The following is a 70,108-nucleotide window of genomic DNA, read 5'->3' on the forward strand; positions in this document are numbered from 1 at the left end:
AGTGTTTTTTTAGCAATTCCTTATGTTTTAAAAAATGTGTGCTTTTTCTGCTCTAGAGTCAGAGGTTCTCAACCTTTTTACTCCTGAGGAACCTTTTAAAAAATTCCAGGTGTCAGGGAACCCCTGCTATAACCCTATAATCAAATCAATGGTAAAACTTTGTACTGGTTGGGCAGCACGGTGGCTCAGAGGTTAGCACTCTGGTCTTTGCAGCCCTAGGTCCCAGGTTTGAATCTGGTCAGGACACTATCTGCATGGAGTTTGCAGGTTCTCCCAGTGTTTGCGTGGGTTTTGGTGCCAGAATTCTACTTCCAGATATCTTAAGGCCAATTGTTTTTAGAATGTAACTGTCCATTTTGGCCATTTTGCATCAGTGGTTTCCTCCCACATGCCAAAAACATGCATATAGGTTATTTGGCTTCCTCTCAAAATTGACCTTAGACTGTTTTAAAGAGAAATGACTGATCTAGGGACACTAAATAGTGAGGCCCTTCGAGGGACAGCTAGTGACATGACTATGGACTTTGTCAAGTGCAGTGTAATATGTTGGCGCTATATAAATACTGTGTAATAATATTATTTGGTTGGTCAGCAGGAAGAATGGCACCATTACAGATACCTAAAAAGGTCCTTGGTTTCATACAGCTGGCTTTGCCATTTGGTGTTGCCCCTGAAACTTTGAAGCGCCATCTTATCTCCATCAATTAGCCTTAGTTCATGGAATCCGCTGGAACTTCTGGAGGGGCCCTGGTTGAGAATGGCTGGTCCAAGGGCAGGATCACACCTGCCTCTTCTTTGTGCAATTTCACACAGCTACCCTTAGCTGGCACCTTGCCAGTTGTTCAAGCACTTGCATGGAATGCTGGTTCAAGAAGAACCAGCGTCCGCACCTGTGACAGCCGGCGGCAGTGAACCATTGGTACTATTTGTGCTCACTCCAGCCCATATTCATTCCCTATGGGGCTGCCAAAGGGAGACATACACACTTGTTGGTTACTGATGGCTTATAGTGTAGGTATATACTATATTGTCTTCTATGTATGTATGTATATACTATATTGTCTTCTATATATGTATGTATATACTATAATGTTTTTATTTATGTATGTATATAGTATAATGTCTTTTATATATGTATGTATATACTATATTGCCTTTTATATATGTATGTATATACTATAATGTCTTTTATATATGTATGTATATACTATAATGTCTTTTATATATGTATGTATATACTATCTTGTCTTTTATATATGTATGTATATACTATCTTGTCTTTTATATATGTATGTATATACTATCTTGTGTCTTTTATATATGTATGTATATACTATCTTGTCTTTTATATATGTATGTATATACTATCTTGTCTTTTATATATGTATGTATATACTATCTTGTCTTCTATATATGTATGTATATACTATATTGTCTTCTATATATGTATGTATATACTATAATGTCTTCTATATATGTATGTATATACTATATTGTCTTCTATATATGTATGTATATACTATAATGTCTTCTATATATGTATGTATATACTATAATGTCTTCTATGTATGTATGTATATACTATAATGACTAGAGCTGCTATAGACAGAGAGATGGGTCACCATAACTTAACTAGAGAGAAATTTCCCCCCTCTTGATTAACACCTATCCTTACTATTGTTTTCATGAAACTTGCCTAAAAGACACAACTAGCATATATGTGGTTAAAACTTGAGAAAAAGAAAGGGTCGCCTCATGCAACGATTTTCACAATTTTAGGAGTGGAATTGAGAAATTAGGTGAATGTATGTCAGCAGAAATTGTGCGTAGATGGCTATGACCCTCTGAACACAGACATAGACATCATCTGTACACAGTCACGGTTCACAGACAGGTTGGAAGATAAATGCTAACATATTATTTTTACAGAACTAACATTACTAGCTTCAACTTTATCACTATAACCTGCATGAACTTTCTGTCTGGAACAGCAATTAGGTAACACATATTGACCTTCTGCAAATCAAGGTATTTTATTACTACTCAGGGTCAGACAGGGGCCCATCTGAACGCATACCTTTTCTGGCACATGGCCAGGTCCAAAAGCCAACCAGAGGGACATACGGCTGTCATGTGACCCCCTTATATGACCCAATAAACTAATTTAGGTAGCATATCACTGGGGCCCATCAAAGGTCTTCTCCAGTCCTCTGGTAAGCCAGTGCCAGCAGGTAACTACCAATGTGTAACTGGAGTTCCAAATTCTGTAAATTTAACCATCTCACAAAGCGAGATTAAAATTCACATGGCGCAGATTTTACACAGATCCAAACATTGGGGGTAGATGGTTCTGTTACCTAAATTGAATCCGGTCCTGTGTAACTTCCATTCTCTTTCATGTTCATTATAAGGAAGCTCTCATATGCTAAATGGATTTCCAGATCACCAACTAAAAATAGGGATTGAAAGAATGATTCTTTATTTTCCAAACATTTATTGCAATAATAGGGATTCTCAGAGCACAATCCAGCTTGTGATATTGCCTGCTTTGACTCTTTGTTTTAAAACTTCATATGCAGGGGGTCCGGTAAAGGAAGAGAAACATTTTTTAATGTAATAATAAATACAGACCTGTAACATTTTGAGGGTAATATCTGCTAGGATTTTAGGTTTAGTTGAGTCAAGTCCTGCAGGAAGTGGGTTGAATGACATTGTTTATCATTCAATGAGTGATGAAAAGGCTGAGTTTTGTAAAATCTTTCATTATTCTGATAATGTGGTATATACCAATGTGCATGATGTGTGTATTTCTGTATCTACTCCTTGCAGGCTCCTTGTGTCTCATACAGAGCAAAAAATGGAAGATTTATGCCATGGAATAATTTTACAATATGCTGTAATGGCACCCAATAACACAAGTAAGAGTTTGATTAAATCTAAGTAAAAGACATGATAAGAGGAGCATAGGCCCCATAAAGCAGCAATTGCAGAACCAATAAATCCTTATCAGATGGTGTCTAGAAGCCATATTGCTTAGACCTTGACTGGCTAGACTGGACTGCAATCCCATTGTCTCTGAGATTGTTCCAGGGCTTCAAGTCGGTTGGGCATGCAGCATGGTAAGTTTTTAGATAGGACTGCGATTAGTATAACTAGACAACTGCAGAATACTTGAAATGTCCAAAGTGGCAATTCCGTATCTCAGATATTTATAGTCCCAAATAGTCCAGCTATATATTTTATTGAAGGTTCTTGGTGTACCTCACCAGAGGCTCCAGAACAAGGTCTGAGTTTTTCTCCTCACTCTCCTTACTATACAATTTGTGGGTTTTGATATAGTCCAATACCGGGTCAGGCACGAGATACCGAATACTAATCCCTCTTCTTAAAGAGAGCCGGACCTTGGTGGAGGAAACATCATGGGTGATTCCCTCTTCCACCAAATGAATATTGTTTCTGTACCTCCAAAGGACATCTGACTCATAGATTAACTTCTGTGCATCAACACCATTCCTGGTGACACAGACCACTCCAAAAGATGATACAATCTCTACTATGTGTTCAGGCTTCCATAGGTTGGGGTTTCCAAAGGACTCAAACACATCCACCCCACACAGCAGCTTCACTTGAGGAACAGCTGGAAAACAATGCAATAAAACAAAAATACATAATATGTTTGTAAAAAGTGATTTGTTGCTAGAAATTAGTGCTGCCACCCAAGACACATAAATGTAGCCATTTGGTATATTGGATCATTATAAAGCTGGAGTACTCTGAGTACTCTGTCTGTTAATCAGGAACTAGTGATATGCCTAGACAATCTGTGTAACAAATTAGCATTCCTTAAAATAAAGCAAACCTGTGCTTTGTCTATGCAGAATCTGCCCAACCCTCACTCCTTATAGCTGAAGGGGTCAGAGCTGGGGACAGTACACGTAAGTGAGAAAATGGAGCCTTATGTATCTCTCTAGTCCGAGCTTACACGCCTTACACCTTACTCTCTAGTCTGAGCTTACACATCTTAAACCTTACTCTCTAGTCCGTCCCTTGTCCCCTCAAATGACAGTGCTAGGCCAATCACTGAGCCTCAGCACTATCACATGAGAAGAAAAGAAGTCACATGCTTTTTCATACTGTTCCTTTGACCTATATGGCCAATGTACAGGTTAACGTAAAGTTTACTGGCTCACAAGCAGCCAGTGACACCCCAAAAGCAAACCATGTGAACCAATACTAAAGCGTGATTAACCATAAGACCAGCTATTGTGTCAAGGTTCTGAAATGTAACCAAATGAAACCTCTCTCCTTTTCTCCATTTACACAAGAACTGTAAAATAATTATGTTCAAATTTTTTTTTTTTATTATGGCCAAGACAAACATTTCTCTAGTCAGATATGAATCATTGCAGATGAAGAATTTATATTCTCACACCCAAGCATAGGTTTGAGCTCTCTGCTCCATTTCATGTGTTTCTCAGTTTCCCTTACCTCTTTTAAGAAGAGACAGTCTGTTTGTAGAACTTATTAGCCCAAGCTGACATTTATTACAGCAGATCTACAAAATCCTAAATTTATGAAATTTGAAGAGTAGCATAAAGTCTTTTGGCTGTCAGGTCTTACCTCTGCACTCCAAACAGATACAGTTAGGGACATCTTGGCTGCTGCTGTCTCTCTTCCTTTCGTTATGCTTTCTGCAGCCAGATTTCTGATCCATATTCTCTTCATTAATCATACCCACAAGTTGTTGCTGTTGGTGATGTCTAAAACAAGATTTTTAAGTTATTAAAAAATAAAACATTGCCAAATGCCCCTGGATCTGTCGACTCCTGCAGTGGTCAAGACACTAAAAGTCCCTGGCTTTGTGATCTGCTGATTTTGAAGGCATGATGTGATTTCTAATTCCTCAGAACCCCACAAGGTATTAGGTTTGCTTGTATGCTTACCTTAAAACTTCCACAGTCTCAGTCCAGTCTTTCATTAAACACTCCCATGGGTCCACCTTTATCCAATCTGATGTCTGAACTGCCAGTTGGGTCATTGACAGACGATGTTGCCCCTCGGCTAGACCCTTCTTTTTGTATCCATCACTCACTGGGGATATAATGCCTTTTACTACCTTATATTCTCCTGTTTGGGAAAATCAACAAATACAGATTGGATAATTAGCATTTACATACTGCTAAATGTGTGTGAATGATACAAGCGGTTGCAAGCTAAAATCTTTTTTTTTTGTTTCAGATAGAGTAAAGGAAGATTATGGCCCCTACAAGTTTTTTTTTTTTGCTGTCTGTGTACCATTGGCGAAATTGTCTGCGACTTTCTTTCACAAAGAATCAAGTAGTAAGAGGAAAGCTCCAAAAAAAGGTCTCCATTGGAAGATTTCCCCAAACTTCTTCTCTTAGGAACAAATTTGGAATTATCTTTATTTCCCTGTGATCGTGGTCACCAATGAAAATACAAGTTAATTTTCCCCATAAAAACTTAACACTAACAAAATTACAAAACCAACCCCTTCCCTGTGCAATCCAAAAAAAAAAAGAAAAAGGTTTTGCCTAGAGCTTTGCTTTAAAGTACTTTGGTTGAGATGGCTTTACCCTCTCGAACTGCAAGAGTTATATACTTGTCTATGTCTGGGGGAAATGTAAAAGGTAACATTACTTACCTTATTTCTTGCTTTCCCAAGGGCTGGTAGAGCTCTACTTTTATTCAATTTATGGATTGCTGGTGGACCCTGGAGCACCTCCGCTTACAAGGCAGGACCAATAGTACCATGACCAAAGCCCATTTAAGCTTTTGGAAAAGGCTGAAGAGGACCAGTCGTATGGAGGAAGAGAGTGAAGAAGCAAGGGAATAAGGCAATGAATTTCACTCTTTACATCCTCTCTAGACATAAATGGGCATTTGACCCTTGCAGTGCAGGGGTAGCCCCATTGTAAGGGAAGTTTTTGGAAGATTTTGGAGTTAGGCATTTAACTTCTTTGGTGTTTGTCTTTGCTCCACTATTAATTGCCAATCTGCAGCCTTTAGCATATGATTGGATTACATAATCTATCACAGCAGTGGCATACAATTCCAAACCAAGGTAAAAAAAAACCCAAAAACAACTATCTTGCCACATTAAGTATTGTAGAGAAGTTTTAGGTGATCTGTACAGTAACAGGTAAGTTTTTTGGTACCTGTGAAGTGCAGATAGTCCCTCGCCACTTCAAACAGCCTCAGGTGCCGTATAGTGATGGGGTTATATGAGCCAGGGGCCAATAGGACAACGTCTGTCCTTTCGTCTGTCTTTTCCATAGTATAAAACAGCTCCTGTGGATTCTTTCAGATTGTGTCTGGATTACCTTTACATATAAGCAATATCTATATGATTAAGTGATTTCTATAAAACATTTTTGTTAGTGTTTCTTATCAGTTTAACATTCCATATATCCTGAAAAGTTTTACAGAGAACATAAAACCATGCAGGCCAGTCTGTGATGCAAAAAGCTTACACTGTAATGTCCTCAATATGGGCACACGTATATCAGCAACACATACAAAAAAACTGGAGAGCAGAAACAGGAATATTCTAAGAGCTCTATTTTTAAAAAATCAGGGAACCTAACATTCCCTGGTGGGAATCAATTATTGCTTTTGAAACACATGGACCTGGAAGATTACCACAAGGGAATGATTGAGGGAATGTCTGATTCCCTGTTTTATAAATAGAGCCTCAGGCATTTCTACTAATTTCTCTACTGCTAGAAAAAACAAGCATTTATATAGTAAATTAAAGTCGCATGGGTTAATTTTCAATTTACCCTTTAGTCCCAATTAAAAAAAAAACATCAAAGTGCTCACATTAGGATTTATTAAAGAGCAAACTGACACTGTTATATATCAGTTGTTATTTTTAAATATCTTTTTTTACTAGAAAATGTATTTATTTGTGCAGTTAGAATGGAATTTAACCATGTTATACTCACCTGACTCTGTTTCGTCTTGGACATGGCCATCTACTTTGTACTTTTTTTCCTTGTTGCAATCATCCCCTGCATCCTTCTGCAATAAGTGCCTGCCTGGTTGCAAACCTTTAAAATAGAACTTTAGTTCCACTTTAATCCCTGGCTGCTGGTGTTTTTTTTACATTTTCTGGCTAAACACTAGAGGGCAGCAGAGCAGCTGTAATGTCAGCTTCCTGCCTATAAAAAAACTCCATGTCCCATGATTCCTCACATTGTGTATCATGAATATGGGTGTTTACCCTTGTAGTCTCAGATCTGTATATCACATTGGGGTGGCTACAACTGAAGGCATTCTGAACAGAGCATTATTTGTAGCCATGGACTTTTAGGATATGCAGTTCTGCAAAGAATATCAGATAATTATGGTACTAATCAAGGGCACAGGAAAAAAACATTTTTTTTGACACTTTAATAAATATCGTATTTTTTTTTTGTAAACCAACAATAATAAAAAGAAAACTCCCTGCAGGAGGTTTGGGAGACAGGAAGTAGTACTTCTTAAAGATACATGCTCCAACAATTTACATGTCTTTAGGTAGAAGAAACTTCTGCATTTATATGTCAGGACAATGTGAAACTTTGTCCTCAGTGGCTTACAGTTCCCAAAATCCTTCAAAACTTATCATGTGACTATCAATATCTGTACTGACTATTGCTGCAGGAATTTTCCTGGATAATTGGAGATGCACCACATAATGCAGAAAAACAAAAGATCACACAGACATGACATGTAGGCATTGACAGTGACATTCATGATCAGTGTTGTAAAGCAGTCTGCCAAGGAAAGTTATACAACAATGTAACTGTAACACACTGACCCCTTCATTGTGTGTTAGGAAATTAGGGAATTGGGCTATAGGTAATAAACACCCAATGATATGCAATGATTTCATCATAGGGTTATAATAAATCTAAGCCAAACTGACTGCGTGACAGCACTAAAACGTTCAGGCCAATGCCTTATACAGGACTAATAAAAGACTTCAAAAGCGAAAGTGGAAAAAATAATTTTGTACATTCTCTAACACAGAGAAATATATAAATTACAGAGAATTTGTAACCGATACTTACCAGAGGGACGGTAATTGGACATACAGTTATCCTGACTGCTTTGCACCAATCTTCTCCCTATATTGGAGTTTGTGCAAGATCTGTATACTATTTTTCACTTCCTCATCTGCATCATCACCAGCACTGATGTCCAAGGTAAACTGTGCCCATCTCCAGGAAGATGCCACTTTAAAACTACCCTCAAACAGCAATTTCTTGGAGGAGATCAAAGTCTCTGTAGGTGTCTGTGACCAATCAGAGGAATAAGGGGAGTGTCAGTGCAGAAGAGACAGGGTTATACAAGGATATACAACAGATACATCTCTGTATTGCTCTCACACCCCTGCTTAAATACCCTCCGTATCTCTAATGCCATATATGATTCTCATACTCTGCAGGCATGCTATATGTTAAAAACGTGCAGGCAAGCCTTCGTCTTTACCATTTTTTCAAATCAGATCAAGCCCCTCTCTTGTGTTAATGCTGAATATATAAAATATATTTTCCTTTCTCTATGTTGAGCTTATTTCCCAAACATTTATGACTAACCATTGTTATCAATTCTCCTCTGCCACTGCTGACAGCACAGCAAGTCCCAATGTCTGTATTTGTGCAGGCACATAGTTAGCACAGGAGGTACAACCCCGTATTACCAAAACTGAATGACTGTTTTGTGACTCCACTGTGTGTAAATTTAGTAGAAATAAACACTATGATAGCAGAACAGTATGACAGAGCAGAATATAAACTTCAGCTAGGATGAAGGGGGGGGGGGGGGTTTAGCTCACATTCCTGCCTCCCCCACATTGGGCCTGATTTATTAAAGCTTTCCAAGGCTGGTGAGGTTACACTTTCATCAGTGAAGCTGGGTGATTTAAAAACCTGGAATGGATCTAATTCAGGATTACAAACATTTTCTAAAGAAAAGCAAATGACTTCCAGAAATCTATTCCAGGTTTGCTAGACCACCTAGCTTCACTGATAAAAGTTTATCCTCCCCAGCCTTGGAGAGCTTTAATAAATCAGGCCCACTGTGTCAGCACATGCCAACAAATTTGGGAAACATCCACATATGAAAGGGAGACTAAATAACTGGCAGGACAGTAAGCAAGTAGCTGAAGGGGGAGGGCCAGGTCAGCACAAATGGGGAGATGTGGGCTGGATGATTCTTGTAATTAATCAGATGGGAAATGAGGTGGGCGTAAAATACCTGCTGCTGCTGCAGCTTCTAATGCTTATTTTGTAGAAGTCACAGTGTGCAGAAAAATGGGACTAAGAGCTTTAGGCATAGAAGAGAGCTATTTGTGCAAAAGAAAAGTAAGGCTGGAGAAACTAAACCCTGTGGATACTCACTTGTCCTGGCTCCTATCACCTGTCTGGCACCATAGTCTTCTCCTTTCTTCTCCTTCATATTGTGATCTTCAGTCATTTTGAATAGCCAGGATGATATAAATCCCGCACAGGAGTTCATTCATTCCTGGCATCCTTCGGGGACGCTGGGACTCCTGAGTATTTTGATAAATGGGCAGAGATCGGGCAGATAAGAATACTTATTAGAAAAACATTGCCTGTCCCATTCTGCAACAAGGACCTGCCTGATGCCAAATTTTTAAAGTGGAACAGTTCAACTCTAAGTAAAACAATTTAACTTTAAACTCAGCAAAAAAAGAGTTACAGGCTTTGTCAGATTTTTACTGCCATCTATTCCCTGATGAGGTGACTTTACTTCTTTCTATCCATCTAGTCTCTGCAGAAGTTCAGTAACACTATCAGGTCTTGTCCCTCCTCAGACTGCGACTGGACAGTAATAAAGAAGCAGAAGACTTATCAGTTCATCTGTTTCTTAATCTGCTTTTTCTTTCTATCAAGTATTCGCTATTCCCTCCACAATATTCATGTTGATAGAAAATAGCATTCAAAATATATTTGTTTTTAAGGATTCAAATCACTAATACCATTCAAATAAATCATATTCTACCTGAAATCTTCTTGATCCCTCTCCCTCAAAGCATTCACATTGTACATATAAATCTGACAATCCATAATATTTATGGGTGGCCTTTAAATCCAACTCTTAACTTAATTTTGTACTGATTACACAGGCTTTACCATCACGTCAACGTTATCTCTAATAGGTGCTATAGAAATCCTGTTTAATAATAATAATGATAATCTCTAAAAGATTGGTCTATATTCATTTTCACCTGTTGATTAAATTCTGTGTTTCTGTTGCTCTGTAATTTCTATTAAGTATGTTTTCATTTAATTTCCAAATGACTAACATTTACAAAGCTTGGGGATAACAAGTATATAATGGCTTTGATTCTATAAATACTGTATTACATAAGAAGAAGAATGTTAAGTAATCTGTCATGTAATCATCTTTTAGAAAGTGAATATTGTGTCAAAATAAAGTTCTGACATGGAACAAAAGCAATCGATTGCTGAATCACATTTTTTTTGGGGGGGATTGATTAAAAACCCATTACTCTTGAATCTTACAGCTTAATTAGAAGTTTGGAGTAAAACAAAAAACAAGGAGAGCACAGAAGGAAGTTGGAGAAAGAAAAATATAATAAGGGGTTTCCACCTACAACAGGAGAACCTTCACCTGACATTTACATAAGGTAAAGTCGCAACTGCACCTTGGTTGTAAGTTATTTACAAGAAATAATAATTGGTTGTTGTGGGTTATTAAACTTTGCACTCGGACAATAAATCTTCCTCAGCATATACACACATATCATTGATTTAAAGTGAATCTGTCTTTTGCTCCTGCAGGCAACAGAGCAGCTTGGCATTTATCTAGGGCTAGAAAAGGGGGTAACAAGGAGTTTGTCTGCAGGGGAAAAGCACAGATCACTAAAATTCAGAGCCAACATAAGGCTTAGGGCCCTATGTGATAGCACTGAGCCAATTATCAAGTAATTTGCATATAGGGGACATGATATCAAACTTTTTTTCTTTCCCCTACAAATTACTGATATAGAGCTGTAGAATGCAACAGTTGCAGTCTACGTATGCTTATTACATACGTATGCCATTCTAGTGGAATATCGCTGATCCCTCTGTAAGATTTATTCCTCTACATATGTGTATATCTTTGTGCAATTGCTCATCATAACCTGTTTTTTGCCTATCATGAGTTCTACATTAGGAGGAACAAATATCTGTTAAAGTTCATGAAAAATGTCTTTATTTGAACTCTTACTTAGTATATTAGCGACACTTAAGGCCCTGCGGTTTCCGCCTGGCTTACAATTCTGGCTATAACTGTGGCCAAGGATGATTTGTTTTGAGAGGCAGAGGCTCCTTGTACCTTAGTACATTGCAAGTCTAAAAATCAAGGTGTCGGAGTATATTCAGCTATAATTCAAACACTGTTGCTAAAAATATATTGTTGGTAAAAAAAAAAAGATATATTTGAAGGTACTTACATGGTGCAGTCAAAAGGTCAGGGACAAAGAGAGGATTGGGTTCAGTGGAAGTTGCATTATAGAGGGACACAAATGTCTAAAATTGAAAGAGGTAGTAAATATGTTTGTATTTAGTTGAGTGTGATAAAGTTTCAAAATTAAATTTACTACCTCATTCAATTTTAGAAATGTGTGTGACTCTATGGTGCAACTTCCACTGAACCCAATCCATTCTTTATCCCTGACAAACCCTGATATACTCCAACACCTTGGTTCATGACACCATTGATTTGGTTACCATTATGCTCTACCTACCTTGTATGTTATACATATGTATGCCTTCTATACGTTGAACTGTATTATGTTGTGGAAACCAGTTTAAAGACGTGTTGTACTGTCATTTAAAGGCACAGGCATTAGAATTTACTATTTACTAGAACTTACCTTTTTCTGACATTTTGAGACGGATTAGAATATCTTTACTTGTACAACATTGTATGAACCCGTTTTGGATTATCCACTGTTTTATATCATACCTGCTCATTGCTTTAACAATGTACCTAATGTTGTTTGCAACTATATTTACGTGTTTAATATGCTTTAATGCAGCCAGGATTGTTACATCTTGTACAAAGTCCCCTGAGAAAGCCCTTAAAGGCAAAACGCGTTGGGTCACAAATTGGTCTATTGTTCCAAATTTATTTAGAAAAGTTATGTCTAGCTCAAAGGTTAAAAGGAACCCCCATGCCTCAGGACACAGGAGGGCTGACCTAAAAAAAATTCTAATCCTAAGGAATGAAACTGCACATTATTTTCAATATATTCCCACAATAAGCAAATACCATGGCTTTCCTTCTCCTTTTTTATGCTACTCACATTGATTTCTATCAGGGTTTGTGGCGTCTCCTTAAAAAGTAGAATCTGATTAGCATTTTCTCTATATATTGAAATTTGCTAGTCCATAGTCATATCTAAAAGACAAAAGCAAACAAATATATTATTATTATTCACAGTATTTATATAGCGCCAACATACATATATATATATATATATATATATATATATATATATATATAAAATATTTAAATACTTTAAACAGAACCTACCCAAACAAACAGCTGGAAGGCAGAAGGTAGCTGCCAGCGTTGCCTGTATCTTCTTACCGTTATATACTATGTAAATAATAGTATATATACTATACTATGCTTTGTTCTGCACTGTATCCTAGTGTGGAGGCAGCATGGTTTTGCTTCCTTATATCAGCGCCTTCAGCAAAGAGAAAAATCAACAGTACAAAGTCTCACCATCAAATATAATTCTAAATTTCCTATAAATTGCAGTGGCAGGGGTACCCTAGATCTCACATTACAGAAATACAGCTATATAGGAGGAGTGCCTAGCCACCATCACATACCAGCACGTGCACTGCACTATTTTTTTAGAAGGAATTCCAGACAAAAGATAACTTTTTTTACGATACTATTTAATACATAATTTTTATATGCTATCTCAAACATACAAGTCCTGACATTTTGAGTACATAATAATTTATTTCTAAAGATCATATTCATGAATAGTTCCATATTCTTGTCTCACTTTACAATGATTCTTAAACTTAAACAGAAGAGTTTTCTGGGTTAGAATTGTTCCCCGCTGATTGTTTTGTCATTTATGAATCAAGTGACGTCAACCCACTATTGTTAATAATCTGCCAGCGGTCTGTTCCCTGCCATGACGGGAAGGTTCTGCAAACAGCAAGTAAAGATGTAGTACACATCCTGGTGTGCACAATTCTATAGGAAATAGCAACAAACCATTGTCTACCCCTGTGATAAAGCTAAAGAATCAAATAATTGTATATATTGTCCTGATTTACCCCCAGAGTAGTTCACCAAAGGGAAAAATAATTTTGCAATAATGCACCAGATATGCACAGTAGTCTAAATGAGGCAGATGTGGGTTTCTCCAATGTGCCAAATACATACAACGAGGTGTTCTGCACACTTGTGGAAGCATCTAAATAAATTAAAGTATCCTGGGGCTGGTATAGATGAAAAAATGTGTAGCAATGATAGAAATGGAGGCCCTTTTCATGTCTTCTGTAACAACTGGTCTAACGATTGTTTCCATGCAACTTGCCTGCAAGACAGAATTGGCAAGCTTGGTTAACAGTTGTGAGCAGGATAGGATTGGCCTCAAAATGCATTTATTTTCACAATGCTATGGCTATGTACACACCTCTACATGTCTGACCCTATACGAGCTGCCAGGCGAGAAGATTCATGAACAATAGGCGAAGAGCAACTGCAATAGAACTGAAGGAAGGAGAGTGATGTGGGGTGCCCTCGCTTGTTCTCCCCCCTCTCCATGGACCAGAACGGTGCTGTATGTTCAGCAGTCGTTCGTTCATCTTTCAGTCATCTATCACTGGAAAGGTTTATGAAAGATTGTTTCCAACAACAATATTTGAGCGTGGGTATGCAGCCTAAGGGTTGAGAAATTAGGTGTGATGGAATAAAGCATTAAATGCCCTCCTTGCATACAGGTAGTCCAGAGTCAAAATAGGATTTTAAGGGCACCCTGCCCACTTTTATTCATACCAAAATATAAAATAAAAATCCATTGTTTTTGTTTTCCCCTGGTAGGGTACCAGTGTCATCACAGTTCATCAGGAGAAAAAAAAATCAGCCTGCTGGCTATCTTTCTCTCTCTTTAGATGTATTGGTGCCACAGACCCAAACTTTGGGAGACCTCCTCGGCTCTCCAGACTCAATATGGGCCTGGTTTATGAAAGCTCTCCAAGGCTAAAGAAAATACACATCAGTGAAGATGGGTGGTCCAGCAAACCTGGAATGGCTCTGGTCCAGGACTCAAAACATTTGCTAGCAAATAGCAAATGACTTTGAAGAAATCCATTTCAGGCTTGCTGGATCACCCAGCTTCACTGATGAAAGGGTATTCTCTCCAGCCTTGGGGAGCTTTCATAAATCAGGCCCATAGACTTATCACAGCCCTTTTGCTTTAGGCTCCAACTGCCTCCTAGGCTCGACAAACTGTCTTTTGTTATTGCCAGCCTGATGCTTCCTAGTCACCTCCAATTCCCAGCCTGGAAGAGAGATGCAGTGCCTGGCTTACTGATTCCTTCCAGGGCACTCCAAAATAGAGATCTGCATATCTGTAGCACAAAACTTACTTATTGCCTTATCGGGGCTGTTTAATATTTTCCTAGAACTTAAACACATTGAAATATCCTTGAAATTCAACTTTACACTTCTATGTTACAGCAAACAAATATATCAGCATAAACTGTACATTGATGGCTATGATCCCGAGCATAGACATCATCTGTACATGATCTCAGGTCACAGACAAGTGAAGAGATAAACATTAAAACAATATTTTTTCAGAACTAAATTTATTATGCTTCACTTTTATCACCATAACATGCATGGACTTTGTGTCAGGAGCAGAAATTAAATCATATAATATATAATTATATTCTATAAATTCGGTACAGTTGTAACACTGCAGCTCTGGATTCTAAAAGTAACCATTGCACTCTGGTGACTCTTTCAATGCATCTAGATAATAGATTTATATGTTTATGTTATGTGGACATAACTTTGGACATTCTTTGTGTGGAGTTGAGCTTTAATATGAGCTCCACAAAATCCATGGGTGGGATTTCACACAGATCCTAACATGAAGGGTAGATGGCACTGCCAGTGGCATATACATCCAGACCTATAGGCCGCAATGCCAGCACGACTCATCCCGCTTAATTGACAGGACCACTTTTCCCAATGCAGATCTTTTTCAGGGTCTATACCTACCTGTTCTGACACCGACCTGTGCAGCAGCAGCAAGTAGGGCTGAGGCTAACACATGGGCAGACCCCCTTCAATGAGTGGGGCTACCCAGGCCTGGGGGCAAGGTATGGACCTTACCCCAATTCTAAACTATTGTTGCCCCTTACTGTTGGTCTGCATACAAGGTCTGCCAACCTGTCAATCTCAGCCGATCTTGCTGTGCCAAAGGGATAGAAAGCCCAGTAGGCACTAATGCATTCCCAAAATAAATAGGAACATTGACGAACAATACACACAATTATTTTAAAGTTTATTGATTACAAACTAAGCAGCAACTATTGTATGTTTCACAGAATTGTGATACAGGGTGACTATACAGAACACAGTGTAGCCGGGCCTAGAGCAGAACCTGTGCAATGTGGAGCAGAGGACAACTATGAGGCAGCTGCCACCATATTGCTCTGTCCTATAACAGCATTGAATTCTTTTAAACAATTACCTGACCTGAATATAAAATGACCTGGAAGCCTAAATGCATATTCCAGTCAAAGCCTAAAAATGAAAGCACTAAATGCCTACATAACACACAGTCAACCTGTTTAGTGCTTTTGTTTTTTATCTTGCTGTTTTAAGAGTACCTCAAGCAAACCCACTGCCTATATGACAACATGGGTCCTCTCTCATGGCAGCAGCGGGCAGTTCCTGCTGCACCTAATAAGCGAGTACCCTTTAGTGCAGTAACAATGATGGTAATCTGGTGTGCAGGATATATTTCGGGGTATTTTGAATTCTACTAACTGTTGGCTCCTTGTACCTCCGAGATAGGGAGAAAGATGGAAGACGTACAGCATGGGACCATTTTATAGTATACTGTTATGCCATCCAGTAACTGTGAGATATAAGAGGGAGCAACAAGCCCCATAATGCAACAGTTGTAGTGCCAAAAAATGAAAAGCTAATTAGATAGTGTCATAAAGTCATGTTTATTAGGCCATGGTTGGCCAGACTGTACTGCATACCATTGTTTCTACTGTTGCTTCAAGTAAAAGGGCTGCAGATCTGTGGGTCAGGCATCACGGTAAATTTCTAATTGAAAGACTACGATTAGTGTAGCTTGACAACTGTAAAGTTCTCAAAATTTCCAAAGTGACTATTGTGTATTTCAGGTAGTTTCAGAATTGTAACAGTCTCAAAACAAAAATGATAAAATGTTTATTGAGGTTTCTTGGTGTTCCTCATCAGAGGCTCCAGAATAAGGCCGGAGTTTTTCTCCTCGCTCTCCTCGCTATACAAGTCATGGTTTTTGATATAGTCCAATACTGGGTCAGGCAAAAGATAGCGGACGCTCATCCCTCTTCTTAAGGCTCGCCGGACCTTGGTGGAGGAGATGTCATTAGTAATCCACTCTTCCACTAAATGAATGTTGTTCCTGTACTTCCAGAGGATATCTGACTCATAGATGAACTTCCTTGCGTCACTACCCATCCTGGTTATACAAACCAGACCAAAAGATGATACAATCTCCACTATGTGTTCAGGTTTCCACAGATTAGGGGTTCCGAGTGATTCCAACATGTCTGCCCCACACAGCAGCTTCACCTGAGGCACAGCTGGAAGACACAACAAAACAATATCAAATGAGAAGAAGTGGAGTAAATCACATACTCCTCTATGCCCAGAAGTGCCAGGGATTTACTTTGCTCCTGGCAGCTGCACAGAGTGGTCAGGGGAGTATTTAGAGGTAAAGGATGAAGGGCATTAATCAAAAAGCGAATGAACAGATTGGTGTACGGATTGGTGTTTACTGGTTCACAAACAGCCCCCAACACCCCAATGACAATATAAAAGCCAACCATCTTGTGAACCATTATCATAACTAATCATAAAAACAGAAATTGTGTCCAGTTTTTAAAGTAGAATATCTGAGAGCTGAAGTTTCTGTTACCTTTCATATGCTTATCAGTTTCTCTTAATCTCCTGGGTGGAGATGGCTGAAGCTGAAATTTACCAATAGTATCAGATGAATTTATCAGCAGCAGTTTTATAGAATAGAAATTTTCCCAAATTTGTAAGAGCAACATGAAGTCATTTGGCTGTCAGGGCTTACCTTTGCTCTCTGCACAAATACTGTCAGGGATGTCTTGGCAGTTGCTGTCCCTCTTCCTTTTGTTACCCTTCCTGCTTCCAGATTTTTTTTCCATATTCCCTTCATCATTTTTACCCAGAAGTTGATGCTGCTGGTGATGTCTGAAATGTTTTTAAAATGTTATTTAAAACAAATAAAGCATATGCCATTGAACTGGACAGTCAGCTCCTGTAATGGTTTAGAGACCTAAAGTCTCTGGCAGCTGCAGACTTTTAGGAGATAATGTGATTTCCTAGAGGGTATTGGTTTACCTGTCTGCATTACCTTAAAACTGCTACAGTCTCAGTCCAATCCTTTTTCAAACACTCCCACGCGTCCACTTTTATCCAATCTGAAGTCTGAGCTGCCAGCTGGGCCATTGACAGACGATGTTGCCCTTCGACCAGACCCTTCTTTTTGTATCCATCACTCACCGGGGATATAATGCCTTTTACTACCTTATAGTTTCCTGTTTGGGAAAATAAGCAAAACGCAGATAGGATTATTATTCAAATATTCTACTGAACATATCAATCACAAACACGTGTCCATAATGAGTTGGCTTTTTTTTAAGTAAGACAAACTGTGATCTTTTTAAAGTCTTTACAAAGGACAAGGGCGGATCTTTGCGTCGGAAGGAAAAGAAATTTAATCTCCGGATTAGGAAGGGATTCTTTATAGTAAGGTCTGTGAAAATGTGGATCAGGAAGTAGTTTCAGCAACTACTATAGATTGCTTTAGGAAAAGCCTAGGTAATTCTTGAAGCACAGAATATAAATGGGGATTAAAGCTTTAAAGTAAAGATAACAGAGACTGCTGATCCAGAGAACATCCCATTTCCTCATGAGATCAGGCAGGAATTTTTTTTTCCCTGTTGAAGCAAATTGTACCAGGTTTTTTTTGCCTTCCTCTGGGTCATCTAAGTCAATAGGGTTTTCTATCTGGGATATGTTTATTTCCTTAGTAGCTAAACTTGATGAACTTATGTCTTTTTTCAACCTGACTTACTATGCAACTATGTATGTATGGCCAATTCAAAAAAATAAACCCCCTGCCTGTTTTTTTAACCTTCTTTTTTTCATATCATGCATCTAGAAATAGGAGGATATCATCCAAAGTGCCCCATAGGAATATTTCCTTCACTACTTGTTCTAGAGACAATTCTTAGAATTTAGAACAGAGGGTGAATTTTCCCAATGAAGATATGTATACACACTTAACAAAGAATCTAACTCTTTCCCCCCATGCTATTGAAAAAAGAAAATTGCCAGGGGATACAATGAACTCTAGGACCTGCCAGCTACCCTGCAAGGGTTATGTCTAGGGTGGATGTAAAGGAAAAGAGGCTGCAGGGGAGCCTGCCCTTTAGATCTTCCCCTGACATAAAGGCAATTTACCCTTGCAGGGGGTGGACCTTTTCTGACAACCTGGAGTTAGACTTTTCACTCCTGTGTCTTTTATTGCTCAATCATCAACTCTCAATCTTCAGCATTTAATATTATTGAGTTTTATGATCTATCATTACCCTTACTTCATCCAGAAGAGCGCAGAAACAGCAATCTGAACCAATGTTCAATATTACAAGTTTTTTGCCACATGGGCATACTGAAATGCAACACAGAGAAGTGTCGGGTGATCTGTACAGTAAGTAGTAGTTTTTTTAGTACCTGTGGAGTGCAGATAGTCCCTGGCAAGTTCAAACAGCCTCAGGTGCATTACAGTGACGGGATTAAATGAGCCGGTAGCCAATAGGACAACTTCTGTCCGTTCTTTTGACTTTTCCATGGTATAAGAAGAGTCCCAGGAATTTAATACAACTGCGTCTGGGTTACTTATACAACCTATAGGCAAAAATAAAAATGTGATTAGGAGATTTCCATAAAAAGTTCTTATTACTTGTAATATTCATTCCATAACTTATTTTTGTGATCTTGTATTTATATAGCGCCAACATATTAGGCAGCTCTTTACAAAGTCCAACGTCATGTCAAACTAACTGTATACACTTTATGGAACATAACACCGTGCAGGTCAGCCTGTGCAGCAAAAAGGCTTGCACTCTAATTTCCCCACTATGGATGCACGTATACTAGAGACAAATAGATTACAACCTACCAAACTTGTACTTTTGTTTTGCTCAGAGAAAACTATGACATGAGAGTATTCCTAGGTGACAAAGCCAGGATTTCTCAGGCTCAAATTTTAAAACGGGGGTTCAGGGTGCATGAGATATAATTATCATACATAGATTGGCCACCACTGAGTCCAGACACTAACCCCACTGAGAATCTTTGGGATGTGCTGGAGAAGACTTTACACAATGGCCCAATTCTTCTATTATCAATACAAGATCATATATGGAAATTTAATGTTGTGTTGTGACATTGCCATTGCCATCAAAACAATACAATGATGCTAGTGGCGGTCCAACACAAACTGAAAGGGTTCTGCCTTTATATGACTAGGCAGTGTATATTGCATATGATATGTTATTTTTCTAAACCAATACCAATAAAAAAATTCCATTCTGCTGCAGGTTTGGGAGGCAGGAGGTAAAATTTACCAATACTAGATGCCTCAACAGTGTACATGACTTTAGGTAGAAGTAAATTCAAATGTACGTTACTATGAAATACCCTGAATTAGTACTCCATACAATAAAAAACTCTTTCCTAATTGGCGAACAGTTTACAAAATCGAATCTGCTTATATACAAATGAACGTCGTATCTGCTTTTTGCTCAAGGGACTTCCCTGTGCAATAAGAGATGTACCGTATAATAAACGGACAGACAGAGAGACAATGGCTCATACAGACATAAGATATATGTATGAACGGTGACATTTGGGACACAGGTTATCAGTGGTGTAACACAGTCTGTTGGGGGAAGTTACACAACACATTGTACAATGTAACTGTAACACACTGACCCTTCTACCCTGTGCAAGGAAATTGGGCTATAGGTAATCAACTCCCAATAATATGCAATGGTTTCATCATGGTGTTATATTAATTCTAAGTCACAGTGGCTGAGTGACTCTACAGCGATCATTATAAAAAGAAGCGACGTGTCAGCAGTAACAACAGGCTGCTGCTGCACTTAATAAAAAGCGGTGAAGACGACGCTTCCTAAATAACACTATATATAGTACTTCTAAAGTGAAAGTGAAAAAATATTCTCTTTTTGTATGCACAAAAGAAAAGGAAAGGAAATCAATTATAAAGAGAAGTGGAACCGTCTCCATGAGAGTTCTTACCGAGAATGTGAATATCCTAGCCGCCTTGTGGCTTTGGCAATGACAGATTGACAATGAGGATTCTCCCTGTAGCGGTGTTTGTGCAAGATTTGTATATTCTTCACTTCCTCCACCACATCATCAGATCAGTTTTACCAGTACTGGGGTTTGGAGTAAACCCCACCCATTTCCAAGAAAAATGGTGTCCTTAGTGCCCATCTGCAGGCACATTTCTTGTTTAATTTTAGATCAGAAGCTCAAATAGAAGTTACAAGTTTTGCTATTTGTGTACCAATGAGATGATGTTGCTTTTTTTTTCGTGGAATATCAATTTACAGAGGTGAACATGTCATTTTCATCAGATATAATTCTATGTGGGCTTTGTAGTATTTTTGATGCGGATTTCAAATATGTGTTCAGTTTTTCTCTAGCACGTCTAATTTTCGTGATGCAGCTAATTCTATATTGTGTGAAATTCATTATAAAGAGCCTTAACATATTACAACATTTAACGACAGTTTTCTTTTTAAAGGTTAGAGACCGCACTAATTGCGATTGATTTTATTTGTCATCATGCCAAGAAATTGATTTAATGATCCAGACAGTTTCTGTTACGTGTGTGGTTCATATGCGACAAAAGCACAACGTCGCCAAATTACCACAGAACTTAAAATACAAATTATATTTGGGCTATCCACTTGGTGACCAGGATAAATCTTGGGCTCCACATGTCATCTGTACCAGTTGTTCCAATGGACTGCGTTACTGGCTAAATCGGCGTAAAGCAGCAGAACCATTTGCAATTCCGATGGTGTAGAGAGAACCCCCGAGACCATCTAATCGATTTTTGCTGCGTCAACAAAAGTAGATTTTCAGGTAAAATTAAGCACAAAATTGTATATATCGATTCTGCAATTAGGCCTGTTCCCCATGATGATTCATTGCCAGTTCCGGTACCGCCACATGATGGACTTGCTTCTGTAGAAGGTGATGAGGAATGCGCTGGAGTTGCAGCCAGTTACAACCCCGAATCATCTGATCCTGACCACTTGGCCGATGAAGATTCAGAACCAGAGACCTTTACACAAGCAGAGCTGAATGATCTTGTTTGTGATCCAAATCTCTCCAAAGACAAAGCTGAACTTCTTGCTTTAAGGCTTAAACAGAAGCACTTGCTTGCAAAGGGTTAACTGTAACTCACTACAGAAAACAAAATCATAACTTGACAATGATCTTCACTAGTGATGGCTCATTGTGCTACTGTCATGATATAAATGCACTCTTTAAGAGTTTGTCACAAGAGCATGTTCCATCTGAATGGCGTATCTTCATTGATTCTTCCAAAAGAAGCTTGAAAGCAGTCGTGCTGCATAATGGGAATTCCAAACCAAGTTTACAGATTGCCTATTCCGTCAACAGAATCCTATGACAACATGAAGCTACTACTTGAAGCAATCCAGTATAAAACACACCAGTGGAACATCTGGGGGATCTAAAGGTCATTGGCTTGATGATGGGAATGCAAGGAGGATTCATAAAATATTGCTGTTTCCTATGCCTGTGGGACAGCCGATCTACGGGAGACCATTATGTCAAGTGTGATTGGCTACCAAGAGATACCTATAAGCCCAGAACAAGCAGTGTCAAGTTTCTGCCTCTGGCTGATCTATAAAATATTTCTGCCACCTCTCCATGTCAAGTTAGGCTTGATGAAGAGCCTTATAGAGGCCATGGGTAAAAAAAACTCCATAGGTTTTCAGTACCTTGTTGAGAAGTTTCCAAACAAAAGCAGTGCAAAAATTAAGGAAGGGATATTTATAGGGCCACAGATCAAGTCTGTTTTGCAGGATGATGTTTTCAAACAATCTCTCTCAGCAGCTGAGCTAGAAGCTTGGGATGCATTCAAGTGGCTGTGTGAAAATTTCATGGAGAACCATAAGTCTCCTGCATACAAGGAAGGAGTTCAGAATCTGCTTGATTCATACTAGAAACTGGGTTGTCCCATGCCATTAAAAATACATTTCCTACACTCACATCTAGAATTCTCCCCGGAAAATCTTGGTATGGTGAGTGACGAACAAGGAGAATGTTTTCACTAGGACATTCAGTTAATGGAGCACTGCTACCAAGGTTTCTGGAAAGAAAGAATGATGGCTGACTACTGCTGGATGCTGTACCGTGACAATCCAGACAAAGAGTACACAAGAAAATCACACTCCAAGCATTTCTGAAGAAACAATGGTACTTGACTGACACTGTTCAGTAGATCTATACAACAGTGTGCCTTATTTTACTTCACACTGACGATGTATTAACATTTCATTTCATTTCAATGGTGCTTACGTTTTAGTACAAAATACATGCACGTACAATGTTAACTTTATTAGTGCTCATAACCCAGAAACTGTACGTGTTAGGGAAAAAATGGATACAGATCCTAAATCTGATCGAAAAACTGGTTTCTGATGATTAACAAAACTCACTTTTTGTTGACTTGTGTTAAATAACATTTTTGGCTGGAATTAGCATTAAAGAGGCCTAAGTTTTTATTTAAAGTGTGATTGGCAAGCAACTAAATGCACCAAAAAAATACAAATAAGAAAGGTTTTTATGCCAATAAAGGTTTTTGATTTTTGTCCATTCAGTGCTGAAATTTATAAAGCATAAAGCATAGTGGCTTTTGCCTTTGAAGCGTTGGGTCCTAGGTTTGAATCTCGGCCAGGTTTATCTGCATGGAGTTTGCAGGTTCTCCCCGTGTTTGTTTGGGTTTTCTCCGGGTACTCCGGTTTCCTCGCACATTCCAAAAACATGCAGTTAGGTTAATTGGCTTTTCCCCAAAATAGTCCTTAGACAGTATTAATGACATATGACTATGGTAGAGACATCAGATTGTGAGTCCTTTTGAGGGACAGCTAGTGACATGACTATGGACTGCCTAATATGTCAGCGCTATATAAATAATGTAATAATAATATTATTAATGTCCCTTCCAGCCCCAGCCCTGCTGTACAAAGTATTGCAAGAGGCCGAAACCAGGGTAAATTTAAATACTTACACTGCTTGCATTAACAGGTAAATTTCATGATAAATTATTAGAGTTGCATTATTTACACAGCCTAATGAGCACATCTCATGTTTAGCCTAACATACTGTAAGGGTCTCGTCCCTTCCCCAGACTGTCATTGGACAGGAAAGAGAAGCAGGAGACTAAGACTTGGTACACACGTGCAATAATTGTTGTTGGAAAGGACGACTAATGACTGCCTGATGCACGTCTGCTTTATGGAGAAGGGAGGGGGAGAATGATGGAGCGGCACCCCACTGCACAGACGATGGACGAGGAGCGCTGTACACCTGTAAGATTATCGTTCGATATCGGCCCTGAGCTGATTAACAGATGAGAACAATTGCACGCGTGTACCAAGCTGATTTTAACTTTGTCTTTTTTTTACATTAAAAAATACGTTTCATTATGTTTTGTTGGAATGAAGAGCTACATTTATTTCTGCATTTCCTATCAGCCTGGGGTCAGCTATACATTGACTTAAATTATACAGCTTAACTAATAAGTACATCTAATGTTTAGCCTAATATATCTTCTGTATATTTGAGCATTCTGATTAGATAACATGCATACAACAAGTATGCAACTTGTACACTAATAAAGAAAAATAAAATATAAACTCACCCCTGGCACCGGTATCCCTGCCAGCCTCAGACGAAATGTGGTTGTTGTTACCGGACAATAATAATCCCCTTGTGTGCTGGCACTCCTGTCTGCTAGGTAACCCAGAGTAGACATTAATGTCATACCAGGGGCCGTACTTCCTGAGTCTGGGACACAGGTCCCTGGCTATTCTGGATAATCCCAGCATATGGACACAGGGGGCAGATCATGCTAAACATGCAGGGCTATTTCCCCATCTCTCATAGACAGAAAGATATTCCTCCAGGCAAAGGGAAAAACTGCAAATAATAAACACAAAACAGAATTAAAACAAAAAAAAAGTATAAATGAAAAAAAAATTATATACAAACATAAACATAAGGTAAAGAAAATCAAACAAAAGGGAGGGAGACCCCTGTCACACTAGCCAAAAATGGCTTAACCTTCAATAATCTTCTATAGCAGTGTTTTTCAGCCAGGGTTCCTTGAAAGCTTGGGGTTCCTCCAGAGGATGCTGGGGCTTCCTTGAGCAATGACCAGTTTGTGCCTGTTGGGTCAGTTTAACTGACACCAATGGTCTTTTTGGCTGTCGTTTGTTTCCAACGATAATTATTGAAAGTGTGTACGCAGCTTTAGGGTGACATTCTTCCAATTGGCCATCAATGACAGGGGCATTGTTCCACCAAACTAATGTACTGCGAGCTCTGGAAATAGTAATTATAGAAGGGGTTCCCTAAAAACCTGAAAGTTATTTCCAGGGTTCCCCTGTGTAAAAAGGTTCAGAAACACTATTCCCAAGCAATTTTCATAGGGTTAGGTGGTGACTGTGCCTTGACCGCACTGAGCAATGATCCATTATATACGGGGCAGCTCATGGCATCCCTGAAGAAGCCGTTTAAAGGTCCAATGGTTACAAAACCCTGTTTGACTGCTTTTACCCAGCACCAGGGCTGTCTGTCTAATGGATTCCCTCAATTCTTTCTCCTTTAATGAAGACTTTTTTCAGTGCTTCTGATCCAGAGAGAAACTGATCAAGAAGATGTCATCATAAAACAGACGAATCATGCAAGTCCAAACGTTCAGGCCTCATGATGTTTCTTTGATAACCTTTTGCCCACAACGATCAGTTTCTACCTTTCATATTTCCAATAGAAATTGAAAGGGAGAAGAGATTTCTCCAGATTATTAGAAAAAAATGGGCATACCAGTAGCAACCAGAAAAGTGACAGCGTTGTTTGCCATGAGCAGCAACATGAACACAGCAAATCCCAAAAATAAACAACAGTAACGAATATTGGATTTTTGCCCAGGATGCTCTCCCCAGCCACTTTTAGTTGCCCGGCACCTTTCAGTAACCACCCGGCTGTTTTTGGGAGGTTACTGAAGAGTTGGGTCACAATAAAGCGGCCACCACCTGCCTACAATTTCTAACCACCCAGCTTAAAAAAATTTTGGGAGAATTCAAACAGTGTTCTCCCCGGCCCTTTTCAGCCGGTCTCACCACCCGGCACTTTTTAGTAACCACCTTGCTCTTTTTAGGTGGATACCAAAGAGTTGGGTCGCAATACAAAGGCTGCCAGCCACCTACAGTTTATACCCATCCGGCTTTAACAAATGTATGGGTTTAACACTGACGGATAATAAAAAGTGGCCTTAAAGCCCAACTCCTGCTGAACTGAATACATTTTCTTTTGGATAAAGCAGGAGTGTTTAGAATCTTTGTCCTTTGTTTCCATTACCTGTACCCCCTTTAAGTAGATTTGCCCCCTATTTCCTGTCTTTCACATTTCTTTTTTTTTTTTCTTTTGGGTGGGGGGTAAGAACCCATGACCCCCTACTAGCAGTATAGGTAAACAAGGAATTTGGAGAAACTAGGAGAGCTCAGAAGAAAGTAGCCGTAAGAGGATATCCATAATTAATAAAAGAGGTCCCCATTCATGATCAGTCAACATTATAAATGTATTACAGCACAGAGCTGTAAGTTGCACAATAAACAGCAGAAGGCGCTCTCTACCAAGCATGCGGGGCTTGGAGAACAGCACTATTGTTCCCACTCATCACATAGCTCACTTCAGTACTTTTTGTGTGTATCCAGTGAACTGTATGAAGTATAAAGACGGTCAGCCCTGGGTGGGCCAGTCCCTCATTCAGTGCTCCCGCTACATCCACAGTCATCATGCTGCTCTGGCTGGTTCAGTCTCTCGCTCTCACCCTTATGGTATGTGTGATAGTCACTAACTGGTTAGTGGTAAAAAGCACCCAGATGGTCCAGGGGCTCATCCGTAAAATCTATCGCTAATGGAAAATCACGACAACGGCTTACACAGGGGACCAATTCCTGAGGAATCTGCCCGGCCGTACCAAAGGATCTTCCTAGAAAAAGATCCCAGGGGATTCCTTTCTCATAACAGCTACTGAGGCCAAACTTTTGAATTTCAATCAAGTCTTCGGAGAACTTGAACCAGGTTGTAGAGAAAACTGAGAGTTGGATGATATAAAAAAACAAGGAAAGCTATTTCTTCTTCTCATCTCACCGATAATTATTTGTTAGTTATAAAAAATGTGACCCTCAGATCTGATGCACGGAGATATTTGTTTTATGGGACAAAAACTGCCAAAGGATGCAAAAAGAACATCGGTAACATCAGGTTGGTACAATTGTTTCTACCTTTTCACTCTTATGGCAATTACAGACTCGCAGGTGACTGCCATACCGCAGCCAGAAAGCCAAAAAAATAGCTAAAATCATTCAATGGCGGTGCCATTTACAACCAGAGGATATGCAGCAGGTTACAAAGTTTTTTAATGGGTAATATATATTAAAAAAAAGCTTGCGAAAGTGCTAAAAAATATCCCCTAAAGTTTATTGCACATTAGAATGTGGACCTGGAATGGGATGGCCAGCAGTACCAATTAGGCCTCAGCGTAGGCAGCACAGTGGCTCAGTGGTTAGCACTCTGGCCTTTGCAGTGCTGGGTCCCAGGTTTAAATCTCGGCCAGGACACTATCTGCATGGAGTTTGCAGGTTCTCCCTGTGTTTGCGTTGGTTTCCTCCCACATTCCAAAAACATGCAGTTATGTTATTTGGCTTTCCCCTGAAATGAACCTTAGATTGTAATAATAACATATGACTATGGCAGGGACATTAGATTGTGAGGGACAGCTAGTGACATGACTATGGACTTTGTACAGCACTGCAAATGTTGGCGCTATATAAATACTGTACAATAATAATAATAAAAATAGTGTTAAGTGTTGTCTGTCTAACACTGTAAACACGCTTGCTGCAGGAGAGCATAAAAAAATGCCTTATAACAACATTGCTTTTGCTTCAATTGCCAAACACTCAAGCAGGAAGGTAACACCCCTGTGTTAGGAAAGTGTTGTAATTTCCTTGGCTATGCGGTATAAGACACTATCTATGTTTTAGCCATTTGGCCATAAAGGTGAAGTTATTTCTATAACAGCAGCATGCAGCTAATATATTACAACAAAGTGCTTTTTTTCTTTGGTTACGTTTAAAACAAAGCAGTGGAAGGATTCCCCTTTTATAAATCCTGCAGAGAAGAATGTGTAGAACAGGAAGGAATATATTATTTATTGGGTGGTATTGGGTGACTGTTCCGGAACCTTCACTGCAGTAGTCGCAGAATGATCCACTATTTTCTGGCTCATTTGTCTTATCATCTCAGCCGCTGCCTCCCCCTTACCCATCGGAACAGGCTGTAAGTGCCCCCCACACACACCGTACATAAGGTAGGTATATGTGTGGTCACTAATGTTTTCTCTTCTCTGCCTTCAAGGCTGGTGGTCATTGCAGCGGTCGGTGTGACACTTACAGCCCCTCAGGTGTACGTCCTTCTAAGGTCAGTATGGCTGCCCCAAACCTAATCTACTCCTTTCTTTTCTAAGTGGAATTCTGGAAAGAATACTTCTACATATAGACACGTCATACATATATCAGAAAAAAAAAATAGAACAATAAAGATATGTCATACAACAAACAAATGGGAATGGCTATACATAAACCTTTAGGGAAATGAAGATTTATCATTTAATCAATATTCTCCCCATCCCCTTTTAGCTGGGTGCACCACCCAGCACTTTTCAGTAACCACCCAAAAACAGCCTGGTGGTTACTGAAAAGTGAACCACCCAGCTAAAAGAGCCTGGGGAGAACACTGATTAAATGACAAATCTTCATTTCCCTAAGAGTTTGGTCACAATACAGGGACTCCCACCTGCCTACAACTCGCATTCACCTTACTTAAATGCCTGGGTTGAACACTGTAAATATACCATACTATAACAGAGATAAGAGGCTTACCTGCCCCACCGACATGACTGGTTCTCTTTTTACTTATTCTGAACAAGAATGAACCTCCAGCTTGTCCCATATCTCTATGTCTTCCTGAATACGTCCACCATGATTACCTGAACACTAAATGCTACAGGTATAAAATATTCATGAACCAGATGCACTTCACTAATTCCATAAAAAATGCTACTGAAAAATTCAGAAAAGAGTGAGGAAAGGGACCGGGGAGAACACCATTGCGTGATAACGGTACAAAACAGAACACACAGAGAGTGTGCTGCTCACATAGACCAATCAGATTCTACATGACCCAGGTAATGTTTTTATGATTTTTTTTACTTTACAAAACTGACCGTACAATGCTCATTACGTTATCAGGATGTGATTTTTCACACACAGCCCATTTAATTATGTAGATTGTTCTTGTCATAGTTCTTGGTTAAACCTTGTTCACTGTAAAGCTACTGAACTGCTGGCAGACAGGCAAATCATCACCTAAAGGTTCAGTCACATGGCTCAAGGTTGGGTCACATGGTTTGCACGACCTCCTGGGACCTTGAAAGGCCACTTTGTTTCCTGCACTTGGATCTGCACCCTCAGCTCCTCACATCTTGTCCTTCTCTACGATTGGCAGTCTCACTGACCAATGGTTAGAAAGGGTCAGGCCCAAGCAGAACTTCAGGAATGGCATTTGTCCTTTAGATAACAGAAATATTGGGTTCTCTGCAGGGCAGGTGGCAGTACATACTGGCAGTTCAGCAGCTGTAAAGTAGACACAGGTCTGCCATTAATCACTTTAAACTATGAATCATAAGATATTTTTGTTCTGTTTGGCAGGCCAAGTTCCTCACGGTATTGTAGCCAGCCTCTCCTGGATAATCTCATCTGTAACATTGGCTTCACATTATTTACCACAGGTAAGAACACGAGTCAGGACTACACCAAACTAACAAATATTGGTGCTATTCACTAAGGGTTTTTGGCGATAGAAAACAATGCTGATGTGGTCCCAGCACTCAAGTGTTTGGTAGAATTCAATGCCTAGGACCTGGATGTGACCACTACTATGCATAATGAATTACAGACTGGCTTTTTCAGACTGCTCTGATACTAAAAGGACAGAACAGTCTGTGTTTATTGCCAATTCATGAAACTTCATTTTTTTGAAGAAAACCAGTCACTTCTCCAGTTGAGCAAACTGACAGGTTCCCTTTGAAGATTCTCTACTCCCTATAAAGATCATCATATTTCCTGCACTCGTCTACCATTCTTCGCTACTGCAGAAGCCCTCAGGCTAATCTCTGTGTAAATTCAGAACTTTCACTGTTAATGACTTCCACCTTTTTCCATGTTACATCATTCCTGTCTAATGATTGGCTGCTGGGGCCTGAAAACTGCATCCTGAATGTGTGAGTAGTTAACGTGCTTTCCCATACATTCAGATGCACCTGGTATATAAAAAAGGCTAAATGGGTGTTAAAGTTATCAGTAGGTTGGGGGTATTACAAGAGAATCTGTCACTTTATTTCAAAGTCTTTTTAACATATTTTTAGTGATCAGGGGAGCTAGTGATCATCATAGGTAACATCACTACTTCTCCTGGCCACTAGAGGTCTCTATTGAGCCAAACAAACTCAATTGGCTCCCACTTACTATCTCCATTCTTCTGCAGCATTTGCTATCATCCTCATTCTTGTGGACCTGGTCCCATGCTGGCTGCGAGGCCTCTTCTACGTGTTCGGAACGGCCTCCTTTATTGAAGGGATCTGCACTGCCCTGATGACATTCCTAGCTCTGGACTGTGTAAGTAACAGAACCTTTTTTCAAAGAACCTGATTTCCCTATACACTAAAGACCACCATTTGCAGGCCCTATATATTAATTAGATAATAAAGACTTTAGTAGGGCACAAAGTACTCATAACATCAGCACCTTCCAAAAAACAGGCAGAGCATTGCTTTGGTCTCATAAATGGTTGCCTCTTATGTGACAGGGACTCTTTAATATCTCTAAGCAAAGTCTAATGTAACAATTTCATTAAGATGACCTCTTTCTTTTTTATTTGTCACATAGGCAGCAAGCACACCGACTCTCTACCAGGTGTCTGTTGTGTTATCTGTGCTCAATGTCCTAGCTATAGGTAAGTGTACCTGTCTATGGCTGCTACCAAACACAGCAGATTTTCAGATTATAAATCCAGACCAACCATGCCTGACTATATCAATTAAAGAGACCACATACATTTCGATCCAGGTATCAGCGATTGCCAATAAGAATTTCATCATTAGTTAAAATATGGAACTATGCAACATGATATTGTATAAATATGATCAATAACAAGCTATTATAAAATGATCATTTAATCAGTCTGCATTATGATTGGTCCTCTGACATACGCAGATATCGATCAGAATGACCAATAAGATTCCACCATGGCTAAATTAATTGAATGGGTGGTCATGATTCCTATTTGATCAATTGTTTTTGAATGAATGATCATATCAATATGTGTGTTTCTACCTACAAATGCCAGCTGATAATCTTTTAAAAATGCTGGTTCCTCGGCTGTAATGTTTATACAGCTTCAGTGGTTGGTGAGTTACAAGAAGACGTATGTAGATCAGGATTCTTTATGTAATTCATACTAAAAGTCTAACATTTAAAAAATGACAATTACCAGATCTCTTACATGTTTGTGACCGCATGCAGGGTCCTTTCTAATATTTCTCCTTCCTCAGGTTTCTTTCTGGTTGTCGTCCCTTTCTGGCTATCAAACTCCATATTTCCTGGGCTGGTACTGAACAAACCATCTCGGACTGGGATTTGCTATGAGCCGGTGGTCTGCTGCCCGTGTTTCTGGCATGTGTGAATAGTTCAGTGGGCATTCCTACATGGCAACCAATCACAGTAATGAAAGAGCCCTCCAGCAACTTTTCAGGTCACCTACTTAAGAAAGAATCCAATCAAAAAGCTACATACAAAGCCAAAATGCACCAATATAGATTCCTTCAACTCCCCAAATATCTGAGATTGTATTGCAATGGTGATTTACACCAGGCTGGTATGCAGGACTGACCCAGGGTGACAATGCTGTCCTGTACTTGTGATTCTGCATTATCAGTGACAAACCTCTGCTCATTGCATATGAATGAAATTCATAAGCCTCACTAGGCTGACGAGATCCCACCTGTGTCCTGTCACTCCCAAATGCTTGCAATTTATTATGATCATGCAGTATATATATATATATGCAGTATATATATATATCACCAACATATTACGCAGTGCTCCTCAAAGGCGCTCACAATCTAATGTCCCTACCATAGTCATATGTCTTTAATACAGTCTAAGGACAATTTGGGGGGAAGCCAATTAACCTAACTGCATGTTATTGGAATGTGGTAGGAAACCGCAATACCCAGAGGAAACCCACGCAGACACAGGGAGAACCTACAAACTCCATGCAGATAGTGTCCTGGCCGAGATTCAAACCTGGGACCTAGTGCTGCAAATGCCAGAGTGCTAACCCCAGAGCCACAGTGCTGCCCAATATATTACAATGAAATTACCATGCAGTGCACCAGAGCCTGACTGCCTCACAACACTATTCAAACTCTACACCTGGGTTATAGAATATAAAATAGATTCAAAGTATTATTAATAACACTATTGTCATTTTTTATTAAATAAAAACAGTTTTATCAACAAATGTATATTTAATATTTGAAATCTATCCTATATCCTATATCCTATATTTTTGCAATGTTTTGGTTTTCAAATTTTCATTTGCCCAACAAAGGCCTAGTTTTGTCTTTTCCTGCACAGCGGAGGAGAGAACAGTGCTTTTTTTAAACAAAGGATCACATTTGGGGATGGTAAAAGCTGGGAAATTATCAGAGCCCACCATCGCCAATAACCAAGGGGCCACTAAAGAGTTACAATAATTATGCATTCAGGAGAAGGATGGCGTGATCGAATGAGTACAGGCAGAATAAGATGCTCATTGGAGGAACAGAAGGGCATTCATTCACCCTGAACAATGAAAGCTCCTCGAGTGATTCCAGCAGCCACCAGTGGGGGGCACCATCCCATCGCTGTGATTATGTTTACTGATTGACAGCTGCTGTGCTGGGACCTGCTCAGCATGCATGGGCTCTGGCTGGAATCCTATACAGACATAATTACTGAACTATACAGGGATTAGTAGGGGGAGAAGGGAGGGGGATGACACAAACAAAGGAAGCCTCTGCCAGTGTACGCTAATAAAGGAACAAGCATTCCCTATGCCAAGGAGAGCCAATTTGTTCTGATATTTTGGTATGAGAAAAAATTAATGAGCAACACCTACATATGACCGGCATCTGATTACAAATGCTGCTGCTGGAAGTTTCAGAAACACACTGAATGAAAATAGGGAACAGTATATACTGCTATACAACAGTTACACTGCAAATAAACATATACAGCAACAAAAAATAGGTGATTTGTAGTTCTTCCACGGCTGGAGGGCTGCAGGGTGGTCATACCTAATATAGAAACCAATAAAATGGTTTATATGATCTAATCTATCATATGTTATTTCATCTCTTTACTATTGAACTTTGATTTGATTTTTTATATGTAACGGGTCAGATTGTCGGCCAGCGTTTTATTGCTACTGGGACCCAGCTATAGATGTATCTCACTTTCTGTCCTTGTCCCCCTTTCCAAGGGGGATATATGTTAATAGTTGGATCCAATGTGCCCCACGTACACAAGGAGCCCACTGTTTAATAATGAATAGCAGAATGGTGCATGTTCTGGTTTGCAGGATGTTAAAGCTAACTTTTCAGAATCCATAGGCACGTCTCAGTACAATGTGGTATATACAGGTGCTGTAATGTTCCCATATAAAGCTGTTCCTGGCTTGGTAACACAAAATCCTGATATGTCCTAACACTTCAGATCCAGTAGGGGGCACTGCTGTCCAGTCCTACCTTCTTCCAGCTGTTCAGAACAGGTATCAGCACAAATCTATTACTCAACCAGAAGGCAGCCAAGCTGTAGATTTACCACTTCCGATTATTTAATATCTGTAATAATGTGACATAATTGTGATTTCTACAGAGCTCAATCAGAAGCTAGAACAGCACCTGCAATGCAGGTGTCTAGGCAATGGGAATAAGCAGGAGGGTGTCAGGGGGATATGGGACATCTGGGACTGTCTGGGGGAGGAATACAGAACACCTGGAAATGTCAGGAGGGATACAATACACAGGGGAATGTCAGAGAGAGGGAAATATGGAACACCTGGGACCGTCGGGGGGTGGGGGAAGCAGAACACCTGGGACCGTCGAGGAGGTGGGAAGCAGAACACCTAGGACAGTCAGGTATATAACACACCTAGGACAGTCAGGTATATAACACACCTAGGACAGTCAGTCAGGTATATAACACACCTAGGACAGTCAGTCAGGTATATAACACACCTAGGACTGTCAGGTATATACCACACTTAGGACTGTCAGGTATATACCACACCTAGGAATGTCAGGTATATACACACCTAGGACTGTCAGGTATATACCACACCTAGGAATGTCAGGTATATAAAACATCTGGAAATGTCAGGGAGAGGAGCCACATGGAACCACCATGGGAAGCAGCCAAGCGATGATGAATTCCTTGATATGATCCCCTCCATAATATCTCCCTCACAGGAGACAGCTGTCTGCCATGAACAATCATTCTGGGAACAATGCTGCTGTTGTCATATAATTATTGTAGCATGGAAATTCCTCCCCCTTTGCATTACATATGCCACCTAAATGCCCCTCTCTCAAGGACTGCTCCTGTAACGTGTACACATCGTCATATACATCCCGCACACCGGAGGTCCTTATGGACCATGCACAGGGTGATGAGGAGCTCCGGACACACACCGTAATACTTAGTACTCACCTTGTTCACGGGGGACAGAGATCACTGGTGCACGCACTGCGTGACAGGGACGTCCTGATTGGATGAGACACGCCTCCTGTGCGCCTATTGGTCGTGACGTCAGCAGGAAGTCTGTCTTCCAAGTGAAGCCGCTCCGGACTCAGGTAGGGTGGAGCAACGTGGCTGCTGGGTGTGCGGAACCTGGGAATCCTCCGGGGGGTTGAAGGGGTCAGAGGGTTCCACAATACACTGAGCAAGTAAGGATATGAGAGCCATGTACAATAGAGGGGGGCATCCATACACCCCTAGGATGGACAAAGCCCCTGGATATAATGTTAGGGATCTGTACACAATGGGGACACAAATACACCATAGGAGAGCCCTGCAGTGGGTGACACCTCCACATTGCACACAGCCCAAAAGTGCCTCCCTGAGGACTGGGGCCCTGCACATGGTGTCTGTACAATGGGTGACACCTATATACACTAATCCCCAATGTATTACTTTTGGAAAGGCTCTGTCCCAGGGATCTGTGCAGAATGTGGAGATGACCCCTATATACACAGATCCCCAATGTATCCCTATAGGAGGGCTCTGTCCTTGGAATCTGTGCAGAATGTGGAGGTGACACCTATATACACAGATCCCTAAGGTATCTATGCTTTGCTTTCCCTTTACCTTGCAATGGATGCATAAACCCTTTAAAGAGACCCTGTCACCACCTAGAGTGCAGCAAGCTACAGACCTGTATTTGCAGTTCTTGATAAAAAAAAAAAAAAACCTTCCCACTGCAGTGATGTGGCGTGTTATAAATTTCCAATACTGGACATATTGCTAGAACCATTACTTTCACATCAGCAGCTGTAATAATCCATGGTGTTAAATTCAATTTCCATGATCTGTCACATGTCCATACTGAAGGCCTTCTACAGCAACAACTATTCATCACCCCTCCCCTCCCCCTAGCAGTGGTATCTAAAGCTGCGTACTCACTTCCAATTTTTATCGTTGGAAATGAACGAACGACCGATTGGCCAAAAATCGTTCGTAAAAAAAGTAACCAACGACGCCGACGAACGAGGATAGTCGCTGGAAATGAACGACCGGACCAGCGGATCGGATTGGACAACGATCGTTGACCATCTATCGTGTGTACGGTCGTTCAGTGATCATCCATGGTCTGAGCATGCGCGGTGAACAAGCGTTCTCTCACTTCCTGTGGTGCACGTCACTTCCTGTATCGTTCAAAAGATCGCATCTATCGTGTGTACAATATCTTTGAACGATCGTGTCGTTATCTGTAGGTACAGGATCGGTGCCATACGATCGTTCGCAGATATCGTGCAGGATCGTTCGTTTACCAACAATAAAAATTGGAAGTGTGTACGCAGCTTAAGACAGATGAAAATATAACAATCTAGTCAGTGTTCTCCCCAGCCCCATTTAGCTGGGCGCACCACCCGGCACTTTTCATTAACCACCCGGCTGTTTTTGGGTAGTTACTGATAAGTTGGGTCACAATACAAGGTCTGTTACCCGCCTAAAATTTCTTCCCACCCGGTTAAAAAAAACTCCTGGGTTGAGCACTGCTAGTTTTGTACAGCTTGTACCCCTTCCAGGTGTTGTAGGGATTAAAAGAAACCACATACTGGAGATACTAGGAATGTCATTTCTCTATAGATTGGTAAAATATTACTGAGATGCTAAACAAGGAGCAGAAGGTCAGAGCAAAGCTTGGTAATCAAAGTAAACAAATACAGGTAGTCCCCGGGTTACATACAAGGTAGGGAAAGTTTGTTCTTAAGTTGAATTTGTATGTAAGTCGGAACAGGTATGGTATTTTATTAAATGCAACTAGGACAGATGTTTGTCTCAACATATTAGGCAGTGTGGTGTCAGTTACTGTATTAAATCCTCACTGTTAATCACAACCAAAGCAAAAAAAAAAATGTTTATGGAGCCTAGACATTCATTAACTTCTGGAGTAACCTGTGCTTTGATATGCAAAAAGAAACAACTGCAGAGTTTGTCAATAAAGCGTTACAAGATGTTATAGATCAGCTCAGCCCCTAAATTTACCCACAACCCCAGCTGTGTTTAGCAAAAGATTTCTTCTGCAATTCATGCAAACCAACCCCTCCCCTCTTCAAGCCTTTGTTCTTCACACGAGTGGGCAGGGAAGCCCTGTTCCTATTTAGGAGGCGTCCGTATGTCCTCAACCCGGGGACTATCTTTAACCATGTAAGTTTCCCTCTCTAATTACTTATCTTTGGGAATCTGTGTTAGGAATACCATCATGCTTACTAATATAAAGGCTGATGCAGAAGCATTATGTTAAACTAGTACAAATTAATTATTCTTCATACTGATTATAAAGAGTAGAGCCTTGTACAGTCATCAGATTTCTGTTTCGGGAACCGTAATCATTTCCAGTAACGGGAACAAATGAGTGCTGTACACACAGCACTGTTCTGTTCTATGGATAGAAGAGGGTGGAGAACAAATGAGTGGCACCCCATAGAAGGTGGTTGTCCCCTCTCAGTTGTTCTCTATTTGCCAATATAGATTGATGAATGGCATTGAGGAATGCTATACACTTGCTAGATCTAACAAATAATCTAGCAAATATATGCAACACAGGGCCACCTTTGCATTATAAAGCTGATCCCTTTGTTATATCAGTGTTCTCTACGGCCCTGCACTTTTCAGTAACCATCCGGCTGTTTTTGGGGGGTTAATAAGTAGTTGGGTCACAATACAGGGGCTGCCACCCACCTACAGCTTTAAACAAAATCTGGGTTGAACACAGTATATGAATTGGACAGCAAACAAAAATGTGTGTAGCAATACAACTCATACAGTAAGAAATTCAGATGTTGCTTTGAATTCAGTGTCTGATGTTCCTGGGTTTATCAGACACCATGTGATAATATAAGCCAGTCCTTATAAAGGATTCCGGATATGTTGACTGTCTTAGAAGACTTCTGATGACTGAGGATTCTAAAGGTCATATTGGTTGTTGATCTTGGGTGAGGCCTGAGTTATAGGCTGAGATTTATTCAGGGAAAATTAAAGGTGTGTCTTGAAGTGTTTACCACCAGAAATTGTTTTAAGCCAGGTGGGAAGAAGCTGTAGGTGGGTGGCACCCCCTGTATTGTGACAAAATTCTTTAGTAACCCTCTAAAAACAGCAAGGTGGTGTGCCCAGGTAAAAGGGGCTGGGGGGAACACTGCCTTGGCTTTTGGTTGACAAGGTTGGTTATATGTTGTGCCATTTATGTTTGAGCTTATTTACCTGAATTTACATTTATTCTGGATCTACACACAGAATGTTAGAGCTGCTGTTGTCGTATGTTCCTGGCCATTTTGCAGTGACTTCCTTATGCTGCACTAGAAAACTTTACCTAGATTGATGTAAATAACTTTATTTATGGGATTGTAAAGTGGTCCTGTCTAAGGGTAATGATATTGGTTGGTTATATTTAGGATTTTAAAACAACTCTATTACAAATCACGTCAATAAAATGTTTTTAATTGGATAGCTTATTACATTATTATTATTATTATTATTATTAATAATAATAAATGGTAATTATATAGTAGCATCATTTTACGCAACGCTGTACATTAAATAGGGGTTGCAAATAACAGACAGATACAGACAGTGACACAGGAGGAGGAGGGGACCTTGACCCGAAGAGCTTACAATCTAAGGGGAAGTATCACACAATAGGAGGGGGGATATGGATTGGTGGGTGAGTAGTGAGGGTTTAAGAAGATAGGAGAAGACAGGTAGGTAAATTTATAAATATGATTAGAATTCCTATCCCTGTTTGTTAAGGGAGCTTTACCTAAGACAACAGATTGAAAGAGCGAAGTCTTGCACAGTTGTCAGCAGGACAAGTGTCACCAGTGGAACAATTTCCCTCTCTTTCTATAAAAATGTACAGTGGATTTCTTACCAGTGTTTTCTTTGTGTATGTTTTTGTTTTTTAGTTTTCTTTTTCATACCTAAAACAATAGTGTGTGTTACAGGGTTAGTTATTCTATATTCTATGATTGCAGTGTATGGAATACCATATATATATATACCATATATCCCATATATATATATGGGAGTGAGAGCCCTAGATGTAGCAATGTAGCAGGCACAGACTATAGTAAATATCTCATTAATGTTTCTGTTTCTCAGCCTGAACATGGCATCAAGGGGTACGACGGAGACCAGTAAACTCCGGCAGAACCTGGAGGAACAGCTTGATCGTTTAATGCAGCAGCTCCAAGACCTGGAGGAGTGCAGGTGAGGCAGACACAACATTTGAATCTAAAGATACCTACATACAGGTCATAATGAGCAAAATCTGGCAAATAAAAGATGTTTCTAGAAACAAACATATTAAAACTAAAGCAGCCACTGCTTACTGGATCCCAGTAAGTTTGACTGCAAAAAGGATACACCCCAGTGTGAGGATCTGTTGGCACAACTGGCTGAGCATAGCTGTCAACAAAGCATCTTGTTGGGCTGATACCCTCAAATACCCAAACTCCACTCCCAGCCTGACGTAGAATGAAACACAATCACTAACATCTCATATGAACTATAACAGGTTCAAGTCATTTTTTACTTTTGCAGCTTTTAATAAATTATGACTTTGTGATCCTTCTATACCTGTCTTTGTGCAGGCACTTCCCATTATGGGGTAATAACTCCTTGTTCCTGCCCCCCCCCCCCCACTTTCCCCCAATTATGCTTTTATGTTGTCAACCCATCACACATTTTTCACCATCGGCAAACCCACACTAAGAAATGATGTGAGGAGAATAAATGATCTGAGAAATGATCAGCAGGATAAAAAAATTAAAATGTTTTTAAATAACGTATTTTTATCCTTTATTTTTAGCAAAATATTTGTCACTCTGTTGGAGATTTATATGTGCTTTAAACTTTAGGGTTCTGGATTGATAAAGCTTAGCTTTAACATAAACATGATCCTGTGGCATTAAGGTGATCTTTGCTGTCTTGCAGAGAAGAGTTGGACACTGACGAGTATGAGGAAACCAAGAAAGAGACTTTGGAGCAACTAAGTGAATTTAATGACTCTCTGCAGAAGATTATGTCTGGGAATATGACTCTGGTAGATGAGCTGAGTGGAATGCAACTGGTAAGAATCTGCCATGCCATTGTAGGGAGCAAAGATCTATGACCTCCGCTCTGACTATGTGTGAAGGTTGGATGCATTATTGGAAGGGGAAAGGGATCAGCGATCAATTATTTGATGTTGTAAGATCTCTACTTTTACCCTAAGAGCAGCTTTGCCATTCCTAGTCCACGCTTTCATTTCATCACAACTTGACCATTTGCAACGCCCTTTGCACAGACCATCACTACCTTCAGTTAGTACAGAAAACCTAACCCTGTTTTCCTAACATATGAGAATCTTTTTTCACATGATCAGTTTCCCTTTGTACTCGGGGGTCTGAGGTTCTTTTCACCCCCATTCCGAGCAAGTGAGCAATATACATACTGGGGGAGGCCAACCTCCAGGAGTGACACCATCATACAAAAGGGTTCCCATTCATAGAAGTCTGACCCTTGCCACCCTTAACCACTAATATAACATAACCACTGTGCACCCATTGACTAGCCTGACTGAGTGTCACTTCTTTGTGCCACTTATGGGTTAATGTTAATCAGCAGACGGTGTTCCTAACACCCAGCAGCCAATGGGAGCGCTCCCCGCTATTTACAATAACTAATAATAACAATGGAAGAGGTAAGTTGTTTGTAAATGTCAAACAGTGCTCCCATTGGCTGCTGTTTTTTAGGGATTACTCTCCACTGATTAACATTCACCTGTAGGACCAGTGTGGGAGTGTGCTGCTACTGAACGTTGAGGTACAGACACTTTCGGATAGAAGGGGTGTTACTATCTGTTGCCTTTGGTAAGATATCCGACCATCATGCACAATTTTGATGCAACAGTGACATTATTGTTATTAAAAAAATATTCCCTAACAAAAGGGTCAAAAATAGACCCTTTTTTTTGTATCAGGTCAAGCCAAGCACATCAAGAATTGTTAGACACTATTTAACGCTCAACTAGTTTCCTACAAGCCATCAGGACACATTATAAAGGAGCTTCTGTGTGCAGAGAGCTTGTAAAATGTAATGCAATTAGTTAGCCATTAAACCGTGCCACACTTACTATTCATATTCACTGCTAGGAGACTAAAACACCACGTACATTAGAGGGTGGTCAGATGTCTGCATGATTCAACCATTCTCACAACAGGAAGTGTAATTATCTCAGTGGGGTGCTGTACAAACTTTTCAATGAAGTTGTTGTCTAATGTTCATAAAGACCAGCCTCATCTATAACAGGCTTTGGGTGAAGTGTGGTAGGACCCAATCCCATACTGTACCTTTCCTGCTTTTTTGGACGCTATTGGAGGTTACCCTGTTTTAGCCACTTTAATCCTTTATAAAGTTCTTTGGGAGCTCCTCTAGCGTATGCTATAATGGGGTATTCCTACCTTCTGCATATGGTGAACCAAACTGGTAATGGTGATAGTTTGTCTTGTCACATTTCTACAAAGGGGTCTGAGACAGATTTCTACAAAGGGGTCTTGGATAGTTTTACAATCCTTTTGGGAGATTAGTACTTGTCTCTCTACCCCAAAATGAAAAAATGTATTTTGAGTGGATTTTCTGTTAAAACAGAACTCTGATCCAGTCTGATAATGGACTGTTTTATTGCTGCCTTTTTCTGTCTGATAGATGGAGCAGTCATATCAATAGAGAGGTTTACATTATATAATAATATCTGTGGAAGGAGTTCTTTTTTAATGATTTCTCAATAATTATAGATTTTATTTTTACAAAACTCAAAACTGAGCATGGCAAATTCTGATGGCATAAAAAAAAAATGATTATTAATAATAAACAGGATTTATATAGCGCCAACATATAATGCAGTGCTGTACATAAATAGGGGTTGCAAATGATAGACAGTTACACATAAAAATGTAAAAGTTCACTGCTCTGAAAGCTCATTCACAGATGCCACGGTAGGCTTCTTGGGTGCAGATGACATTAGAGTCTGCTGTCCTAAATATGCTCTTAGGCTGCATACGCACAATCCATTTCCAGTCGCTGGAAACAATCTTTCATGCACATACAGCTTAGTTCTGTTCTAAGGATAGGGGGGAGGAAGCCATTAAGTGACGCCCAGCTGTGCTCTTCTCACTTCACTTGTATCGCGGTCAGTCACTCATGGATCTGTCAGGATAGATCCATGAACGACTTGGGGCAACCGCTGTACACATTTTAGATTCTCCCCCGAGACAAACTCGGTCACATCAGTCAAGAAGCATCTGACATGTACATAGCATAAGAAGAAAATGATCATTGTACTCTTAGATTAACTAATTCCATTTAATTACATGTTTTATCCTTAAATGCCTAATCCTAAACTCCTGCTTACATGTTGCCCTCTACAATTCGGTAAAGCATGGCAGAAATGGTGGCCAGTATGGAACTGGGTCACACTGCATTAAAACTTTACTGTTCTATAAACATTAGAGTGTAATGATCGCTTTCTTTACAAATTCTGATGGCAATCAGGTATACACAAGCTGGGTGGGAAGAAGATGTAGGTGGGTGGCAGCCCCTGTATTATGGCTCAAATGTTCAGTAACCACCCAAAAACAGCTGGGTGGTTACTGCAAAGTGCCGAGTGGTGCACCAAGCTAAAAGGGGCTGGGGAGAACACTAAAAAGTGTTTGGAAGCAAACTGGTGAACATAATACCTTCCATTATATCCTGGCAATTACGATTCTTAGGAATGAGTTCAGCGATAGCAGCTTACTTAAACTTGGAGAAAAAGTCCCCTTTAGGTCTTATGTTTAGGTGGAGAGCTAATGTATAGGCCATCGCTACACAATGTTTACAAAGTTGCAAAGTTAACACTTCTAATTTACAATTCATAATTTCTTTGAATTAGTTGTGTTCAATTAATTTGGCTTTATGTGGGCATTAAATTATTTTAAAAAAAAGCCCTGTCCTGATCACATCAAACTCTTTCATCCCACAGGCTATACAAGCCGCAATCAGCCAGGCCTTCAAGACTCCAGAGGTCATCCGCATGTTTGCCAAAAAGCAGCCAGGACAGCTCAGGACACGGTTAGGAGAGGTAAGACCTCCTCCACCTCTGCCAGATGTCAAAAGACTTAGACCAATCAAGACAAGTCTTCTATACTTCATGTCTGTTTTCTAGATGGGTCGGGATTTAATGGTTGGAAAACTCGGAAGAGACCTTTATACGCAACAGAAGGGAGAGATCCTGACAGCTCTGAGAAAACTTGGAGAGAAGGTTATACGAATAAGATTCATTTTTAGTTTCTTTATTATTTTTTTTTATGGTTGGTAAAGTGTGAAAAATGTATTTGTGTATTTTAGTTGACACCAGAGGAGGAGGCTTTCCTTGCAGAGAATGCCGGTGCTGCACTCAGCCAGTTTCAGAAGGTCTCGGAAGGTTTAGGTAAGTCATACTGCCGATTCTGTGTACCTACAGTTGTCAAACAGCAGAGTGGTTTAGTGGTAATAAGCCGTTGTGAAGGAAGCTTTTGTCTTACTTACAGTGTAGACTGCCGTGTTCTTTAGTGTTGCTTGTCAGCATTGATGTCCCAACATGTCCAAAGAACCAGGAACCTGGGTGCGATAAATAAGGACTGGGTTCTGTGTGCTTCCATCATCAGTCCAATGTTTTATGACCCTGTTAATCATGTGACTTGTGGGACTTCTCCCATGCAACATGCCAAGACAGACTCGCATTTCACATTACACAGCAGATGGAAATCAGAATGGCTCAGGGACTCCAGATAACTGGCAGTGAGTGCAAAGATTTTCATGTAGGCTAGGAAAACACCAAAGCCATAAATATAAACATTCTAAGACATTTTGTTCTGCAACATCCAGAAATTGGCAAATATTTTGTATTAACCTTGAAACTTAGTAAAGGGGTCCTGCAACCAACTGCTGCACCTTCACCTTCATGATTATCATTTATCATAATCAAATATAATTATAGGTAGATAAGAATAAGAAATAGTAATAATAAAACTGATTGTTTTATTATAACAAGTTCTGTATAGTTCATTCCCCACTACTCAAGTTTATTATCGCCATGCTCCCCTACAGTCCAGAGCAGAAGTCCTGCAGATCCGTGTTAGAGTTACACAGGGTGAAGGACTTGGAACCCCACACATACAATGTGCTGCAAGTGCTAAGGATTTGGCACCCTAACATTCAGCATCCAAACACAGCATATTGGCAGAAAGAAGGTGGTCACATGGTTCCCATATACCCAGACATAATGGCAATATCCAAAGGGTTGCAGCTAGCTAACAGTGCACCAAGGAATGCTGCAAAAGATTTAGTAACTGAGGTCATGAGCTTTATTGAGCGCGTATTAATTTGCCTTGAAAATGTCCCCTGTATTACAGTGAACAGTACGAGCCTGATTTATTAAACCTCTTCAAAAGAAGAGAACATGGGTGATCCAGCAAACCCGCAATGGATTTCTTTGCTAATAGTTCACAAATGTTTTCAATCCTAGACCAGATCCATTTCAGGTTCACTGGATCACCTGGGTTCTCCTCTGATAATCTAACTTTTACTAACTTTAATAAATCAGGCCCAATGTGGAGGTGGGATGTGTATTCATAGGAAGTAGGTGGTGAGCAGCTGTTGGACCTCAGTCTATTAACAGGAAATTAGAATGTGTGAGAGGGCCTGCACAAGCCAGGAACATCTACAACTGCCTGATGGGATTTTGAATTTATAAGGTAATACTTATAATTTACACTTAACATGATTGCTTGGGGAATTGGCATTGTTCATTTCCAGCTTTAGTTGGGGTTTAAATATTCAAGAATATTAAACCTAAACTAAATGAAACTGAAACACTTTTGCTAATAAAAGGTAATAGAAAGGAGGATAAAAATTGCCTTTGCCTGCTGGTCACATGATCCAAACATAAACGTTTGTTCATGAGACTTCTGATAGAAGTTTAGGAGTTGCCAACACAGATTTCTATTTTATTCTTTTGCAAACCTCATTGAACCTTCAGCCTTTGGTCAGGTGACTGGCATTTTCTCCACAGATAGATAATATTCCAGCACTTCAGCATGTAACTTTTTATATACATTTCTATTTTGTTTTGCAGGATCGGGAGATAAGGTTTTGGCCCTGGCAAGCCTTGAGGTGGGAAGCACGAAGAAGTGAAAATATGAACACACCAGACAAAACATTTCCTATTATTATTTTGCTTTGTTGAGCCCAAAAGCCATTGTAGAGCTGTGATTGTCAAACTGTGGTCCCTGAGCACTCCAAGAGGTCTTTGGCCATCCGTCCCACCCTGCTGAAGGGAGCTGTATTATTTCTGGCTGTGGCTGGACAGTGAGTGTAGGTCGGTGTTCACAGATTCACCAGGACTAGATAGGGTTAATGTTAGGTGTGAGCACCAAGGAGCTAGTGTATGAAAAGTGTGCAAGGTGGGAAATGTCTTGTTTTCCAAAAATACAATTCAGAATCTTTGTTCTATTTACGTACTTGGGCTGCAGAAATACCATTTGGAGGCTAATATGTTCATATAGTGCATTTTTATACTTTATCAATGAAACTGTGCCTGTATTTAAAGGAGTGCATGGTGCTGCCTTTTCTATGAATGTCTATTTCTTGGCTGCCTCTTCAGCGTTACCTCTGATCCAAAACACGCATTGTAAATGAATGTCAGAAAAGTGTTAAAGCCAACAAATGGGCATCATAAGACAGGCAATTTGTTATTTCAGTATTGTTATCAGGATTCCCATTCCTGGACCCCGTACTGGTAATAATGGTTGCTTGGCTGTCATGCGGATTTTTTGAGCTAGTAGCCTGGAATTGGTAAATAAGGAATCATGGCTTTTCGTTACCTTAAATTTGCTGTCTGCTCATTCTTAGTTTGCAAATCAGAAATACTTAAGCCGAGCATAATTTGCAGATGGAAGCCAGCAATAGCAGTCTTTTTTCTATTTGACCTGACAAGTATAGTGTACACAGCGCTGAGAAGAAAGCATGTAAATCATAATGTTATTTGGCATTAGGGGGAAGCAAAGTCTGTTAAAAAGCCCAACCCTATCCTTTCTCTGCTCTCCTATACCACTTAATCTGAACAATATTATTATTATTTACTGTATTTATAAAGCAGCAACATATTAGGCAGCGCTTTACATTAGGGGTTGCAAATGACAGACAGATACAAACAATGACACAGGAAGAAGAGAGGACCCTGTCCTAAATAGCTTACAATCTAAGAGGTATGGGGGAGCATTTGTAAGGAGAAAGATGGTGTCACTACCCCATGTAAGCTTTATAGAGCTTACAAGGGGCCAACTTCTGGTGAACAAAGCAGGGTGGGTGCTAGGAAGGTAAATGTAAGTGAACTTGGTGAGGGCTTGGGTTTTGGTCTTTTGGCAGACTGTCACTTTGCTCTGTATAGGCAGAGGCTCTTTATTTTTTTTTTTGGAAGAGGATACAATGAGGGTTAGCCGGCCCCTATCTCTGGCCTGTTGTATTGTGGTCCATGGATCATGGAACTTTGAGGTAACCGTTGTGTTTTTGTTTTTTTATGTATTGTTTGGTATTGAAATAAAGAGTACGACGTTCTATCCTTGTAAAAGGACTGAAGCTTTGCTGTATTCATAGGTTTGTGAGCCTCCCTCCCATTGTAATGGTGCGACCGTCCATTCTTTTTTATCTTTTTCTAGAAGCCATGGAGGGGGAGATGAGCAATCATTACCATTATGACTCTAACTACAAGAATATAACATTTCTTTTAGTAGTTGTTATAGAGTGAATAATGTAGCTGATGTGTTCTTTTTAATGAAATAAAGAATTGTGGGTTTTGATTCGTGTGTTTTAATTTTTTGTGTTTCACTTACTGTGACTTTACTGTGACAGCCATATTACATGCTTATCCTTTCCTGTCAGCTATCTGTGGTCTGCATCATTTGTAGGATTTACATAAAGGAGGATAGACGTAGGGAGGTCACGCAGTCTCCTAGTAAAGAATATCTAAACCCTAAATTTTCTGTATTGCATGTGATGGTTGAATATATATATTGTTATATATATATATATTGTTGTGTTATCTTGCTAGATATTCAGTATTTGTATTTGTAACTTCCTGTGTACTGAACTGATATCTCAAATAATGTTAGAGTGCCAATGCTGCTCCTTTATAGATACACTACACTGAAGGGCAGTTGTTACTGTAGGTTAGGAATTGTGTTGGCAGAATTACAAGTTGAATGAAGGAAACAAATGCAACCATCACACTAAAGGATTGGTAATATTTGATTAAGAGCTCAAATGCTCTATTACTATCACAGAAAAAATGTGATCAAGTGGTGACAAAACTTTTGGACTTTTCTCTTCTTGTTATTATTCTGCGGGTGTAATTGCCTGCCTGATGTGACCTCTTTCTTAATGACTGTTCAGTTGCGTGGACCTGCAGGCAATGAAATCAGCTAAAGCAGCGCTCGCCATCTTTTCCGACCTCACGGACCACTAAATACATAATTTTAAATCCCACAGACCGTTTATAGGATTTTTTTTTTAAATAATGATCTTCCTAATGGTGCCTGACAATGACTGTGGAGGCTCTGATTCATTGATCAGCTTGCGGTTATGTGAAGTATTACTATTGTTACTATTATCATTAGTTGCATTATCTTTGGTATTAATAAAGAAATGCAAAATATTTGTTTGCTTTTTCTCACTCAATATGGGTTTATTTCATTGGAATCCAATACCAAACAGAATAATAGTTATCAAAGTCAAACTATTTGATGCCATTAAATATAATAGTAAAGAAAATACACAGTTAAGGTCATACTTTCCTGAAAGAGCATCTGGGAAATAAATAAAATAAAACAATCGGATGAGAATCGGTATTGGCGGAGCGGGGTGACGGGGTGTAATGGTGGAAACAATACTGAAGCGTACGGCTAGACAACGCTTGCTTTATACAGCTTAACACTACACTGACATCATGCTGCGCCTTCCTTGTTTTTCCATCTCTAGTACAGTTTGTGAATTTAGTGCAATATAAAGGCTGAAACTGTCATTTAGAATATAAGAATTTATTAGAATGTTATTTTTGTTTTATTATTAATAAACATAAAAATTCCACATTTTTCTGTTGACCACTGGTTGGCGACCGCTGAGCTAAAGGACATAAATGCAAACTTGTATTAGCTGTGCAGAAATCTGCTTTGCCAAGGAACCTGGATGGCAGATCTAGCTGAGTATACTTTGAAAGAAAAACTCAAAAGTTTGCAGAGTGAGTGGGAACGGAGGGCAGAAGATTTTGCATAGATGGGTTTTAACTTAAAAATGATATAGTTACAGGTACAGAATACCCTTTGTTTTCACGGTTCGACTGAAATGTGGAGAATCAGAATCAAGACTAATAAAGCGTGGTCTCTAATTTCTATTAAGCCAAGAGGGGTTAAATACTGATCCTCCCAGCCTGCTAGGTCAGGATCCGGGCAGCGATGCTTGGACTTCCCGAGTATATGTAAGATTGTGTTACTGTTGGCATGGAGTCGGATGGAGTTTTTTTTTTTTTTAATGAAGGTGTATTTTAAGCATGGCTGGGTCAGCTGCTGTATTTTGTTAGTGGGTGTAATAACAGTCATAATAATTGAGCTGCCGGATCATATCCACAGTGACCAGCAGGGCTAACAGTTTAAATGTTTGTCATATATGAAATGTGAGATGCTTCGGTTTTTTCCAGTCTTGCCAGATGGGTATTTGTTGGTTTTGTACACGCTTGCTTCATTGTTTTTAAAGCTTTAAAAGACCTACACTTAAAATAAGAAAATGCATTTAGAATGCAGATGGGTTGCAGTGGAGTGTTTCCAGTCCCTATACAGTCACCTAGTTGGCGATCCATAAATCCTAATATGTTTTAGCCTCATAGGTGGGAAATTCCTTCCATCCATTCCTGTAATCACTGAATTTACACATATGTTGTCATTGGGAGATACTGTAGGCAGGTGATGGCTTTAACCCTCATTTATATGGCAACCTCCTTGCAGAGAGCACAGTTGGTGCTGGGCTTCTTGAACCAGAGGGCCCTCTCCATGCCAACTGTCTGCCATGGCACAAGGAGATGGCGCAGTATGAGCTGGGGATGTAGAAATAGCAAAGATTCATCGATGGAGATGTTGATAGCTGACACGGGCGAATACAAATTAGATTTCTGGAGGTCACTACAGCTGGAATGTAGGAATAGTCGCCCAAAAACGATGTTTGAAACGATTAGTTCAGGTGGTGAATCTCATCATCATTCTCTCCTTTTTGTACTCTGAACTTAACGCTGCTCCCGACAAGTTTTTCACCTTCATATCTCCAAGCTTGGGAGACAGAACTCAGGTACACATTGAAGAACGCTAAGTTACTCACCCTGGTGCATAAGTCCTCTGTCAGTAGCAGATACCAGGACCTGATTTTAAAAATCCTATCCAGGTGGTATAGTACCCCAGAGAGGCTACATAGTTTTTTTCCTGAGGGTACTGACATGTTGGCGATGTGACCAGGCCAAGGGCACCATGCTCCATATTTTCTGGACGTGCCCACTACTGCGCCCCTACTGGGAGCAGGTGAGGGCCCTTATGCAGAAAGTCACCACCCACAATATTCCATGGGATCTGGGTTTTTTTTTGGTACATCATAATGTAATTCTAGTTAAAGCCTATCAGGGTTCCAACCTTAAACATCTAACTGTAGCTGCAAACTCCTGTATTACAGCGTCCTGGAAGTCTAAGATCACCCCAACAGTGGGACTATGGTTCCACAAGGTGAATGACATTATGATGATGGAAGATCTAACTGCCAGTTTGAGAGGTACCTAAGCTATGTTCAATGCTTTATGGGGTTGTTGGATTAATATAGGGACCACCAGAGTTTAAGCTCCACCCGGACCTGGCCATTTCAGTTTGATACGGTTTTTTCTACAGCATTTGCTCTGTTATTTTATTTTTTTTTTTTTTCTTACACAGGTTGTCTGTTCCCTTGACTATTGTCTTTCTTGACTGTAAGATATCCCACTGATTTGATGCTATTTTCCGGTATTGCAACATTGCCACAGACCTTCTTTGTAGTATGCAGAAAGTTTACTGTACTGTTTTTGTATTCCCTGAATATTCCCCCTTTCGCAGTTTATGTTATTGTTATTTTGTATGTTTTAATATTTGGAAAAGTAAGAATTTAATAAAAAAATAAATAGCACAGATTGGATAGGTGGACTACAGGAGGTGGAGTCATACTGCTGGATAGGTGAAATGCACTGCAACCTCTGAACCAGTGTTTATATTCCTGAATCCTGTACCATGAAGATTACATACTCCTGACACTTGTTGCTCACTCCCGACCCCTGCACTCTGTATGTTACTCGCTCCTGACCCCTGCACTCTGTATGTTGCTTGCTCCTGACCCCTGCACTCTGTATGTTGCTGGCTCCTGACCCCTGCACTCTGTATGTTGCTGGCTCCTGACCCCTGCACTCTGTATGTTGCTGGCTCCTCTGACCCCTGCACTCTGTATGTTGCTGGCTCCTGACCCCTGCACTCTGTATGTTGCTGGCTCCTGACCCCTGCACTCTGTATGTTGCTGGCTCCTTACCCCTGCACTCTGTATGTTGCTGGCTCAATCCCTGCACTCTGTATGTTGCTCGCTCCTGACCCCTGTACTCTGTATGTTGCTTGCCCCTGACCCCTGCACCCTGTATGTTGTTCACTTTTGACCCCTGCACCTTGTATCTTGCTCACTCCTGACCCCTGCACCTTGTATGTTGCACGCCCCTGAACCCTGCACCTTATATGTTGCACGCCCCTGACCCCTGCACTCTGTATGTTGCACAATAGGAAGGGGGGAATCTTGTCAAAAATTTGTACTCTAACCCATAGATCTGTAGTTATACAACTGAAGCATAGCTCTATAGAAGAGATGAAGACATGAGCAAGAGAGCAGTTGCAAGACACTGACTGTAAGTGGTGTATCATTACCAAACAACATTCTGCACTTTGGCCTATTAAAGTGCATTTGTCTCTTTGGTGATGGCATATGTGGTCCAAATGGTAACATTTTTATATATAGTCCATTAGAGATGAAAATTTTAAAAACTTGCATTTCCTGGAACATGCTGAATAGTCGAACGGCCTTTGAGACACAGATTATATTGACAGTTGCCTTGACAGTATAATACTATGTTGGACTGGTGTCAAAAGATTCACTTGCAGATTCTATATATAGCAAATGGAAGATAATTCTGTTCCTCATTTCTCATAACAGATCAGATATATCTAAACCTTTCCTGAGAGGAACTTGAGGGTTGCCATTGCCTTGTTCTGCCAATGCTAGGTGCCTGGCTGTTAGGCCTACTGCTGCCAATGCTAGGTGCCTGGCTTCTATATTGACCTTCTTCATTTCATACATTGGGCCTGATTTATTAAAAGCTCCAAGTCTGGAAATAATAAACTTTCATCAGTGAAGCTGGGTGATTCAGCAAACCTGGAATGAATCTGGTCCAGGATTTAAAACATTTGCTAACAAATAGAAAATTGTTTTTAAGAAATCCAATTTCAGGTTTGCTGGATCACCCAGCTTCACTAATGAAAATGTATCTATCCAGCCTTGGAGAGCTTCAATAAATCAGGGCTATCTATCTCTGAGAACAAATAAGGAATTCCCACATTTTTTAACTCTCCTGCGCTACAAACCTGTTTTATTCTGGGGTAGTGATGCCGAATGCACATGCCTGACTATCAAAATAACAGCCGGTTAGCTAGCACTTTTCATAATAAGATTAATAATGATAGGCTCTGCTTTTCTTCTTAGAAAATGTTTACTTTAAAGCTGATCAAATATCAATAGCTAAATACACACAGGACCTGATTTAGCCAGGAAGGTGAAAAAAAACTTTCTCAGAATTAAGAAATACAATTGTGCCACCTCCTTTGCTGATTGGTTGGACAGTACAGAAGTATCAACAATATTTAATGCTTCAATTAGCAGGTTCTGTAAGCACATGTGTATGCAGTAGAGCCTGATTGGCTCCTAATTTTGCTCCTTTCCCAGGCTGGGGGCTGTTGTGCAGGGGATGACAGGAATCTTCCATCAGATACTTAACCTTGATATATGTAAAATACAATACATTATTTTAAGGCAGAGGTCGGCAATCTCTGGCCTTTAGGCCAGATACAGCCTAGCCGATAGTTTGTTCCGGCCTAACGCCCGCTGGCTGATCCGGCCTAATCCTGACGGAGCCGCCTATTTACTGCAGCCGGCATTACCACTTCCGCCGCCGGGGTGAATAGGGAACATTTCCTCTTCTCCGTATGCTTTGCGGAAGAGAAGGATTTCCCTTCAGGGGGCGTTCCTGTGGAGGGAGGAGCCATTAGGGCGGGACGCGAGAGAGAGTCTGGCCTAGTGTGCTCCTACACACCCCTGAAATGGCCTAGTGGGCAAAAAAAGTTTGCTGACTTCTGTTTTAAAGAAATAAATAGTAACAGCACCCCAGAGCCTCCCGGGATTCCTGACGTAGGTATCCGGGGAGGCTTTCCAATCGAGAATTAGGAGGCAGTGCTGCACCCTTTTTTTAAAAAAACTTCCAAGTTTAGGTATGCTTTAAGCTATTCCCCTTCCACAATATACATCAGACCACTAGGGGGCCCCTGGTCCTCTTCCTTGTCCTACAACTATCATTGGCCACTGATGATACCCAACATCTTGAAGGTCTAACAGGTAGTTGTGGGCAATGAAAGGAGTAGAACAGCAATTGACAAAAGTCAAGATTTGCAGATTTACATTCTGCCAGGTTTAATTTTAGCTGATGACACGCTTATGAAAAGTTTGCGGTTCCTTTTAAGAACCGTTTTCTGCCAACTCCTGTAGATGGTGCTGAACAATGTATATTCCATGCTTCTGAATTTCTTTGTTCTAAAGGTTTTTTTGCAGTCTTTTTTATGCTGGAATTGATTCATCCCATCCGCTGGATATAAAACCTTTGCAGCACCTTCACTTCTAAATAATCCATCACAGACAAAGACTCAGAAGCCTGGATGTCAGATGTAATTAGTCCAAACTCTGCCGCTTGCACTGACTATTCCTATCGTTTGGGCCCCAGATAATTTAAATTGATATTCCCAGGTGCCACCTTCCAGCAAGCAGACACGAAATCAAAGTGACCCTGTGAAGATCTGATTGGCAGCCGCCAGGGCGACCAGCTCGAATCTCTGTCTGAACAGCATCAAATAAAAAGCTACAAAGGCAAGGCTTTTTTACAGACCTTACCTTCCGAAAAGGAAAAAAAAACATTTCAGGGCTTTCCCGCTGACAGGTAGTGCAAAGCGCCTGGGTAAAGACATTAAAATAGAGGAAATTAATGTATAAATAATATGTTACTGAAATACAACATACTGACCTATTTGTTAAACAAAAATGCACATTGGTGGAATATATTTGACCTGACGATCGAGCTTTAAAGCAGAACTTCAGCCAAAAATATGAATGAAGAGCCCATTAGAAGATGAAATACCAAAACCAGCTTTTGCTGCAATATTTACCTGTAATCCAGAGATTACTCTATAATATTTTTCTCTGCACCAGATGTCTTTAGTCCAAATGGCGGCATCATTTAGTGATCAATAAGTGACCCACTTATTAGGCCAGGACACCTATGGTTGGATGATAAAGGGAGAAGAAGTAGTATGATAAGTTTATCACCCTGCTATTTGTTCCACAGCAGCATTCTTTTTGTCAGTACAATGACCCAATTGGTTCCTTGTGCTGCTGCCTCCTCTCACACCCCAGCCCTGCTATATGCTAGATACCAAGTTAAATTCAGGCACTTGCAGGATTTTTTTTAATAACCTCTTGAAGTGCAACATTAAATGTGTGAGTCCTAACTCTGCACTATGAAAGCTCCATGATTGAACATACAGTATATGGCATTTAAGAATTTGGAGAAGTTATGCCTGGAGGCGGCCCATACTTTGTTAGAGAGGCAGAGAGACACACTCTAAGTCCATAACAGTTCAGTGGCAGCTGAAAAAATTTAAGTGACCCCAAACCAACGATAGAAGGCAAAGCGAAAATGGTGACTCTAAAGCAGTATACCTGGTTTCAAGGTGCACATGGAAAGAAATGGAGGTTAAGAGTAGGGTAATGTAACATGACAGGGAGGCATTAGGATTGGGGGGCAAAAGATTTTGAAAAAAGGGGTAAGGTGCAAGGAGGTTGGGGACGGTACATTAGAAAAGAAGGGTCAGGGTGTGGGAAACTGTAGCTCCGGAAAGAGTGTGAGACCACAACATTGGATAGAGGGGTAAGGTGTAGGGGAGTGCAGTATTAGATGGAGGGGTAAGGTGTGGGGGAGTGCAGTATTAGATGGAGGGGTAAGGTGTGGGTGCAGTATTAGATGGAGGGGTAAGGTGTGGGGGAGTGCAGTATTAGATGGAAGGGTAAGGTGTAGGGGAGTGCAGTATTGGATGGAGGGGTAAGGTGTAGGGGAGTCCAGTATTAGATGGAGGGGTAAGGTGTAGGGGGGTGCAGTATTAGATGGAGGGGTAAGGTGTGGGGGAGTGCAATTTTTGATGGAGGGGTAAGGTGTAGGGGAGTGCAGTATTAGATGGAGGGGAAAGGTGGGGGGAGTGCAATATTAGATGGAGGGGTAAGGTGTGGGGGAGTGCAGTATTAGATGGAGGGGTAAGGTGTAGGGGGGTGCAGTATTGGATGGAGGGGTAAGGTGTAGGGGGGTGCAGTATTAGATGGAAGGGTAAGGTGTAGGGTAGTGCAGTATTAGATGGAGGGGTAAGGCGTGGGGGAGTGCAGTATTGGATAGAGGGGTAAGGTGTAGGGGAGTGCAGTATTGGATGGAGGGGTAAGGTGTAGGGTAGTGCAGTATTAGATGGAGGGGTAAGGTGTGGGGAGTGCAGTATTGGATGGAGGGGTAAGGTGTAGGGAGTGCAGTATTGGATGGAGGGGTAAGGTGTGGGGAGTGCAGTATTGGATGGAGGGGTAAGGTGTAGGGGAGTACAGTATTAGATGGAGGAGTAAGGTGTAGGGGAGTGCAGTATTAGATGGAGGGGTAAGGTGTAGGGGAGTGCAGTATTACCGTAGATGGAGGGGTAAGGTGTAGGGGAGTGCAGTATTAGATGGAGGAGTAAGGTGTAGGGGAGTGCAGTATTGGATGGAGGGGTAAGGTGTGGGGGAGCGCAGTATTAGATGGAAGGGTAAGGTGTAGGGCAGTGCAGTATTAGATGGAGGGGTAAGGTGTAGGGGAGTGCAGTATTAGATGGAGGGGTAAGGTGTGGGGGAGTGCAGTATTAGATGGAGGGGTAATATTGAATGGAGGGGTAAGGTGTAGGGGAGTGCAGTAATGGGGAACCAGGGTTGTAATTTATGGTTTGTGATCCGGCTGGCTGTTATATTCTCCCTGCCTTGAGATGTGTCCTGTGTTTTATTCTGAAATGTTCCCTGTTTTCATCCCCCACCAACAGAACAGACATAGCACATTTTAAGTTCCATTATTGGGATGGGGACAGCTGGTAATACAATATTATAGGGAGGATTCAGGGTTTAATGGTGGCACCTCCAGCTTCAGTATTGATTGGCAGCTTGATCTGTAAATGTCCCTCACCAGACTCTCATGCTGTGGACACCAAATACCAGAGACATAAAGAGAATCTGTCACTTTGCTCCTTCTCCCCTGCTGTTTTATGGCTCTGTAGGACTTTGATGCTTTCACTTCCCTGCAATAAACTCATCCTAGACATCCTGGTATGGCCTGAGTCTCTTCTTCCTAAAGAAAACCTGCCAGAACATCAATATAGGAGCCCTTATAATCAAAGATTCAGGTTACAGGACCATCATCCGCATCCCAGCTTTGGTGTATACATTGCCATGGCAGATTCTGCACATGCAAGCTCCAAGTTTTTCCCTTTAGGAAGTTTGGTCTTCACTGGCTGCGTGCTTGTTGCAGATGAAAAACTCTACTAGAGACAGGTAGATAGTATAGCAAAATAAACGAGATAGTTCAATTTTAGATTTTATATTGACTGCTTAGTAAAAAATTGAAACAAGCACAGAAGGGAGTTCAGCCCACACTGTCTGCATGCTTGCTCCTCCTATCCTTTATCATCACTCTGCTATTAGCAAGGAAACCCCCTTTTCTCAGCGCCTATCCTGCGCCACGATGTGGGCGGGGTTTACTTTTTCCTGGGTGTTCCTTGGGTATTGCCTTTTAGTGAGCTATAATAGAAAATTACAGGACTGGACGCGGCTCCTCCCTCAGCGCTCCGCCCCCTACCCGTAACCCCTCCCTCAGAGTAGCTTTGTAACTTTAGCTAACTCCTCCTCTTTCCTTGATGCTCCACCCTCAGGAGCTGTGAGTGGCAGAGGTCCGCCCGCCCCTCCCATTGTAACTCCTCCCCATGCCGGTGATTGGCAGGCGGTGGCCGCCGGATCTGCAGGGCACACAGGCCGGAGACTCTCGGCTAGAGCCGGTAGAGAGGAGGAGCTCAACGAGGAAGAGATCTCCGCTGATCGGTGAGTCCTGGGAGCGGCCTGTGCTGTGCTCATCTCCCCCCATTGTCTGTAGCTCCATCCGGTGAGAGCAGAGCGCTCAGCCGGGGGAGGGAGAGGATGATGCTGGGTGTGCATAGGAAGAGAGCCCGGCCTTGGAGGGGGAAGGAAGATGCTGGCTATGGATGGGGGTGGTGTGAGCTGGGTATATACCAGTGCTAGGTATATACTAGTGCTAGTGTTTCCATTATTGTGTCAATCAGTGCCCTGTGAATGGCCCTGTATGCATGCTAACCACCATCTATATATAATTATTCCTCTTTAATAACACTGCCTACATGCTTATAGAGCATTCCCCTTTCTAATTGTCTCTTATGGATCCTTTCCAATTTATTCTTATTATTCCATCCATGTGACAACTATTCTCAATGCCCATTATGTCAGCTTCAGGTGTAAAATTACCATATATGGGCATATCAGGTCACCTGACACACCAGGGCTGTGCTCCCCAAATGGACCGAACCAATGAGTTCTGATCCTTGGTTGTAGACTGGCATAAATGAGGCAATGCCAGTGATGATCGATCAATACCTACCATGTATTTCCCCAGGGTTCAAGAAGCTGGCCACCAAGCAGCAAAACTTTGCTGGAAGGTATAGAATTTATTAAATATTATTAAACAGTATTTATATAGCACCTACATATTACGCAGCGCTGTACATTAAATAGGGGCTGCAAATGACAGACAGTGACACAGGAGGAGGAAAGGACCCTGCCCCGAAGAGCTTACCATCTAGGAGGTGGGTGAATAATGCCAACCATAAGTAGCCTGGCACATACACCTACACAAAGATGGCACCTGGTGATGGATGAGCAGGCCACAGATATCCGTGGTATAAGAGAATATAAATTCCTGCACCACTTGGCGCTCTCTGATGTTCTGGCCCTAGGTGATCTCACGGGCACTGTTGGGGATTTTTATTATTAAACAGGAGTTATATAGCGCCAACATATTACGCAGCGTTGTACATTAAATAGGGGCTGCACATGACAGATACAGACAGTAACACAGGAGGCGAGGACCCTAACCTTAAGAGCTTACAATCTAGGAGGTGGGGGAAGTCTCACACAATAGGATGGCGATAGACCGCGAGGGGGCGCTCACACAGAGAAGAAGCCAATGAGACCGGGTGAATGAGGTAAGAGACTTTTCTATGTCCCCCTAGACCAGGGGTGTAAAACTCAAATATACAGGCGGCCAAAATGAAAAATTTGGACAAAGTCGCGAGCCAATCATGATATTTATTGAAAAAATATCTACAATTGATGAAGGTCACTAATGAGTGTCAACAGAAAAGGGGGCGCTTGTGGGTCCTGATTGACGCTAACAGAGCATTGTGGGATTTGTAGTATTAGCGGTGCATGGAACTGTCTACTGGAGGGCCAACTCTAGTGGACATTTGGTATTTTCTCGCACACCAAATATAATTACAGCGCGGGCCTGAGTTTGACACCCCGGCCCTAGACATAAATGACTACATAGCTCCCTGCAAGGGTAGTTTTTTTTTTTTTTTAACCTAGGCCTGAGTGGGATAAGTGCCCTCAGACTCCTAGATTTTGCTTGCTTTACACATCTTGCATTTTGCTATGTAAACATGCCAGGATTTAATATATATCAGAGAATATTCATATCTCCATAGTACAGTGCTGAGCAACCTCTCCTTTGCCAACTTACCTATGGCACTTACCATGTGCCAGGTGTGCCTATTCTCCATTACACATAGGTAAGTTGGGCTTAGTTTGGTGCTCTTTCCTTCATTAGACTTAGGTTTACTCTATAAACCCAAAAATCCCTTTTAACCAATACCTGTACAGATCTGACTATTGTACACAAATCTGAGCACCACTCTGATCACTCAATCTGAGCATTAACTCACATTAATTATAATTAATAAACAGGAATTATATAGTGCCAACAAATTACGTGGCGCTGTACATATGTCAATTCTAGGTGGATGCTCACTGTTATGGGGTCACCAGCAGTGAGATGCATGCACCTGACTTTCCAGCACTTCTTCTGTGAACCCCGCTAGAAGGCGTTTGTATTTTTTTAATAAAGAGAGTGTGATATAGCAGGGGCTCCCAATTCTGTGCAAATGAAATCCTAGCTTCTGTTATACAGCAACGGTATAATTTTTAGCAAAACTTTTATCATGTCTGTCTTCGAGGCAGGGTCCTCTCCTCTTCCTGTGTCACTGTCTGTCATTTGTAACCCCTTTTTAATGTACAGCACTGCAAAATATGTTGCCGCTATATAAGTTCTACTAAACCTGCGTACACACGTGCAATTTTTGTCGTTGGAAAGGATCTTTCACGATCCTTTCCAACGACAAGGGACTGCACGATGCATGAACGGTGCTGTACATACAGCACCGTTCATGCTCTATGGAGAGGGGAGGGGGAGAGCGACGGAGAGGCACCCTGCTGCGCGCTCTCTCCCTTCCCTTTCATTAGGAACGGTTGTCGTCCATCGTCCGTGGATCCGGCAGGACGGTCGTTCGGACGATGGACGACACCGACTGTACACACGGCAGATTTTCGCCCGATATTTGGCCGATGCCGATTATTGGGTGATAAAAATCTGACGTGTGTACGCAGCTTTATTCTTTTCCTCTTTAGTGACTGAAACATTGTAACTTTGTAGCAATTTACAAGGCAGGGGCCTGATCAGTGTCAGACATTTCTGCACACACAGAACAAAGAGTGTGTTGTTTTTCTGAGTGGATGACAGCATTGTCAGATGGGATTGTGATCATTGTGAGAAGTATTACATTCTTGTAAATGTTACACTTATTTATGATGAAGCAAAAAATTTGACCATCAGCTTTAAAGTATAGCAATCATCAGCTCTCAGTAGACTGCTTTAATTAGATGTAAAAGTAAATAAAAAAAATTGCACAGAGCACTTATCTGCTATAAAGTAATGGGGATGCAATAAATCGGGCTCCAGAATGGCTGCCTTCGTGCCAGACTAATACTTGTGCTGTGGGATGAGCCTGTTCTGGGTGTAACAGCCAACAATGATAATATCAGCCTGATTCATTCCTTCCATAAAAATGTCAGTCATCACGTTAGCAGCGTATCACCCAGTGACTGTATAAGCTGTGGGGGACCAGTGTTCAGTGATTTTTGTGTTTGCTTTGCAGGCACAGGAGTTGCATTTTCGGTGTCTGCTCTGTGTGCACAGGAGTTGCACTTATTGGCTACGTACACACATCAGATGATTCTCGTCCGATTAGATTCAGGGCTAGTATCAGAGGAGTCTAAAGTATGTACAGCGCTCGTAGGACGTCGTTCATGAATCCGTCCTGGCAGAATGATGAAAAACCCTAATGCAAGTGAAGGGAAGAGAGTGCATCGGGGTGCCGCTTCGCTGATTCTCCCGTCTCCCTTCTCCATAGAGTAGAATGGTGCTGTATGTACAGCGCTTGTTCATGCATCTTCCAGTCTTTTGTTGACAAAATTATTTCATGTGTACTTAGCCTTAGTGTTTGCTCTGCGTGCATAGAAGTTGCATCTCCAGTGTCCACTCATTGGCTGGAAAGAAAGGATGCCAACAGCAAGGTGATGGTGAGAGAAAACTTAAGACTGGCCGAATGTGCAAGTGTGCCGAACAGCTTTTAGTGCAGTCTGTTGTCATATGTAAGCTTTGTCACAAAGCTTACATGCCAGGGTAAAGATACTTGAGGCCTTTTTTATGTCACCATTCCTTCTCCTATGCACAGTGCTAGGTACCTTGCACCATATCCTATTTGTAAAAGTCAGACCACAGTGTGTATTCAGCAAATCCCAACAAAGCTGTCTTCTCTGGAGCAGCGGCAGCCAGTCATGTGACTGTTAGGTCACATGACTGGACATATCATGGATTGTTGTGTGTTTTGTTTCTTCTTAAACAAAACCGTCATTCATTTTCAATTGTACCAGCTTCAGAGCCATACCATATAAATGAAAATTTTTTTCTTTGCATGAAAAGGCTCCTTTTGCGCACGCCCGAGATGCTTGCAGAAGGATCACCCAACAGCCTCCCAGGATGCATGACGTAGGTATTGCGGGAGGCTTTGCGCTCCCATTCATTCTCAATCGCCTAGGGGGTCTTGCACTTAAAAAAACATCAACAGAATTTTTACTCTACATAAAAGGGTTGTCTACCCCTTTAAGTAAAGTGAAATTTCTGAGTTTAGGTACGCTTTAAACTATTCCTGGACACAAGATATTAGTCCAGGGTGATGAGCCATTCTGCAAACCTGGAACTTTTTGTTGTGCATCCATTATTTTTCGCATTTCTCTTTTCCATCCTTAAGATGCTCACATGACCTTGCAGAATGTTTGTGTTCATTCTATTTTCAGTATCTTTTTTCAGTCACTTGCTTTTGCTACTTTTTTTAGGCTATTAATGTGTTTTAGTTATTGGAACGATCTTTTGTCTAACAAATGGACCATTGGAGGAACTGGTTATGACTCTAGAAAATGGTTCATGGTAGATAACATGTTCTGTATAAAATTACCGGATTTATAACTTACTTTGCAGATTTCCACCTTTTGACTTGGCTGGAGTATAGTGGAGACAACACTCAAGAGGCAGCTCATTTATTCTACTATTTCCATTCCAGTATTGAAAACGCATCTGAAAAAGGTAGGTTTGACCAATTCGGTTGCAACTATTGGTGGTGAAAAGTAAATGAAAGCTGTTATCTTTTTGTAGAAGTAGTGTCATCCTGTCATTTTGCACTCCTGCCAGGTTTTGTAACCTCAGCAGTAAGTCATTCATGGACTGGCCATCCAATTCTGAGCGGCTTTGCATTCTGGGCGTTCTGCCATCTTCTCAGGTCTCCAGAAAAAAACCTTAAACCCACAGTGCTGCTATAGCCAGGTCACTTCTGATTGTATGGGACAGCTGGTATCGAAGAGTAGCTGTTCAGTAGATTGGGGACAGTCGGTGTCATCAGCGCTGTCATTTACAAACAGACAGCCGGTTGTCTTGGCACATGTCTTTAACCAGGAGAGAGAATACGGTGCTCCAGCTGCTTGAAAGTTAAGGTCAAGGCGAGGTTTAAGGTCTTGATTTCCAGTAGGAAACTCTCAGGTCTCTTACAGGCTTTCACATGTATTAGGGCAATGTGGTAGCTTAGCACTATGGTCTTGTAGCCCTGTGGTCCCGGCATTATTTATCTGCATGTTTTTATCTTCTCAAATATGTGGTCTTTTTGCATGAGATCATACCAATTCCAAACAATAATACACAGACATTGGGATTTACCAGTTTATCTAATTTCCATCAGAAACCTTAAATAGACAGCACCCGTTTTTATTTTTTTTCTTATCTCTGTGCCGCTGATCTCCTCCAACTTGTTTAAGCAACTTCATGTCTTCATACTCTTGTTTTAGCTTGCTTGTTTCTGATAAGAACAATGACACACCATGCCCACGCAGCGTGGGTTGGCAGGGCTGCTTGAAGTTTCCACTTGGGGCGTATGTGACAGGTTGACAATGTTGAAACATATTTGGAAGATAGTTGTCACACTCCATAACAGGAAGTGTCCCAAACATGGACCTACAGGGCCTCTGGGTATCAATATGGAACAAAAAATACATGTGTAATGCAAAACAATAGAGTTTTGTCAGTAGTTCTGCTTTTGGCAAAATAAAGTACCATTTTAAGTGGATTCTCCAGTTCTATGTTTATTAAATGTATGTGAATATAACCAGCTTGGTGTAAGCAATCTTAAAATTAGCTAGTTTCTGGACTGGAAACAAAAGATTCAAGGTGGTTATTTGGTTTAACCTCAGCAGTATTGCTGACCATGCAATATATCTGTATGTTAGTGCATAGCCTGGCAGCCTCAGTACCTCTCACACAGGAGGCTAAGATTTTGGTGTCTACCCCGCTTCCTCTTGTATTATTATTATTATTAAAGAGGATTTATATAGCGCCAACATATTACGCAGCGCTGTACATTAAATAGGGGTTGCACATGACAGACAAATACAGACAGTAACACAGGAGGAGAGTGCCCTGTCCTGAAGAGCTTACAATCTAGGAGGTGGGGAAATTAACACACAATAGGAGGGGAGATATGTGGTGGTGGGAAGTAGTGAGGGTTTCAAAAGACAGAAGAAGATGGGTAGGCAAGTTTGAAAAAATGGGTTTTGAGCGCTCTTTTGAATGAGCAAAAAGTAGGAGCAAGCTGAATAGTACGAGGAAGACCATTCCAGAGAGTGGGGGCAGCTCTAGAAAAGTCTTGGAACTGCGTGTGATGAGGTTATGAGTGAGGAAGTCAGTTGTAGGTCATCAGAGGAGCAGAAAGAGCGGCTGGGGAAGTATTCTTGGTTGGTTGCCCAATACACTGAGGCTTGGAGACCTAGGCACCAACTGAGGTCAGCACAAGGAGGGAAGTGGAGGGTAAATTATTGGGTCCATATTGACCTACATTTTGTCCCACCACCTCCATTGCATACCTACTCTTTGAGGAAAGAACCCAGTCTATTCTTCTGCTGTGATTGTTTAGGTGGTATTGGACCCTTTGGTCAAAACATTGGACCCTTTAAATGACAGTGTACTACCCCCTAAGATTTGCAATCACTTTACATTGTATTGCGGGGGGGGGAGAGCTATTTTGCCTTTTGTCCTGTGGATTCAAGTTACACAAATGCACTACTTGGTGTGCTCATTGGAGAAAAAATAGGAAATGTTGCAATTTTATGCATCCATACAAGTGAGAAAAGAAGCAAGTAATGTGTTATGACACATGGGAGGGTATGTGTGCATGACTACAGGCACCAGAGTTTGCATGGTATGTACAGAATGACATGCTGTGTGGTGTAAACGGGCTCGCTTGCTAAAGATGTAATTGGCTTCCTCACTTTTAATGAGTGCCAGGAATTTTTACACCTCCTAGCTTGTTTTGGACAATCGGCATTTGCTATGACACATTCCATGTTGGTTGGATTGAGGGCCACTGAAATAGGCTACGTGCAATGTAAAGGGTTTACATCGGATGAGAATCTTGCGTGTGTACAGTGCTCATCGCTCATCGGCCAAACAACCGTCCTGGCGGATCCCTATACGATCGACGACAAACAATCATAATGCAAGTGAAGGGGAGAGAGCGCAACGGGTACCACTCCGTCTTTCTCCCCTTTCCAAAGAGCAGAATGGTGCTGTATGTACAGTGCTTGTGCATGCATCATGCAGCCGTTTGTTGTTGAAAAGGATTGTAAAAGACAAGGACAATTATTGCACATGTGTACCTAGCCTTAGGATGCAACAAAAAACCTGACGCACTGTACATACAGCACCAATCTGTTCTATGGAGAGGGGAGGGGGAGAACCACAAAGCGGCACCCCGCTGCGCTTTATTCCCTTCGTTTTTATTATGATCATTTGTCGATCCGCCAGGACAGAACCATAGATGACGAGCGCTGTACAAACACCAGATTCTCATCTGATATCACCCCTGAGGCGATTATCAGACAAGCAACATCTGTTGTGTGTACGTAGCCTTACGACGTACTAGGTATGTTCCTGATACTACTGTTAGTGCTAGGTACACTTCATTCTTCATGTATGTACTGCTGGGAGAAGATTGTACAAGTAGATAGTAGTATGCAAAACAACATATTCTCTGTAACACAATTTTACACTGACCTAAAAAATTTTCTTGCAAAGGATCTAATAAAGTGTATGTGTACATATAGATATATACATATACCTTATTTAGATATAAGCTGAATCCCACCACCCAAATTTTTAACTGAGACTCAACTAAAAGCTGAGGGGGGATTGGTATATCCCAATTTAATGTACATAGCTGCATAATATGTTGGTGCTATACAAATTCTGTTTAATAATAATATTATTATCTTACCTGTCATGGTTCCAGCCATGTAGTCACTTTTGTGCAGTTGCTGCCTACATGTCCTCAGCTTTTTAAGTTCTATATCGATGTCATATTTCTGTCCCTTTAAATGATCTTTTGTGAAAGGAGAATGTTTGAGGGCTGTTGCACTCCGCTGTGCTCTCCTAAATAGAACATACATATGTTCCTGCTTGGTCTTACGTCAGGATAGATTGATGAATGACATTGGGGATGGGAGACTGCTGTACACATTCTAGATTTTCACCTGAGACAATCATGTCCGTCCGTCTTGGGTGACCATGATCTATCTTGTATACGTAGCTTTAATTCATAGTTGTTTACAGTTGTAGTGTACTCTTCTGGTCACCATTATTATAAATGACCCCTTCAGCCCCCTGCCAACAATCAGAGGTCAAATCAACCATTCACAACTATAGGAAAAGTACAGCACAACTGTATACAACTACTCTGAATGAACTAGCAAGCAGCGCAGGACATGCGGGTTTGCGGGCAGAGGCTGCATGGAGAAGTCCAAACATTTGGAAGAAACGCAGGTAAGCTATATCAACAACTTTAGGCCAGGTCTACGTTAAAAATGCAGGGCCATTTTGGGGTTGAGAAATCTCAGCTTATACTCAAATATATTTAGTATTTATACCTATACGTGCAAATATTCTGCAAGGACTTAAGCTACGTACACACGTCCAATGGTTCTCGCCCAATAATCCGCTCAGAGATGATATCGGACGAGAATCTGGCGTGTGTATAGCGCCCGTCGTCCATTGTCTGAATGACCGTCTTGGCGGTATCATGGATGATGGACGACGAACGATCATAATGCAAGGGAAGGGGGGAGCGCACAGCAGGGTGCCGCTCCGTCGTTTTCCCTCTCCACTCTGCAGAACCGTGCTGTATGTACAGCACTCGTTCATGCATCGTGCAATGCTTAGTTGTTGGAAAGGATCGTGAAAGATTCTTTCCAAAGACTATAATTGCGCGTGTGTATGCAGCTTTAAACTTGTTAAAATTGTGTTGTCACCCAATTAGCCGGATCATGTGCTAAATATGTTTTGCCTGAGGCACATCCTGGCCAGGCTTCCTTACAGGTAGACAAGCTAAGTGATGTGTACTGCACACATAATTACATACATTGTAGTAAGCTGATTCCATTGTCTGCAGAAAGGTGTTTTATGAGTGGGATTATGCAGAGTGCTACACTCCATGGCTTCTAGCTAATTATACCCTCAGTGTTGCATGTTCTGTGCTGTGCAGACAGAGCTGATTACTTCACTGAACTCATAGGAAGCAAGTCAGACGTACACCCACCATTGTATATATACACATGCAGCAGCCTTTTCCTACCTTGCCTTGGCATCAAAGCAGATAACAAGATTAATTTTCAATCTAACCACTTGGTAAGCATTTGGAAAATTATTGTGGCTGCTTCTTTCCTGGGGTAACTCTCAAAGCTGAACTAAAGTTTCACTTTAACGATTTGACATTAGGCAGGGCTTTATTGCAAAAAGAGACAGCTGATGTCCCTTCTACAATAGGCATTCTTATCTACCAGATTGATCCTATCAAAATTGCTGAGTTGCGCATGCTTAGCATTGCTTGCGGTGATGGCCGACACATCCTGGCTTCCCCTGCCGTTGCCAGGACTGAAAGCACGCCAGAGTTGCATTATTCCAACCCTTGCCAATCAAAATGGCCCAGTATCGAAACAAGGAAGAAGGTGGTAGCACTGGCTTTGGAACCTGGAGAGGTGAGTTTTAAGAGTTAAATTACTCTTTAGGCTGTGTACAATCTTTACCACTTGAAATGAACATTTTGGATCTGAACAGCTCTCTCTTAAAGTTTCGTAATAATCCTCTGTGCCTGGTAACTTACTGACAATACAGAGCAATGTTTCTTGACCTTTTTACCCTTAAAACAATTTTCAGGTCTTCTACAAACCCTGCTATACTTACAATTTCCACAGCTCACAGTACATTTGTGTTGTGATCAGTGGGAAGAATGCCTCATACATTGCTGGCCATTGGGAAGAATGTCACCTTTACATGGTGATGGAGACAAAGATCATTGGTGTCACTTTGAGGAACTAAACTCAAAAGTCCCCATAACAACAAAAATACACTTGCCTTCAATCCCTCAGGGCAGTCCAATCGATCCGGAGGTCTCTTCTCTCAGGTCCCGCGTCAAACCGGTATCCGTCTTTGGGGGGGCGCCATCTTCTCCTCCTCTTCAAGGTTCTTGTTCCTACGTCACACGACCCAGGCGCGAGATCAGGTGACGTAGACAGGAAAAAAACTTGCCGATCACACTGCGCATAATTTTTTATCCTTTTGACAAAAGGGCTCCTTCTGCACATGCCTGAGATGCTTGGGCATGCGCAGAACAAGCACCCAAGAGCCGTACCCCAAGAGGCTTTTCGCTCCCATTTATTCTTGATCGCCTAGGGGGTGATGCTGCACCCTTTTTTTTTTTTTTTTTTTTTTTTTTTTTTAAAGGGGGTTGCACTTAAAGAAAAAAACAAACAACAAAACTTTTACTCTACATAACTGGGTTGTCTACCATTAAGTCAAATTTCTGAGTTTCGGTATGCTTTAAACTGGCCTGAGAGGCACAAATTGCTCAAGAAACTCCTAGCAACCTCTGGAGGAACGCTGGTTAAGAAACTCCATTACAAAGTACCACTATTGTTGTTTCCTGATGGGGAAGATGTAGTGGGGCACCTTATGCCTATCCACCGCTCTCCATTAAAAAATACATTGGTGTACAGCAAGACGTTTGCTCCACTGTTGCTAAAAAGTGACGCAGGCGATCACTTCCAGCAGCACTTTTTGAGTGTCTGTACAGAGCAGTACAGGAACCCATTGGGGAGATTCTTTTTTCTCTTGCTGCCCCAGAGACACAAAAAAAGTCTTCCTAATATAAAGGGGGTAAACAGGTACACCAGTTTGCAAGCTGGCTTCCTGGGTCAGATTTCCTAAACTAGAATGCTATCTGCATGGAGAATATTCTCCATGTGTCTGCGTGGGCTTCCTCCCTATAGTCTGGAAACATTTGGCTTCTACTTAGAATGACCTTAGTATGTACTCATATGACTGTAGATTGTATGCTCCTTCGAGGGAAAGGACAGATGCAAATGGTTTAGTGTTACCGATACTCTGTAATGTGCATATTAATATGTTAGTTCATCATACATCAGTAAATTATATATACATGTGTAGATGCGTGTTGTAATTCTGATTGCTCTTTAGTAATTGATTTTACAGTTGCAGAAAGCTCTTTCTAGAAATCACATGACAGAATAATGTAATTTTATTCTGTAGTCAGTCATTGCCCAGTTCCCGTGGTAAGAATCTGATCTGTGTGTTTGGAGATGATGGGCAGATTCTTAGTGTTGGCCTAGTGACAGCTGCTTCTATAACTGTAATATAAGATCTCATATGAGTAATGTATTTCAGTATAGGCGCGGGATGTATGTGTCAATTTTCTGCATACTCCACAGATTTATCATTTGGCCGCCTGTCTCTAGGATATACATTTGCTGCCTTTTTCATTTTTTATATACATTGTAGACAACAGTACCAGTGTGCCTTAACGCACATAACGTTTGCTGATGGCAAAACGTGCAGTTTATTGCTTAGTTATGCAATGTAGGTAGATTATGGCAGACAGGAGAAGGAGCCAGTAGGATGCTGTACATAGCTTCCTGAACCATTCACAGCACCCTGCCTCAGTACTTCTCCAGAGAGCCCTTGTCTCAAATTTTACCTAGAAATGTTCAATTCTTTGCTTGTATCAATTTGCCTGAAAACCCCCCTTAACTCAAGTTAACTCCCTTACGTTATACTGAACCTCTATGACAATTATTGAATGAAAAAGTCCAGACCAAGGAGGTTGGGGAGAAAAGAGCCCTTCAGTGAAACTGGAGCAGATTCCACCTGGTTTGCTGTAGCTCTAATTGACACCCCAAGGCTATGTCTGTGTTCTCCCCAGCCCCTTTTAGCTGGGTGCACCACCCGGCATGTTTCAGTAACCACACGGCTGTTTTTGGGAGGTTACTGATGAGGTAGGTCACAATACAGAGGCTGTCACCCGCCTACAGCTTCTTCCCACCCAGCTTAAGATAATTTCTGGGTTGAACACTATATGTAATTGCCTCAGGGCTGGTATCAGACGAGAATCCGGCATGTGTACAGCACTCGTGGTCCATCCTGGTGGATCTATGTATGATGGACGAGGAACCTAATGAAAGTGAAGGGGAGAGAGCGCAGTGGGGTGCTGCTCCGTCTTTCTCCCCCTCTCTCTAAAGCAGAATGGGGCTGTATGTATAGCACTCGTTCATGCATCGTGCAGTTTTTTGCTGTTGGAACGGATTGTAAAAGATCCTTTCCAACGACAACTTTTTGCACGTTTGTACCTAGCCCAGGAAGCTAAGTGTGTAGTGAAGCCAAATGATGGGTTTTCCGTTCAGTAGGAGATGACTATGTAAGGTTGGAGTTCAGCTTTAACTATCAGCCTTATCAAATCACATTCTTGCTTGGAGTCTGAAAGTTCCTCATGTTTGTCATTAACTGATTAATCTGGTAGGCTATCAAAATCCGAGATTTTGACCAATCCAAAAGGGAATTGTGAATGTGTACAGTTAGATTATAACCTGTCTATCTAGGTTATCTGATTACGAGAGATAGAGGAACAGTTGTATATACAACTTCATGGTATGGGGATGAGGAAAGAAGCAAGGTATATTGCCCCTTAGTGTTATGTTTGTGGCCGTGCCAATTGCCTGATGTCTAAGGCTTCTCTTTGACCAGTGTTTGATTGTTTATTTATTTATTTTTTTTCAGGGTCCCCTGTCCCCAGTGTTACTGGTCACATCAAGGGAATCCTTCAGCAAGAGGTGAGTCTTTCTCAATGTTACATACTTACTTGAAAAAAGACATAAGTCCATCAAGTCTAACCATTAGGGAAATAAACATATCCCAGATATGTAAATACAATTACAGCAACACAACAATACAACAGGGGAAAAAATTCCTTCCTGATCCCGTGATGCAATCGGTGTTCACTGGATCCACAGTCTTTGGTATCATTACTTAAAAGCTTTATTCCCCAGTTATATTCTAAGCTTCTAGAAATCATCCAGCTTTTTCTTAAAGCAATCTATAGTTCTATTTATTTATTAAAACATTTTATTTGCTAACAGGGTACATGGTATTGTCATAAGAAAAGGCATGTCATTGAACACATCTGGGAAAACAATATATTTTTTTTTTTTGTGTTGTAAAAATATTGAGAATAGTTATTTACATTTATTGTGGGATTGGACACTCGTAGGCATACTTGGGTTGCATTGTCCTTTCTGCTGTATGCCATTGTCAGGCTCCCATTATCAGTTCCTATTCTTCTTATTATTTTGAGGGTTAAAATTATTCATCTGTCCAAACACAACAAATAATGTGAAAGTCCGGTTACATTAATAGTGATACTAAAAGCCAAAATCCTCTGTATGTTGTCAGGAGACATCTCATGGTTTGTATTTTTGGTTGTTCCAGGGAGCAGGACAGGGGGCATGAACCGCGAGGGAGCCCCCGGCAAAAGTCCGGAAGAGATGTATGTTCAGCAGAAAGTGCGGGTCCTGCTCATGCTGAGAAAGATGGGCTCCAATGTAAGTAATATCGGGTTATTTGGGGGGAATTTGTTGAAGAGAACCCTTAAGGACAAATATGCAAATATGAGAACGTCTGCTCCTTTATTCCCACTGTCTTTCTGACCCTGGTCTCGCTAAATTAGGCATTTGCATGTGAAGAACAGGGAAACTTAATGGTCTTGTTTTTAACTTATAGCTCAGGAAAATTAGTAAGTACCGTATTTTTCGGACTATAAGACGCTCCGGCCTATAAGACGCACCCAATTTTAAAGGAGAAAAACCTAGAAAAAAAAGATTCTGAACAAAATACTAAAAAATCACTCTGTGTCAATGTATCCCCTTCTAATCACTCTGACACA

The 70,108-nt window shown here is 40.9% G+C and overlaps 4 protein-coding genes across 12 annotated transcripts in view; 2 read left to right on the forward strand and 2 right to left on the reverse strand.

Moving 5' to 3' along the window:
* Positions 1 to 1,784: 1,784 nt before the first annotated feature.
* On the reverse strand, positions 1,785 to 9,947 carry LOC140340697 (nicotinamide/nicotinic acid mononucleotide adenylyltransferase 1-like). Of its 2 annotated transcripts, XM_072426054.1 has the most exons (6): positions 9,408 to 9,946; positions 8,076 to 8,299; positions 6,177 to 6,341; positions 4,944 to 5,127; positions 4,621 to 4,760; positions 1,786 to 3,637 (listed from the first exon to the last, which is right to left on the reverse strand). In XM_072426054.1, the coding sequence occupies exons 3-6, from the start codon at positions 6,292 to 6,294 to the stop codon at positions 3,240 to 3,242; spliced, it is 840 nt and encodes a 279-aa protein (XP_072282155.1). In that variant the 5' UTR covers positions 6,295 to 6,341; positions 8,076 to 8,299; positions 9,408 to 9,946; the 3' UTR covers positions 1,786 to 3,239. The 2 variants fall into 2 exon arrangements, with proteins under 2 accessions (XP_072282156.1, XP_072282155.1); XM_072426055.1 differs by having other exon boundaries at positions 1,785 to 3,637; positions 6,177 to 8,299; positions 9,408 to 9,947.
* A 5,625-nt stretch (positions 9,948 to 15,572) lies between these two features.
* NMNAT1 (nicotinamide nucleotide adenylyltransferase 1) lies at positions 15,573 to 34,587 on the reverse strand. 5 transcript variants are annotated; one of them, XM_072426050.1, is made up of 6 exons: positions 34,566 to 34,587; positions 24,329 to 24,606; positions 19,072 to 19,245; positions 17,690 to 17,873; positions 17,387 to 17,526; positions 15,573 to 16,889 (listed from the first exon to the last, which is right to left on the reverse strand). In XM_072426050.1, the coding sequence occupies exons 2-6, from the start codon at positions 24,513 to 24,515 to the stop codon at positions 16,492 to 16,494; spliced, it is 1,083 nt and encodes a 360-aa protein (XP_072282151.1). In that variant the 5' UTR covers positions 24,516 to 24,606; positions 34,566 to 34,587; the 3' UTR covers positions 15,573 to 16,491. The 5 variants fall into 5 exon arrangements, with proteins under 5 accessions (XP_072282151.1, XP_072282152.1, XP_072282154.1 ...); XM_072426051.1 differs by lacking the exon at positions 34,566 to 34,587 and adding an exon at positions 24,751 to 26,015; XM_072426053.1 differs by lacking the exon at positions 24,329 to 24,606 and having other exon boundaries at positions 34,566 to 34,583.
* An 18-nt stretch (positions 34,588 to 34,605) lies between these two features.
* Positions 34,606 to 46,492, forward strand: LZIC (leucine zipper and CTNNBIP1 domain containing). Of its 3 annotated transcripts, none has more exons than XM_072426057.1 (7): positions 34,606 to 34,708; positions 38,736 to 38,843; positions 39,570 to 39,705; positions 42,637 to 42,735; positions 42,820 to 42,915; positions 43,002 to 43,083; positions 44,770 to 46,492. In XM_072426057.1, exons 2-7 carry the CDS (start codon positions 38,743 to 38,745, stop codon positions 44,826 to 44,828), a joined length of 573 nt encoding a protein of 190 aa, XP_072282158.1. In that variant the 5' UTR covers positions 34,606 to 34,708; positions 38,736 to 38,742; the 3' UTR covers positions 44,829 to 46,492. The 3 variants fall into 3 exon arrangements, with proteins under 3 accessions (XP_072282158.1, XP_072282160.1, XP_072282157.1); XM_072426059.1 differs by lacking the exon at positions 34,606 to 34,708 and adding an exon at positions 34,746 to 34,801; XM_072426056.1 differs by lacking the exon at positions 34,606 to 34,708 and adding an exon at positions 36,652 to 36,785.
* A 9,584-nt stretch (positions 46,493 to 56,076) lies between these two features.
* The window catches only part of CTNNBIP1 (catenin beta interacting protein 1), a 29,385-nt gene continuing 15,353 nt past the window's right edge, over positions 56,077 to 70,108 (forward strand). The window contains exons 1-4 of one of the 2 annotated variants that reach the window (XM_072425977.1): positions 56,077 to 56,198; positions 60,763 to 60,867; positions 68,947 to 68,999; positions 69,655 to 69,767. In XM_072425977.1, the coding sequence (XP_072282078.1) occupies positions 69,672 to 69,767 (96 nt within the window). In that variant the 5' untranslated portion in view covers positions 56,077 to 56,198; positions 60,763 to 60,867; positions 68,947 to 68,999; positions 69,655 to 69,671. Of the gene's footprint in view, positions 56,199 to 56,276; positions 56,397 to 60,762; positions 60,868 to 68,946; positions 69,000 to 69,654; positions 69,768 to 70,108 lie in introns of those variants that run through there. The other variant, XM_072425978.1, reaches the window with a different exon arrangement.

The sequence above is a fragment of the Pyxicephalus adspersus genome, chromosome 11 (genome assembly GCF_032062135.1).
Source record: "Pyxicephalus adspersus chromosome 11, UCB_Pads_2.0, whole genome shotgun sequence".
Classification (NCBI taxonomy): Eukaryota; Metazoa; Chordata; class Amphibia; order Anura; family Pyxicephalidae; genus Pyxicephalus; species Pyxicephalus adspersus.

Coding starts and splice junctions, on each gene's coding strand:
- LOC140340697 (XM_072426055.1), bottom strand. CDS start 6,294: ATGGAAAAGACAGACGAAAGGACAGACGTTGTCCTATTGGCCCCTGGC. Junction 4,761..4,943: donor GAGACTGTGGAAGTTTTAAG/GTAAGCATACAA, acceptor ATCTTGTTTTAG/ACATCACCAACAGCAACAAC. Junction 3,638..4,620: donor TATCTGTTTGGAGTGCAGAG/GTAAGACCTGAC, acceptor ATTGTTTTCCAG/CTGTTCCTCAAGTGAAGCTG.
- NMNAT1 (XM_072426050.1), bottom strand. CDS start 24,515: ATGCTGGGATTATCCAGAATAGCCAGGGACCTGTGTCCCAGACTCAGG. Junction 19,246..24,328: donor CAGGGATACCGGTGCCAGGG/GTGAGTTTATAT, acceptor TTTTGCCTATAG/GTTGTATAAGTAACCCAGAC. Junction 17,527..17,689: donor GAGACTGTAGCAGTTTTAAG/GTAATGCAGACA, acceptor AAAACATTTCAG/ACATCACCAGCAGCATCAAC.
- LZIC (XM_072426056.1), top strand. CDS start 36,754: ATGTCCTCAACCCGGGGACTATCTTTAACCAT. Junction 38,844..39,569: donor CAAGACCTGGAGGAGTGCAG/GTGAGGCAGACA, acceptor GCTGTCTTGCAG/AGAAGAGTTGGACACTGACG. Junction 43,084..44,769: donor GAAGGTCTCGGAAGGTTTAG/GTAAGTCATACT, acceptor TTTGTTTTGCAG/GATCGGGAGATAAGGTTTTG.